The sequence below is a fragment of the Zalophus californianus genome, chromosome 10 (assembly GCF_009762305.2).
Source record: "Zalophus californianus isolate mZalCal1 chromosome 10, mZalCal1.pri.v2, whole genome shotgun sequence".
NCBI classification, from domain to species: domain Eukaryota; kingdom Metazoa; phylum Chordata; class Mammalia; order Carnivora; family Otariidae; genus Zalophus; species Zalophus californianus.
In genome coordinates, this window is record NC_045604.1 from 6,088,039 (window position 1) to 6,160,127 (window position 72,089).

Genomic DNA, 72,089 nt, shown 5'->3' on the forward strand with positions numbered 1-72,089 from the left:
GGGGTCCTGGGATCGAGACCCACATCAGGCTCCCTCCTCCATGAGAAGCCTGCTTCTCCCTCTCCAACTCCCCCTGCTGTGTTCCCTCTCTCGCTGTGCCTCTCTCTGTCAAATAAATAAATAAAATCTTAAAAATAAATAAATAAATGAAAATGAATAAATAAGAAATAAAAGTCCTCATCCAAAGTGACTAAGAGTTATTTCCCAATTATGACTAGGAGGTTATACAAGCAGGAGCCATGCTCTGGTGGTAGGCTTTTCTATATGTTCTTCTCATCATCATATGTTCAGTTTGCAGTCTCTCCTATGCTAAGCTCTCACCACTGCATGATATTGGTATTTGTTTTCCCTGAGGCTATGTTGTTTGTAATATAAACATAATGTTAATTTTATGACCACCCTGAACATAAATGGTCCAAGCCTCTCTTAGTTACTGTGTTCTTCAGTGTTTTCTCACATTTACATTATTACTGCTTGATACTCAGACCTACCTTGCAACCAACCTGTAGATGTGTCCAAAATCAAAACCCTTTTGATGACATACTTTGACTCTACAATTAATAATCATTTTTTTCTAATATTCATACTTTCCCTCAATATTTGATTCAGTCATAAATTTGAAGTTCCTTTGTATTCTGCTAATAGAGGTGAAAGATAGGATGTATTTGTGCTGTTTTTATATCTGTCTCCTGCATGCATCGTCTCTTCCCCATTATACTAAGAATTCCTTAGGGCATAGACTCTTGTCTCTTATTTCTTCATCTTCTCCTCCCACCCCCCACCCCACCTCTTTTATGAGCATAATGTCAACACAGGGTTCAAGTACTGGGTGTTAACTGAGTCACTCAGTTTCTAGTAAACACCCTTGGGCGAGTTATCCCTTGCTCAGCATTTGGTGTTATTGCTAGTGGCAGTATCATTTCCCTCCAGTGGTTCCAGAAGACTAGCTTTACTTCTGCAATTCTGCCAGGGCTCAAGTTCACTCTAGCTTGCCCACCTGCTCTGCACCTTTGCCAGAGTAGAATCTTCTTCTGGACTTCCACTGAGACTGGGGGCCACAGGAAACAACAGATGATGAGCAGGCGACTACCACTATCTTATTCAAAATGACTTTTCCAGTTTCTAGATGATAAACTAAAGCCCACTAGAGGTACTTTTCCTTAAGTCTCCTCAATGAACAACAAACACCTTTTATATTTGCAACTTCACTCAACTGCTATGGTCAAAAGAAGTTTTCATTTACATTCTTGTCCTTTTAGGATTTGTCCTTTCCCAGAAATCCTCCAATCAATGCATAAAAAGAATAAATTGTGAGATTTTTGTGTTGATAAGATTTGTTCCAAACTGAGTCTAGACCCACCACACTACCATCTGTTTTTGATTCTTCATCCTCCAGTACTTCTACTCTAGAGACCTCATTAAAGGGGTTCTCTGGCTCCAGACTTTTCTGCTTTCCGTCCAGGTGATGGCACACATCTTCCCTCCTGGCTCAGCGCCTGTTTAGCTCTTATGGTAAGTGGTATCTTAGTTCTCACCCTTCTGTTTGTTGCCCCAAGAGACAGCCTGCCTGGGTGTGATCTAGGATCCCTACTTTCTCTTGTTCCTAACAGGTTATGGAAAATTGGTCACCCTCAGGCTGGGAATCAACATTAGAGAAAGTTGAGTCTGGAGCCTGTACTGGGTAAAATTGGAAATGAGTGTAGGGGAGCAAAATTTTCATCCTAAAATGTGCCTCTTTGGCATGTGGATTATTTTAAGCAAATTACTTTTAAGAAACAGAAGGTTCAAGAAGAACTTTGACCTTACACTAACTGCATAAAGGAATTTAGACAGAGGAACTTCTTCAGGAAGGACACTATTACCATAGTTATCTACAGTATAATATGAGCTAGATGTGGTAGACAGGGAGGAACTTAGCAAAGTCTGTCTGTTAAAACTCCCCCCTATGTCCCATTGTTTCTGTATGGTCCAACAGACATTTGTTTACCCAACATTTACTCTTTCTCATCTTTCTGTGAACTGGGTTCCTTTCCTTTGAAGTCCCAGACCCCTAACCCCTTCTCCTTAGCTGTGGATGGCGTACAAGCCTCAATTGCCTGACTGCCTGGAGGCTCCCTATTCTGATGGAGCCCCTGTATGAATGTAATTACATTGATTTCCTCCTGTTAATCTGTCCCACGTCAATTTAACTCTGAGCCCCATCAAAAGAATATTAGAGGGTAGAGGACTGTTTTTCCCTCCCCAACAGTTGGTGTCACTGGCAGGATAAACTTTGACTGGATACTGTTCCCCCAGGACTACTGCAGGGGAGAGATCCTGGGACTTCTGATAAAACCTGAGCAGGTGAGACTTCTTACCAAGTCAGTCTTCTGGAAATCTGCCTGCAGGGTCTAATGGAGGTGTTAGTGGTAAGAGTACATTTTTAAAATCTAACTTTAAATCAGCAGAAGAAAATATTTGTGAAACTAGTTCCTTGCGCATAGCAACTTTGGTAAGAATTTGTTGTAAGTATTTTTGTTTTCTCTTGATCCTTTTTTTTCCTCCCAGGGATGGTCATTGTTTTCTTTTGTCTACTTTATGATCAGTAAGAATATTCTCTGGTCTCCATCAGCTGGAGGGTGCATATGCTTCTGGCAGGCAGCTGAGACCCAAGTTTAGGGAATTAAATTAAAAAAGGGGCAGGGAGGTGGTGAACTTTTGGCTTGGTAAGTCACCCTACTCTGTTCAAAAAGAGGGAAAACACATGATTTCCTGTGTTTTGAAACTGTTTAAAATAAGGCCCTTCATAGTACCGCCTGTACTTTCTTAGACTATCTTTGGGAATGAACTTTCTGGATCTTGTGAAGGCTGCATTTTTTGCACTCTCTTGTGGTATACCTCTCGCATCTTTGGTTAAGCCATAAAAAAGCTTTTTGGTTTAAGTCTCTTCTGAGATTAATATAAAATCCTACTCACCAATGGCCAGGGAGTCTGCTCTCCTTCTTCCTCTCCCTCTGCCCCTCTCCCTGCTTGTGCACACTCGCATTCTCTCTCTCTCTCTCTCAAATAGATAAAATCTTTTTTTAAAAAGCTGGATACCTGCATTATGTTCAATGTTGGTAACTCTAATACATGTCTGTATTATTTAAACCAACAAGATTAAGGGTACCTGGCTGGTTCAATTGGTAGAGCATGCATCTCTTGATCTTGGGGTCATGACTTTGAGCCCCATGTTGGGCACAGAGATTGCTTTAAAAAAAAAAGCTAACAAACTTAAGCTAACTATTATTTTCTAAAAATTATCCTAGATCCTAGAACTTGAAAAAATCTGGGTTAGTTTCTATTGTATTTCTGAGATTTAGAAATGGTTTATTTGTAAGTGCTTAATTTTAAGCCAATTAAATAGAACTCTTTTACAAATTAATTTTAGCAACACCCTCCAAAGGTTAAAAAAAAAACCCACCTAATCTATAATGTACATACCTATAGACAAACATAGAGAGCTCATATTTTCTGTTTCAAAACAATATAAAACACACTAGCTTATAAATAATAGTTGTAATAAATTTAATTTTACTCACTCAGATGGCTGGCCTGTTACTATTTGTAGAGAAAACTTTTAAGATATGTATTTGTCCATGAAAGTAATCTTAAGGAGGCTATGGTGTCAGGTTTGGGCACAAGAGCCCTTTATGCAGTTTGTATTTTTTTTTAAAAAGACTGTGTTTTCATTCTTTTTCTTTTTTTCTTTAGTCTTTGGTGAGTATGGGCATTATTTCAGATACTTCTGTTGTCAAAAACTGACCTCCGTGCTTCAGAGCCAAAGCATAATGCAAAGACAGGGACTGGGTGTAAAGAAGGAAGATTGACGCTTTGCTGGGCAAAGGAGGCTGCAGAAGGCTAAGGCCTTCAAAAACTGCAAGGCCCTGGAAGAAGGGGCAGGCGCGCGAGGAGGGCGGCGGTTAATAGGAAAATACAGGATCTACAGGATCTAGCTGGTTTCCACGGGAATTGTGTCTGTGTCGCCAGCCTCCTTGGCCGTTTCCAGGGTGGCTCCAGGTTCCTGAAACAAAAGGCTAAGAAGGGAGGAGGGGAGGTTTGGGGCAGAGAGGGAAAAGGTTACTTTAAAGTGGAGCTTCCCTGAAGCATTAGTGCAGCCATTTTGATTTTTGTTCAACTTTATGCTTTTAAATGGTTTCAGTTTCTGGGATGGTTACATTTCAAAGACACGGTAACATTTATATCTTCAAGGGACAGAAAAAGTATGACAGTTCCTCCAAGAAGGACTTTGGTTTCCTAAGGTCAATGATTTACAAAATCCTTTGAGATAAATAGGGAGAGTTGTAGGTTTGGTAAAAAGGAATAAACAGACTTTGGATTGCCTTTAGTGCTGCATTTTTTTTTTTTTTTTTTTTTAGTTTTGCAAAGATTTGTAGAATAAGAACAGTTGCTCTCAATTTTTTTCTTTTCTTTCTAAGTGGAAGACAATTGTACTTCCAATGCACTGATTTTTTACCATATCTGCAAATGTCTGAAGGTCAGGGTGCCTGGGTGGCTCAGATGGTTAAGCGTCTGCCTTCAGCTCAGGTCATGATCCCAGAGTCCTGGGATCAAGTCCCTCATTGGGCGGGCTCCCTGCTCCTTGGGAGCCTGCTTCTCCCTCTGCCTCTCTCTCTGTCTCTCATGAATAAATAAATAAAATCTTAAAAAAAAATGTCTGAAGGCCAATAGGGAGGGGTCTGAGTGGGGATGCCTGGGTGGCTCAGTCGGTTAAGCATCTGCCTTCGGCTCGGGTCCTGGCATCGAGTCCTGCATCGGGCTCCCTGCTCTCCTGCTTCTCCTTCTGCCTCTTCCTCTCTCTCTCTCTCTCTCTGTCTCTCATGAATGAATAAATAAAATCTTAAAAAAAAAAGAAGGGTTCTGAGTGGACTTTGATTTTTGTTCTCTGCCTAATTTCTGTTCTTCCATCTTATTAAAGGAGTCCCTATGGCTGTTACACCAATAAGACAATTGTTTAGAATGAGAGGTCTCCAAAAATTTTTTTTCTTTCAAATATAGCCAATTTAAAGGATCTGTCATCTGGCCATTAGTGAGTAGGATTTTATATTAAATTAAATCTCCATCCAAGGTGGAGCACAAGCCTCATTTACATAACATACCATGTATATATAGGCATGTTTCCTTAAGGCACATGCATGACCTTATGCCTGCCTCTATATACGATGACAAGGCTTCCCTATCTAAATATTCATCCCAACTCCAAACAAAAGGAATTTGGGGAGTCAAGGCTTTGGAAGCCATTCCCCCTGATCTCCTTATTTGCTGCATACAAAAGTTTTCCTCATGGGACAAATCAACATGGTCCACTTTCTGACTCACCAAGGAGGGAACTCAGGTTGGTTTGCTTACAAGTTTACATTAACGCTGTTGCAAAATTTGTTGGCAAAAAATAACTCAGAGCAAACTGAGGGTTGCTAGAGTGGTGGAGGGTAGGAGGGATGGGGTGGCTGGGTGATAGACTTTGGGGAGGGTATGTGCTATGGTGAGCGCTGTGAATTGTGTAAGACTGATGAATTGCAGACCTGTACCTCTGAAACAGATAATACATTATATGTTTAAAAGAAAAAGGAGGGCGCCTGGGTGGCCCAGTTGGTTAAGTGACTGCCTTCAGCTCAGGTCATGATCCTGGAGTCCCAGGATCGAGTCCCGCATCGGGCTCCTCGCTCAGCGGGGAGTCTGCTTCTCCCTCTGACTCTTCCGCCTCTCACGTGCTCTCTCTCTCTCTCAAATAAATAAATAAAATCTTTAAAAAAAAAAGAAAAAAGAAAAGAAGATAGCAGGAGGGGAAGAATGAAGGTGGGGTAATCAGCGGGGAAGACGAACCATGAGAGACGATGGACTCTGAAAAACAAACTGAGGGTTCTAGAGGGGAGGGGGGTGGGGGGATGGGTTAGCCTGGTGATGGGTATTAAAGAGGGCACTTTCTGCATGGAGCACTGGGTGTTATACGCAATGAATCATGGAACACTCATCAAAAACAAATGATGTAATGTATGGTGATTAACATAATAAAAAAACTCAGAGCAAAATATAATGGTGGATTTTGTCTAACGTTTCATGAAGTTTTCATGGGTAATTTAAACATAATTATTGATAACCAGTAAATTAAATAGATGTAAGTAGAATAACAAGCTTTTAGGTGAACTTTTTTTTAGCAATAATCATGAGTTATGGTGTACATACTAAAAATAGCTTCCCAGAGCGCCTGGGTGGCTCAGTTGGTTAAGCAACTGCCTTCGGCTCAGGTTATGATCCCAGGGTCCTGGGATCGAGTCCCACAGCAGGCTCCCCCTGCTCTGCGGGGAGCCTGCTTCTCCCTCTGCCTCTGGCTGCCATTCCCCCTGCTTGTTCTCTCTCTCTCTCTGTCAAATAAATAAATAAAATCTTAAAAAAAAAAGTCCACATTCTTTAAAAAAAAAAATAGCTTCCCAAATCTCTTTGGTACTTAAAACCTTAAAGTTTTGCTAAGTTAACTCAAATAATGGAAATTTATCAAATATCTAGATCATTTCTATGTAAGATAAAAAATGAAACATTAATTACTGAGCGTAGGTTTATCTACTTTTGGCTCCTTATTACAGAGAAAGTAAAGATAAATTTGGGTCTGTTAAAAAACATGTTTTGTACTTTATTGAAAGATTGTACTGTAGAGGATTGCATGTTTCTAGAAATTATGACATGTATTCATATATTTGCCAATCTAAGAATGCTAGTACAACAGTTCACAATTGCTGGCTACTTAGTTTTCACTAGAAATTAAAGTTTCTAAGGGTTAATTTTAAATAATGTATGTGGTTAAAACTACTAGAACTGACAAGGAAGCAATTCTGTATACAAGTAAAGTAGGACATGTTTTGGGTAAGAAAATGTATGAGATATGGAGATGTTTTGGTTAAGGGGAAAGAAAGAAAATTTGTACTGAAGTAAAACTGGTTATGGGAAAGAGGAAAGGACAAAATCTGACTGTAAAAAAAAAAACGGAAGTTGTAGAAGATTTGAGGAAAAGAAATCTTTGAAAGTGAATTTTATATATGGTTAAGACTGGCTAAGATTGGAAGGGATTTAGTTAAGTAAATGGGTTTTAATATCAAAAGTAAGCTGGTGCAAAATTAAAATTTGGTTTTTCTTTTTTCTAAGCTTTTGTTGTTTTTAATATGTATTTTTAAAGATTTATTTATTTGAGAGAGAGAGTACAAGGCACGCTCGAGCCGTGCGAGGGGAAAAGGAAGAGGGAGAAAGAGAATCTCAAGCGGACTCCACGCTGAGCATGGAACCTGACTTGCGGCTTGATCTCACAACCCTGAGATCATGACGTGAGCCGAAATCAAGAGTCAGACTCTCAACCGATGGAGCCACCCAGGCACCCCTAAGATTTTATTTTTTAAGTCATCTCTATACCCAAGGTGGGGCTCAAACTTACCACCCACAGCCCTGAGACCAAGAGTCCCATACTCAACTGACTGAGCCAGCCAGGCACCCCAAAATTTGGTCTGTTAAGGGGACAAAATTTTCTTGGACTATTGTTCTGCTCTTAATAACAAGAGATTATGAAGGGTTTTTTTTTGCCTTTGAAGTAAGATGTCTAGAAAACAAAAATGTTGTGTTTATCAAAATAAGGTTTGGTGCCTCATGTTGTCTTAATTTGATCTTTGATTGCTTAAGAAAACCGAATCTTCTCAATTTTATAAGAGCTAAGTTTTCCCTTTTTACAGCCATTTAACATTTTGTGTTTGCCTGCAAAACCATGTCTTTGTCACCATGGTTAAATGGATAACTAAGTATCATTAGTTACTATGTAGTGACCTATGATCCTATTTGACTAAGTGTTTTTAAACCTTTTTGATATATTTTTTCCCAAAGTTTATTTATTTATTTTTAAGTAATCTCTACAACCAACATGGGGTTCAAACTCATGACCCCGAGATCAGGCATCACATGCTCTTCCAGCTGAGCCAGGCAGGTGCCCCACCTTTTTGGTATTTTTGACAAACTTCCAAAAAATCAAATCCTAAATGAAGTTGCTTTTGTTTTTTTTTTTAACCTCAAAATAACTGGGATTTTTCAGAGGGTCCTTGAAAAAAAAGAAACAAAAGATTTGTTCTCTCTCCTTAAAAAAGAGAGATATTGAACTAATTAGGCTTATTTGATGTGTTACATTACATGGAAAACATTGTCAAATAAGTGATGTGAACTTTCTTAGATGATGCTGTATGGGTAAATATTATTACTATAAATGTCCTAGAAATTGTATAAAATCCCTAAGATTATGATATATGATATGATATGTATAATATTATCAATCATAATTCTAGTTATTATCTTAAAATATTGTATGTCATGGAAATAACTATGGGTCCTTAATAACTGCATTGTAATGCACTCTAATTAGACCATTAACTATGTCATTTTTAAGTCTTTTATCATTTACAGACATTTATTTTTTTTACTCAGATGCTTTTACAAAAGAATTCCTGCAAAAATGCTTCATCTTAAAGGAGACTCATGAAAAAGACTCTAAAAAGAACTTTCTGATACGTTTAGGATCATAAAATTAACTGGGTAGACATTTCCAGAACTAATGGAAAAAAAATGGATTCAAGCAGAATAAGAATTAATTACATGGAACTGAATAAACTGAGGAGGAGGATTATAACTTTTATGACTTTTTGTTTCAAATATTGCTGGTTCTTTAATCTGTTTTTCAGATATAAGGAAACCTTCCCTTTTTAAAATTTTTTTAAAATGTTTTATTTATTTATTCATGAGAGTCAGAGAGAGAGAGAGCGAGAGAGGCAGAGGCAGAGGGAGAAGCAGGCTCCCCGCCTAGCAGGGAGCCCAATAAGGAAACCTTCCCTCTTAAGCTAACTATGACTTACAGCAATTTGGCAATTTGTACCTTTGTAAGCAGAATGGAAACATTGATCTTTTTCTCCCTACTGGACCCCTCCAGAATTTGAAAACTTCATGAGTATTCTTATTTTTATGGCAATACATTTATTTTCATATAAGAATCTAGTCTCCTTGCAACAGGATACAATTAGAAACATTCTTATATTGCCAAGGCTTTGACTGGAATGTCATCTTTGAGAGAGATGTGCATAGACTCGGAAATGGTCAGAGAGCTTTAAGGCATGAAGACTAACTTGATGGAACCGTATTGGAAATAATGCCCTGATAGCTTGCTTCCAGGGTTTCCAGCAACTTACCAGGTAAGTAAAGAATGCCACTTCCTGGCAGGTGCAGGAATCTCAGGATCTTTCGAGGGCCTCAGGAAGAGAGGAATGAATTCAAATCTGTAGGTATTGCAAGTGAAGTCGGAGAGGAAGTATTTGGCTTGGCTTCTTAGCCTCAAGATTAAAAATTCAATTTGGAGATTCTTTATGAGAAGTGGTAGCAAAGCAGATATAAAAGAGCCTATACAATTAGCTGCCATTCTTGCTGTACTTATTGCAAGTAATCAGGCCAAGTTTGTTGAAAGTAGACTTATTTTGCAAAAAATTTGTCATACTCTGGTTACCTTTGCTAGAAATTAAGGTGATTATAGAGACCAAAAATTGTTTAGTAGCACACCTTTGTGATTATTCAATTCTAATACTGTTAATCGCAAAGTGGACTAGATCCCGATTCTTCGAGTTTCCTCTAATGTCTGGCTACAACTCTGCAAACTAAGGTTTTCAATTTTTGTCTCACCCGTCTGACTTGAAATCATTGGGAGATAAAGCTGCTCTTTTTTCTGAAGCCCTACACATGAAATAGGAATGACTCGACATAAACTTTAGAGAAACGACCACATCAGCTCATGTGTGGATGATCTTCATGCCAGATTGCTGCTGCCTGCCTTCACTCCATCTAGAGATGCTTCAAGATGGACATCTAAAAATTGTCTCAACTGGTTGCCTTCAGAACTCAGAAACTGAGTTGATAATTTGCTCCAATCATTAACCGTTGTTTTACTTTTATCTCCATAAAAATGCCTTATTTAATACCTGATTATTTGAACCATTGGCCTAACTTTGGGAACACACCTGCACCATTGCCTTCTGAAATGAGTTTAGCTGAACTGACCTTGTTGTTAGGACAGAGACTATTTCAGTAAGATGAAATACTCTACCAACTTAGCTTCTGGACTGATGTGGGAAACAAAGGCAGAGGAAAATTATTAAATTTCCTTACTTCCTGTTACTACCTATGGCCCATTGACAAGTCCTTGAAATGGGCAGAGTGACATTTCTCTAGGAACTCAGCTGCTTCCATGTTAATACTTTGCTAAGCACAGAAGGCAATCTTAGCCTGACCTTTCAGGATCCTGCAAGTCTACTTTAACATTAAAATTCCTTTGGAAACTTCCTTTATCTCTACCCCCCCAAATATATATTGGCAATCATCCCCCAAGCATATAACCCATGAATATACATCTGATAGGTCTCATGACTAAGGTTTTATTAGACAGTAATAGATGACTTTTCCTAACAACACCTAGCCCTCAAGGTCCTGGAAACCTTGCTTCCAAAATTCCGTAGAGGCTCACAATATCCCTAACTCCCTCCCAACTTGAAAGTATATAGTAGGCCACTCTTCATGACCCCAGTATAGTTCTTTCTGCCCACGGGTTCTGTCCTCGGGCTTTAATAAAGCCACCATTTTGCACCAAAGACATCTCAAGAATTCTTTCTTGGCCATCAGCTTTGAACCCTAACATCTTTTCTACATCATGGACTATGAAGTTTTGGGGGGAAGTTTCAAAGGTAGGACTGTGGGGAGCTAAATTCACCACCCAAAATGTGTCTTTTTGGCATGTGGATTATTTTAGGCTAATTAATTTAAGAGAAGGCTCAAGGGGCACCTGGGTGGCTCAGCCAGTTAAGCATCTGACTTTGGCTCAGGTCATCATCTCAGGGTCCTGAGATCAAGACCCAGGTCGGGCTCATATTGGGCCCACAAGAGTCTCCCTCTCCCTTGCCCCAAACCCCATCCCCTATGGTAATACATAGATAACTACAGTATAATATGACCTAGGGGTGGTAGTGAGGAATTTAGCAAAGTCTTTTTGTTAAAATTCCTCTCTATGACCCATTGCTTCTGTGTGGCCCAGCAAACATTTGTTTACCCAACATTTACTCATTTTCATTTTCATCTTTCTATGAATTGATTTCTTCTAAGTCCCAGGCCCCTACCCCCTTCTCCTTAGATCTGGATGGCATATAACTCTCAATTGCCTGTCTGCCTCGGGGCTTCCTGTTCTGATGGAGCCCCTGTATGAATGTAATTAAATTGATTTTCTCCTGTTTATCTGTCTCATGTCAGTTTAACTCTTAGGCCAACCAAAAGACTACTGTAGGGTAGAGGAAAATTTTCCTGCCCAATGTGAGTTAATGCTTATTAATGAATAGGAAGACCTGGTTAGAACAAGAAATTTTTATTTTATTTTATTTTATTTTTTTGAGAGCACGTGCGTACTTGTGAGGGTTTGGGGGGAGAGAGAAAGAGAGAGAATCCTAAGCAAGCTCTACACCCAGCACAGAGCCCAACACAGGCTTGATCTCATGGCTCCAAGGTCATGACCTGACCCAAAATCAAGAGTTGGATAACTAACCAACTGAGCTACTCAAGTTGCCCCCAAGTGCCCCAAAGCAAGAAGAAAAAAAATTTTTTTATTTGGGCAAATACTCTCAATTGTATTATTTCCTCACAACAAATTCATTATGAAAGAGCGGTGATGTGGGCAAGATGGCAGAGGAGTAGCAGACCTGGATTTCGTCTGGTCTCAGGAATTCAGCTGAATAGGGATCAAACAATTCTGAACACCTACGAACTCAACAGGAGATCGAACAGGAGAGTAGCAACAACTCTCTGAACAGAGAAGCGACCACTTACTGGAAGGTAGGATGGGCGGAGAAGTGAATCTGAGGCGATATTCAGGAGGATAGACAGCGGGGAAGGGGGCCTCCGTCGGCCGCTTCTGGCAAGTGCTAGAGCCGCGGAGCACAAAATCGGACCTTTTAGAAGTCGGCTCCGTGGAGGGATGTCGCTCCAGTGGCTAAGCAGGGGGTGGAACCCTCGCGGGACAGTGTGGTCTCAGGACCCTCGGGGGTCACAGAAAGACCGGGGGTGCCTGAGTGCGGCAGAGCTCCCAGGGATCGGAGCGGGGAAGCCGGCTGCAGAGACGGAGCCCAGGCGCGGACTCTCAGCTCGGGGTGGCCATAAACTGTGATCCGCGGCCCAGTCGGGCCACTGCTCCTCCAGCAGGGACCCAACAGGTGGCAGAGCTGGGGAGACTCCCCTCCCTCCCCAGGGAGGAGCGGCGCGGGAGCGCACCGCAGGGATCTGCTGGGTTTGGAGACTCCACACGGGGTCGGGTGCCAGACATAGAAACGCTCGGTCACAGGCCGGGTGAGCACGGAGTGCGGCCGGAGACCGGGGACACGGGAGGGACTGCTTTTCTCTGGGGGCGCACTGAGGAGCGGGGCCCCGAGTTCTTGCCTCCTCTGGGGCAGAGATTGGGAGGCCACCATTTTCACCCTGGTCCTCCAAAGCTGTACCGAGAGCTTGCAGGGAACAAAAGCTCCTGAGAGCAAACCCAAGCAGCTTGCTTAGCCCAGACCGACAAGGGCGGGGCAATTCCGCCTCCGGCAAAGACATTTGGGAACCACGACAACAGGCCCCTCCCCCAAAAGATCAGCACGAACAGCCAGCAAGCCAAGACCAAGTATACTGATCAAGGAGAAAGGGAGAACTCCAGCGCTAGGGGAATACTGCACATAGAATTCATGGCTTTTTTTTTTTTTACCATGATTCATTAGTTTTTCAAAGTTAATTTTTTAACTGTTTTTTTAATTTCTCTTTTTTCCTTTTTCAACCAACATCTTATCAATCCCCTTTTTTAAAAAAACATTATTTTTCATTTTTAGAGTCATATTTTATCACTTCATAGTAGTTACCCTTATTTTTGGCATATGTATATAAGTTGTTCTCTCTTTAAAATTTTGAGATACAGTTTCTTCTAACAGATCAAAATAGACCCTAAATCACTAGTGTATGGCTTTGTTCTAGTCTCCTGCCTGATCACATTCTCTCCCTTTTTTTTTATCTTCTTCTTTCTTTTTTCAAACTTCTTATCGTATCAATTCCTTTTATAAAATCTTTTATAATTTTCATCTTTAGAGTCATCTTCCATCCCTTCGTTGTATCAACCCTTATTTTGTACATATATAAGTCTTTCTTCCTTTAAAATTTTAGGAGGCACTTTTTTCTAACAGACCAAAATATGCCCAAAATCTAGTCTGTGGCACTGTTCTATGCACTAGCCTGATCATATTTGATCATATTCCGTTTTTTTTGTATTGTTCTGTTTTTGTTTTTAATCTTTTTCTTTTTGGTTTTTTTTTCTTTCTTTCTTTTCTCTCCCTTTTTTCTTTCTTTCCCTTTCTTTTCCCCTGGTTTCAGGTCTTTTCTGATTTGTATAGAGTATATCTGCTGGGGACGTTCTTAACCTGTTGGCATTTTGTTCTCTCATTCATCTATTCTCCTCTGGACAAAATGACAAGACGAAAAAAATCACCTCAGCAAAAAGAACAAGAGATAGTACCGTCAGCCAGGGACCTACTCAATACGGACATTAGTACGATGTCGGACCTGGAGTTCAGAATCATGACTTTAAAGATACTAGCTGGGCTTGAAAAAAGCGTGGAAGTTATTAGAGAAACCCTTTCTGGAGAAATAAGAGAACTAAAATCTAACCAAGTCGAAATCAAAAAGGCTATTAATGAGGTGCAATCCAAAATGGGGGCACTAACTGCTAGGATAAATGAGGCAGAAGAGCGAATCAGTGATATAGAAGACCAAATGATGGAAAATAAAGAGGCTGAGAAAAAGAGAGAGAAACAACTACAGGATCACGCGGGCAGAATTCGAGAGGTAAGCGATACGATAAGACGAAACAACATTAGAATAATTGGGATCCCAGAAGAAGAAGAAAGACAGAGAGGGGCAGAAGGTATATTAGAGCAAATTATAGCAGAGAACTTCCCTAATGTGAGGAAGAAAACAGGCATCAAAATCCAGGAGGCACAGAGAACCCCTCTCAAAATCAATAAAAATAGGTCAACACCCTGACATCTAATAGTAAAACTTACGAGTCTCAGAGACAAAGAGAAAATCCTGAAAGCAGCTCGGGAGAAGAGATATGTAACCTACAATGGTAGAAACATTAGATTGGCAACAGACCTATCCAGAGACCTGGCAGGCCAGAAAGGACTGGCATGATATCTTCAGAGCACTAAACGAGAAAAATATGCAGCCAAGAATACTATATCCAGCTAGGCTATCATTGAAAATTGAAGGAGAGATAAAAAGCTTCCAGGACAAACAAAAAGTAAAGGAATTTGCAAACACGAAACCAGCCCTCCAAGAAATATTGAAAGGGGTCCTCTAAGCAAAGAGAGAGCCTAAAAGCAGCACAGATCAGAAAGGAACACAGACAATATACAGTCACAGTCACCTTACAGGCAATACATTGGCACTAAATTCATCTCTTTCAATAGTTACCCTGAATGTAAATGGGCTCAATGCCCCAATCAAAAGACACAGGCTATCAGATTGGATTAAAAAACAAGACCCATCAATATGCTGTCTGCAAGAGACTCATTTTAGACCCAAAGACACCCCCAGATTGAAAGTGAGGGGGTGGAAAACCATTTACCATGCTAATGGACACCAAAAGAAAGCTGGGGTGGCAATCCTTATATCAGACAAATTAGATTTTAAAACAAAGACTGTAATAAGAGATGAAGAAGGACACTATATCCTACTTAAAGGTTCTATCCAACAAGAAGATTTAACAATTGTAAATATCTATGCCCCGAACATGGGAGCAGCCAATTATATAAGGCAATTAATAACAAAAGCAAAGAAACACATTGACAACAATACAATAATAGTGGGGGACTTTAACACCCCCCTGACTGAAATGGACAGATCACCTAAGCAAAAGATCAACAAGGAAATAAAGACTTTAAATGACACACTGGACCAAATGGACTTCACAGCCATATTCAGAACATTCCATCCCAAAGCAATGGAATACACATTCTTCTCTAGTGCCCATGGAACATTCTCCAGAATAGATCACATCCTAGGTCACAAATCAGGTCTCAACCGGTACCAAAAGATTGGGATTATTCCCTGCATATTTTCAGACCACAATGCTTTGAAACTAGAACTCAATCACAAGAGGAAAGTTGGAAAGAACTCAAATGCATGGAGGCTAAAGAGCATCCTACTAAGGAATGAATGGGTCAACAAGGAAATTAAAGAAGAATTTAAAAAATTCATGGAAACCAATGAAAATGAAAACACAACTGTTCAAAATCTTTGAGATACAGCAAAGGCAGTCCTGAGAGGAAAGTCTATAGCAATACAAGCCTTTCTCAAGAAACAAGAAAGGTCTCAAATACACAACCTAACCCTACACCTAAAGGAGCTGGAGAAAGAACAGGAAAGAAAGCCTAAACCCAGCAGGAGAAGAGAAATAATAAAGATCAGAGCAGAAATCAATGAAATAGAAACCAAAAGAACAGTAGAACAGATCAACGAAACTAGGAACTGGTTCTTTGAAAGAATTAACAAGATTGATAAACCCCTGGCCAGACTTATCAAAAAGAAAAGAGAGATGACCCAAATCAACAAAATCATGAATGAAAGAGGAGAGATCACAACCAACACCAAAGACATACAAACAATTATAAGAACATATTATGAGCAACTCTATGCCAGCAAATTAGATAACCTGGAAGAAATGGGTGCATTCCTAGAGATGTATCAACTACCAAAATTGAACCAGGAAGAAATAGAAAACCTGAACAGACCTATAACCACTAAGGAAACTGAAGCAGTCGTCAAAAATCTCCCAACAAACAAAAGCCCAGGGCCAGATGGCTTCCCAGGGGAATTCTATCAGACATTTAAAGAAGAATTAATACCTATTCTCCTGAAACTGTTCCAAAAAATAGAAATGGAAGGAAAACTTCCAAACTCATTTTATGAGGCCACCATTACCTTGATCCCAAAACCAGACAAAGACCCCATCCAAAAGGACAATTACAGACCAATATCCTTGATGAACATGGATGCAAAAATTCTCACCAAAATACTAGCCAATAGGATCCAACAGTACATTAAAAGGATTATTCACCAGGACCAAGTGGGATTTATCCCTGGGCTGCAAGGCTGGTTCAACATCCGCAAATCAATCCACGTGATACAATACATTAACAAAAGAAAGAACAAGAATCGTATGATCCTCTCAATAGATGCAGAAAAAGCATTCGACAAAGTACAGCATCCTTTCTTGATCAAAACTCTTCAGAGTATAGGGATAGAGGGTACCTACCTCAATATCATAAAAGCCATCTATGAAAAACCTACAGCGAATATCATTCTCAATGGGGAAAAGCTGAGAGCTTTTCCCCTAAGGTCAGGAACGCGGCAGGGATGTCCACTATCACCACTGCTATTCAACATAGTATTAGAAGTCCTAGCCACAGCGATCAGACAACAAAAAGAAATCAAAGGCATCCAAATCGGCAAGGAGGAAGTCAAACTCTCACTCTTTGCAGATGATATGATACTGTATGTGGAAAACCCAAAAGACTCCACCCCAAAACTGCTAGAACTCATACAGGAATTCAGTCAAGTAGCAGGATATAAAATCAATGCGCAGAAATCAGTGGCATTCCTATACACCAACAACAAGACAGAAGAGAGACAAATCAAGGAGTCAACCCCATTTACAATTGCACCCAAAACCATAAGATACCTAGGAATATATTTAACCAAAGAGGCAAAGGATCTGTACTCAGAAAACTATAAAATACTCAGGAAAGAAATTGAAGAAGACACAAAGAAATGGAAAAACGTTCCATGCTCATGGATTGGAAGAACAAACATTGTGAGGATGTCAGTGCTACCTAGAACAGTCTACACATTCAATGCAATCCCCATCAAAATACCATCCACCTTTTTCAAAGAAATGGAACAAATAATCCTAAAATTTGTATGGAACTAGAAGGGACCCCAAATAGCCAGAGGAATATTGAAAAAGAAAAGCAAAGCTGGCGGCATCACAATTCCCGACTTCTAGCTCTATTACAAAGCTGTCATCATCAAGACAGTATGGCACTGGCACAAAAACACACACATAGATCAATGGAACAGAATCGAGAGCCCGGAAATGGACCCTCAACTCTATGGTCAACTCATCTTTGACAAAGCAGGAAAGAATGTCCAATGGAAAAAAGACAGTCTCGTCAACAAATGGTGTTGGGAAAATTGGACAGCCACATGCAGAAGAATGAAACTGGACCATTTCCTTACACCACACACAAAAATAGACTCCAAATGGTTGAAAGACCTAAACGTGAGACAGGAGTCCATCAAAATCCTAAAGGAGAACACAGGCAGCAACCTCTTTGACCTCAGCCGCAGCAACTTCTTCCTAGAAACATCGCCAAAAGCAAGGGAAGCAAGGGCAAAAATGAACTATAGGGACTTCATCAAGATAAAAAGCTTTTGCACAGCAAAAGAAACAGTCCACAAAACCAAAAGACCAGCGACAGAATGGGAGAAAATATTTGCAAATGACATATCAGATAAAGGGCTAGTATCCAAAATCTATAAAGAACTTCTCAAACTCTACACCCAAAGAACAAATAATCCAATCAAGAAATGTGCAGAAGACATGAAAAGACATTTTTCCAAAGAAGACATCCAAATGGCCAACAGGCACATGAAAAAGTGCTCAACATCGCTCGGCATCAGGGAAATCCAAATCAAAACCTCAATGAGATACCACCTCACACCCGTCAGAATGGCTAAAATTAACAAGTCAGGAAATGACAGATGCTGGCGGGGATGTGGAGAAAGGGGAACCCTCCTACACTGTTGGTGGGAATGCAAGCTGGTGCAGCCACTCTGGAAAAACAGTATGGAGGTTCCTCAAACAGTTGAAAATAGAGCTACCATACGATCCAGCAATTGCACTACTGGGTATTTACCACAAAGATACAAATGTAGGAATCTGAAGGGGTTCATGCACCCCAATGTTTATAGCAGCAATGTCCACAATAGCCAAATTATGGAAAGAACCAAGATGTCCATCGACAGATGAATGGATAAAGAATAAGTGGTGTAGGGCGCCTGGGTGGCTCAGTCGTTAAGCGTCTGCCTTTGGCTCAGGTCATGATCCCAGGGTCCTGGGATCGAGTCCCACATCGGGCTCCCTGCTCAGCGGGAAGCCTGCTTCCCCCTCTCCCACTCCCCCTGCTTGTGTTCCCTCTCTCACTGTGTCTCTCTCTGTCAAATAAATAAATAAAATCTTTAAAAAAAAAAAAAAGAATAAGTGGTATATATACACAATGGAATATTATGCAGCCATCAAAAGGAATGAGATCTTGCCATTTGCAATGACGTGGATGGAACTGGAGGGTGTTATGCTGAGTGAAATAAGTCAATCAGAGAAAGACATGTATCATATGACCTCACTGATATGAGGAATTCTTAATCTCAGGAAACAAACTGAGTGTTGCTGAGTGGTGGGGGGTGGGAGGGACGGGGTGGCTGGGTGATAGACATTGGGTAGGGTACGTGCTATGGTGAGCGCTGTGAATTGTGCAAGACTGTTGAATCACAGATCTGTACTTCTGAAACAAATAATGCAAGATATGTTAGGAAAAAAGAAAAAGAAGAAGATAGCAGGAGGGGAAGAATGAAGGGGAGTAAGTCGGAGGGGGAGAAGAACCATGAGAGACGATGGACTCTGAAAAACAAACTGAGGGTTCTAGAGGGGAGGGGGGTGGGGGGATGGGTTAGCCTGGTGATGGGTATTAAGGAGGGCACGTTCTGCGTGGAGCACTGGGTGTTATGCACAAACAACGAATCATGGAACACTACATCAAGAACTAATGATTTAATGTATGGTGATTAACATAACAATAAAAAATTTAAAAAAATTCATTACGAAATGTTAAGTTGTACCCAATGATGGAGAACACGTGAGTTTCAATTAATTATCTTTTTCTCTTTTTTCCTCTTGTACCTCTCAGTTTCCCCTTTCTCCTCCCAGACACAGATCTGGCAGTCATCAGCACTGGTGCGGGCCCCCCTCCATCATCATCACCACAGCTGCTGCTGGTCTCACCTTGCTCTCTGGCAGGAGCAGGGTTTGCTGTGCTCTGCAAACCTGGGTGGCTGGCGAGTGACTCTGGAGCAGCTCTCCCCCATTGCACATTCACTGAAGACTCACACTCAGTGGTTTTCCTTAACAGAGGAACAAAAACAAGAAGAGCTCTTAAAGAACACCTGGTTATTGGCAAAAGAATGGACAAATGGATCAATGGAACAGAATAGAGAGCCCAGAAATACACCCACATAAATATACTCAACTGAATTTTTGACAAAGAAGCAAAAGCCATATAATGAAGAAAAGACAGTCTTTTCAACAGATGGTGCTGGAACAACTGGACATCCACATACAAAGAAGTGAATCTAGCCACCAACCTTAAACCCTTCACAAAAATTAACTCAAAATGGATCATAGACCTTAATGTAAAATGCAAAACTATAAAACTCCCAGAAGATAACAAAGAAGAAAAATCTAGATGACCTTGGATATGATAATGACTTTTTACATACAACATCAGAAGTATGATCCATTAAAGAAATAATTGATAAGCTGGGTTTTATTAAAATTAGTAACTTTTGCTCTGCAGATGATGTCAAGAGAATCAGAAGACAAGTCACAGACTGGGAGAAAATATTTGCAAGTCATATCTGATGAAGAGCATCCTGTCCATCCTCTTCATTATGCTGAGGTCCAGAGAAACAAAATGCCTTGCCTAAGACCAGAGAGTGGCAAAAGTAGGTCTAAAATCAAGTCTTACCCCTCCCTTACTAACTTTGGTCCTTGGAGATAAATAGCCTTTTGTTGTCTAAGCCCCTCACTTTGTCATGGATCTTGGCCTCCTGGGAAATAGCCCTGCTGTCATATTATTTCTCTCTCCTCTCATCAAAATTCAACACTCTGCTGTTCTGAGAAAGGTAAACAAATGCATCCTCTGAAGTTAATGACCCACTTAGCTTAGGGTATTTGTGTTTCTAAAATGCTGTTAAAGATGACAAAGTTTTAACACAAAGACATGAACTCCCAGAGGAAGTTTCCAGGCCGCTCTTGTGATGCCAGTGTAGGACCTGGATGAGATACCTCAAACCAGAGTCTCCATACGTCAATCCTTCTTTCTCCTTTCTTCTCGTCTGTGGTTGCTTTTCCTCCCTGACTTCCTCTTCTTTTGGGGTCAGCAGCTGATTGTGGTGCTGCCTGGGTGGCTCAGCTCTGGAGGAAGTGGCTGTAATGAGGAAACCTTAGAGAGAACTGATAAAACAATCACGGGAATCCACTAAAAGGGTGGTCACGCAGTTAAGAGGAAGAGAAACAAAACCCAACCAAGCAGAGAAAAGAAAAAAGAGCACCTCTGGAATCAAGTGGCTAGAATCTGAGAGCATCTGGAGCTGGAGACACTGGACTTTATAGCAATAATTGGCCCTTTCCAAATTGGGTCCATAAACAATGTTCCTCGTTGGAGTAGACGAGATTCTCCTGGTCTTTTAATGACAGTAATGATGAAGACTAAATTTATATGCCAGGTGGGTGGTTTTTTTGGGTTTGTTTTGTTTTTGTTTGTTTTTTTAAGATTTTACTTATTTATTTGTCAGAGGGAGAGAGAGCACAAGCTGGGGGAGCAGCAGGCAGAGGGAGAATCAGGCTTTCTGCTAAGCAAGGAGCCCCATGTGAGGCTTGATCCCAGGATTCTGGGATCATGACCTGAGCTGAAGACAGACGCATAACTGACTGAGCCACCCAGGTGCCCCCTGGTTCTATGTTAAACGTTGTTAAGAACAAGCCAACAAACCCAAAATGCTAAACCCCACATCATCAAACTGAGACTTAATTACACTTTTGGCCCTCTTCCAGAAATGGGATCTTAAACCAATCACTAATCACCTAATCTGCATAAATTAGGTAATCTGCCTGATGACACACTCCCCCCAACGTCATCCCCCAAAGGAAAGCAATCTTGCCATAACCAATCTTCTTTTTGGCCTAGTATAACTTCCTTCTCTCTGTTCCCGTCTGTCTATAAAATCTTTCATTTTGTACGGCTCCTGGGAGCTCTTTTCTATCTGCTAGATTGGATGCTGCCCAATTAATCATTGAATAGAACCAGTAAGATCTTCAAAATTTACTCAGTTGAATTTTGTTTTTTTAAACAACATTACTCATGAATTTTCTGATTTAATCTTAACGTTATAAGGTAAGTGCTAATGCAATCTCCATTTTAAAGATGAAACAACAGGGCTTTAAAAAGATGGATAATACATCTAAGATTACAAGAATTCTGCTTTTCCCTCTCTCTCTGCCCCTCCCCCATTTGTGTTCTCTCTCTCTCTCTCTCAAATAAATAAATAAAATCTTCAAAAAAAAAGTGTGCCTTTATACTTGTATCCATTTTCTTTTAGAAACACCTCTTTGTATTTTGTTCTTTGGTCTTTTCCCAGCTGTAATGGGAAAGAGACTCCTATTTCTATAGAGAGACTCCTCTTTGGTTTTGTAGGGGAGGAGAATTAATTTTTCCCCCTACCCTCTAGGATCTGGGCTGAGACACCACCCCCTCCTCAGTAACAAAAGAAAGATTAACAGGAGGAAAAACAAAGAGAATTTGAATAACATGAATACCTCTTGTATACATGGGAAATATCCAGGAAAACTGAGTGACTCCCCAAAACGGCCTAAGCCATCACTTAAACATTATCTTCAGCGAAACACAAAAGAAAAAAAATTTTTTTGGAATGGGGAGGAGGAGTCAGTTACAGGAGGTTATCAAGAAAAGCACAGTAAAAAGTAAAGTTCTTAGACGGATTTAAGTCTACGCCTTCTCCATTGATGAGTTTCTTGTGATTCAGAGTCATCCTTCTCCTGGCAGCGGGAGGGAGACCCCCCCCTTACAAATGGAGATTCCCTTATAAATGTAAATGTCCCTTACAGAAGGGCCACTCCCACTTGGTTTTCAGAACTTCTCTTGAGTCTGTGGTTACTTAAAAATAAGCAGTTCAACATAATGCTTATGCCAAAGAGGCATATTTTGGGATGGCATATTCTTCGCCCCTTCACAACAAACCACAAACAGCGGACTAGGCTTTTGCAAATAATGCAAATGCTTAAGCTACAGCCAACAAAATGATTAGCTGGCTTTGCTTCCACCTTTTCTCTGTAAGTCTTCCCTGAAGCTTCTGTTTGTGGACTGCTCCTGACCACTTCCGGATTCCCAGTTGAAATTGATTTTTGCTCAAATAAACTCTTAAAAAAATTTTAATGTGCCTCAGTTTATCTTTTAACTGTTTCTTCATGTGCAAATGACGATGGATATAGTTTACCTTCTGAAATTGTTGTATTAGAGATAATATATATAAAATGCCTCCTCTATAGTAAGCATTCATATGCTGACATAGTAACTATTAATTTGGGTCTCTTAGTGTGTTAACTATATATTGCTCTATGTTTTTGTTTTGTTAAATGACAATGAAAGAACACGTTTGATGTCCTTTATTTTAGGGAGTCTGACATGTAGAGAAAGGGCTTCATTTGGTCCATTAAACTGAAGCATTGGAAATCAGGGAGAAGTTTGTAACAGGCAGAACTACAGGATCACCAGCATCATGGACCAAGTGTAGTCTTTGGTGGCAAACCCAATAATCATATAGGTTTCCCCCTTTGCAAGAGCTCCAGAAATACAAATGATAGCGTTATGTTTCCAAGTGGCAAAAAGAGGAAGAAGAATGGCAAAACAGGTACATACATCCCCTTGCTTCCCCATGATAATGGGCTGAACACATACTGACTCCCGCCCATGCAGCCTGCTTTCTTGCACATACCATCCCCATCCCCAACCTCTCCTTAGAAAATGCTAGGCGTTCATCTTGTGGGCTAAGTGGTCAGTTGTGAAGGCTTGAGCAGCACCCAAAACAAATGTCTCCCTTTCTTTTTTCCAAAAACTCATCTTTTGAGTTATTGGCTTCTCTTGTGATGAGTTTATTGGACTTTGGCAATAGTGTTGGCAAACCCAGCCAGGAACTATGATTTTGATTTGTATAGTGGCTGCAGGATTTCCCTGGTTGGACCAGGTGGCCAGGGTGGTGCACCAGGGCTTACTCGTTCATTCTTTGAGTTAGCGGCTGTGACCATGTGACAATGTTAGTGGCACAGTAACAAAAGCATCAGACTAAAACTATAATAGCCGGTAAATGACAAGAGATTTCAAAATGCCCATGGATAAAGATCTGATGAGAGTTCATTCGATAAGAAAATGTAGTTATTTCTATGGCAAAAAATAACTTAGGATAATAATTGGACAATGAGAGTATTGACAAATTTCTGGAACCTTTAAACAATTTCTGGAATCCTAAATCAGTAACATATATCAACACACATAAAACCTACAAAGGCTTATCATCATTTCTTATTTTACAATGCTTCCCACATAATTTAACATACCAAATACACCTGATTAATTTAATATCTCTCTTTCCCAAGGTGATAAATCCTTCGAGGTTTCCAGGGACCCTTTAGGAAATCTCAAAGTTACTCTGAAATAAAAAAGACTCTATTTAGAATTTGATTTAGGAAAGTTGTCAAAATGGCAAAAGATTGGAACATTTGACTAAATAAAATCACAGATCATTTTAAATCAAATATGAAAGGTTACATAGTTGTGAGCAAAACAGCTCTTTTAATATTGAGAAGACTGGGTTTTCTTAAGTAATCAAAGACCTGATAAAAAACAACATGAAGGGGGGCGGAGCAAGATGGCGGAGGAGTAGGAGACCTGGATTTCATCTGGTCTCAGGAATTCAGCTGAATAGGGATCAAACCATTCTGAACACCTACGACCTCAACAGGAGATCGAAGATAAGAAGAGTAACAACTCTCTGAACAGAAAAGTGACCACTTTCTGGAAGGTAGGACGTGCGGAGAAGTGAATCCGAGGCGATATTCGGGAGGACAGACGGCGGGGGAGGGGGCCTCCGTCGGCCGCTTCTGGCAAGTGCTAGAGCCGCGGAGCACAAAATCGGACCTTTTAGAAGCTGGCTCCGCTGAGGGACGTCGCTCCAGTGGCTAAGCGGGGGGTGGAACCCTCGCGGGACAGTGTGGTCTCAGGACCCTCAGGGTCACAGAAAGACCGGGGGAGCCTGAGTGCAGCAGAGCTCCCAGGTATCGGAGCGGGGAAGCCGGCTGCAGAGACGGAGCCGAGGCGCGGGCTCTCAGCTCGGGGTGGCCATAAACTGTGATCCGCGGCCCAGTCGGGCCACTGCTCCTCCAGCAGGGACCCAACAAGCGGCAGATCCGGGGAGACTCCCCTTCCTCCCCCGGGAGGAGCGGCGCGGGAGCGCACCGCAGGGATCTGCTGGGTTTGGAGACTCCACTCGGGGTCGAGTGCCAGAGATAGAAACGCTCGGTCACAGGCCGGGTGAGCACGGAGTGCGGCCGGAGACCGGGGACACGGGAGGGACTGCTTTTCTCTGGGGGCGCACTGAGGAGCGGGGCCCCGAGTTCTCACCTCCTCTGGGCGGAGATTGGGAGGCCACCATTTTCACCCTGGTCCTCCAAAGCTGTACCGAGAGCTTGCGGGGAACAAAAACTCCTGAGAGCAAACCGGAGCAGCTTGCTTAGCCTGGACTCACAAGGGCGGGGCAATTCCGCCTCCGGCAAAGACATTTGGGAACCACGGCAACAGGCCCCTCCCCCAGAAGATCAGCACGAACAGCCAGCAAGCCAAGACCAAGTTTACCCATCAAGGAGAACGGGAGAACTCCAGCGCTAGGGGAATACTGCACATAGAATTCATGGCTTTTTTACCATAATTCATTAGTTTTCAAAGTTAATTTTTTAACTGTTTTTTTTAATTTTACTTTTTCCCTTTTTCAAACAACATCTTATCAATCCCTTTTTTTAAAAAAATTTTTTATTTTTCATTTTTAGAGTCATATTTTTATCCCTTCATAGTAGTTACCCTTATTTTTGGCATATATATATAAGTTGTTCTGTCTTTAAAATTTTGAGATACAGTTTCTTCTAACAGATCAAAATATACCCTAAATCACTAGTGTATGGCTTTGTTCTATTCTTCTGCCTGATCACATTCTCTCCCTTTTTTTTCTTTTTTCTTTTTCTTTTTAAATCTTCTTTCTTTTTAAAAACAACTTCTTATCAATTCCTTTTATAAAATCTTTTATAATTTTCATCTTTACAGTCATCTGCCATCCCTTCATTGTATCAACCCTTATTTTGTACATATATAAGTCTTTCTTCCTTTAAAATTTTAGCAGGCACTTTCTTCTAACAGACCAAAATATGCCCAAAAGCTAGTGTGTGGCACTGATCTATGCACTAGCCTGATCATATTTGATCATATTCTGTTTTTTTTTGTTTTGTTCTGTTTTTGTTTGTTTTTATCTTTTTCTTTTTCCTTTTTTTTTCTCTTCTTCCTTTCCCTTTCTTGTCCCCTGGTTTCAGGTCTTTTCTGATTTGTACAGAATATATTTGCTGGAGACGTTGTTAACCTGTTAGCATTCTGTTCTCTCATTCATATCTGTTCTCCTCTGGACAAAATGACAAGATGAAAAAAATCACCTCAGCAAAAAGAACAAGAGGTAGTACCGTCTGCCAGGGACCTACTCAATACTGACATTAGTACGATGTCGGACCTAGAGTTCAGAATCAGGACTTTAAAGATACTAGCTGGGCTTGAAAAAAGTGTGGAAGTTATTAGAGAAACCCTTTCTGGAGAAATAAAAGAACTAAAATCTAACCAAGTCGAAATCAAAAAGGCTACTAATGAGGTGCAATCCAAAATGGGGGCACTAACTGCTAGGATAAATGAGGCAGAAGAAAGAATCAGTGATATAGAAAACCAAATGATGGAAAATAAAGAGGCTGAGAAAAAGAGAGATAACTACAGAATCACGAGGGCAGAATTCGAGAGATAAGCGATACGATAAGACGAAACAACATTAGAATAATTGGGATCCCAGAAGAAGAAGAAAGAGAGAGAGGGGCAGAAGGTATATTGGAGCAAATTATAGCAGAGAACTTCCCTAATGTGGGGAAGGAAACAGGCATCAAAATCCAGGAGGCACAGAGAACCCCTCTCAAAATCAATAAAAATAGGTCAACACCCCGACATCTAATAGTAAAACTTACGAGTCTCAGAGACAAAGAGAAAATCCTGAAAGCAGCTCGGGAGAAGAGATATGTAACCTACAATGGTAGAAACATTAGATTGGTAACACACCTATCCACAGAGACCTGGCAGGCCAGAAAGGACTGGCATGATATCTTCAGAGCACTAAACGAGAAAAATATGCAGCCAAGAATACTATATCCAGCTAGGCTATCATTGAAAATAGAAGGAGAGATAAAAAGCTTCCAGGACAAACAAAAACTAAAGGAATTTGCAAACACAAAACCAGCCCTCCAAGAAATATTGAAAGAGGTCCTCTAAGCAAAAAGAGAGCCTAAAAGCAGCATAGATCAGAAAGGAACACAGACAATATACAGTCACAGTCACCTTACATGCAATACAATGGCACTAAATTCATACCTTTCAATAGTTACCCTGAATGTAAATGGGCTCAATGCCCCAATCAAAAGACATAGGCTATCAGATTGGATTAAAAAACAAGACCCATCAATATGCTGTCTGCAAGAGACTCATTTTAGACCCAAAGACACCCCCAGATTGAAAGTGAGGGGGTGGAAAACCATTTACCATGCTAATGGACACCAAAAGAAAGCTGGGGTGGCAATCCTTATATCAGACAAATTAGATTTTAAAACAAAAACTGTAATAAGAGATGAAGAAGGACACTGTATCTTACTTAAAGGGTCTATCCAACAAGAAGATCTAACAATTGTAAATATCTATGCCCCTAATGTGGGAGCAGCCAATTATATAAGGCAATTAATAACAAAAGCAAAGAAACACATTGACAACAATACAATAATAGTGGGGGACTTTAACACCCCCCTCACTGAAATGGACAGACCATCGACGCAAAAGATCAACAAGGAAATAAAGACTTTAAATGAAACACTGGACCAAATGGACTTTACAGACCTATTCAGAGCATTCCATCCCAAAGAAACGGAATACACATTCTTCTCTAGTGCCCATGGAACATTCTCCAGAATTGATCACATCCTAGGTCACAAGTCAGGTCTCAACCAGTACCAAAAGATTGGGATTATTCCCTGCATATTTTCAGACCACAGTGCTTTGAAACTAGAACTCAATCACAAGAGGAAAGTCGGAAAGAACTCAAATACATGGAGGCTAAAGAGCATCCTACTAAAGAATGAATGGGTCAACAAGGAAATTAAAGAAGAATTTAAAAAATTCATGGAAACCAATGAAAATGAAAACACAACTGTTCAAAATCTTTGAGATACAGCAAAGGCAGTCCTGAGAGGAAAGTCTATAGCAATACAAGCCTTTCTCAAGAAACAAGAAAGGTCTCAAATACACAACCTAACCCTACACCTAAAGGAGCTGGAGAAAGAACAGGAAAGAAAGCCTAAACCCAGCAGGAGAAGAGAAATAATAAAGATCAGAGCAGAAATCAATGAAATAGAAACCAAAAGAACAGTAGAACAGATCAACGAAACTAGGAACTGGTTCTTTGAAAGAATTAACAAGATTGATAAACCCCTGGCCAGACTTATCAAAAAGAAAAGAGAGATGACCCAAATCAACAAAATCATGAATGAAAGAGGAGAGATCACAACCAACACCAAAGACATACAAACAATTATAAGAACATATTATGAGCAACTCTATGCCAGCAAATTAGATAACCTGGAAGAAATGGGTGCATTCCTAGAGATGTATCAACTACCAAAATTGAACCAGGAAGAAATAGAAAACCTGAACAGACCTATAACCACTAAGGAAACTGAAGCAGTCGTCAAAAATCTCCCAACAAACAAAAGCCCAGGGCCAGATGGCTTCCCAGGGGAATTCTATCAGACATTTAAAGAAGAATTAATACCTATTCTCCTGAAACTGTTCCAAAAAATAGAAATGGAAGGAAAACTTCCAAACTCATTTTATGAGGCCACCATTACCTTGATCCCAAAACCAGACAAAGACCCCATCCAAAAGGACAATTACAGACCAATATCCTTGATGAACATGGATGCAAAAATTCTCACCAAAATACTAGCCAATAGGATCCAACAGTACATTAAAAGGATTATTCACCAGGACCAAGTGGGATTTATCCCTGGGCTGCAAGGCTGGTTCAACATCCGCAAATCAATCCACGTGATACAATACATTAACAAAAGAAAGAACAAGAATCGTATGATCCTCTCAATAGATGCAGAAAAAGCATTCGACAAAGTACAGCATCCTTTCTTGATCAAAACTCTTCAGAGTATAGGGATAGAGGGTACCTACCTCAATATCATAAAAGCCATCTATGAAAAACCTACAGCGAATATCATTCTCAATGGGGAAAAGCTGAGAGCTTTTCCCCTAAGGTCAGGAACGCGGCAGGGATGTCCACTATCACCACTGCTATTCAACATAGTATTAGAAGTCCTAGCCACAGCAATCAGACAACAAAAAGAAATCAAAGGCATCCAAATCGGCAAGGAGGAAGTCAAACTCTCACTCTTTGCAGATGATATGATACTGTATGTGGAAAACCCAAAAGACTCCACCCCAAAACTGCTAGAACTCATACAGGAATTCAGTCAAGTAGCAGGATATAAAATCAATGCGCAGAAATCAGTGGCATTCCTATACACCAACAACAAGACAGAAGAGAGACAAATCAAGGAGTCAACCCCATTTACAATTGCACCCAAAACCATAAGATACCTAGGAATAAATTTAACCAAAGAGGCAAAGGATCTGTACTCAGAAAACTATAAAATACTCAGGAAAGAAATTGAAGAAGACACAAAGAAATGGAAAAACGTTCCATGCTCATGGATTGGAAGAACAAACATTGTGAAGATGTCAGTGCTAACTAGAGCAATCTACACATTCAATGCAATCCCCATCAAAATACCATCCACCTTTTTCAAAGAAATGGAACAAATAATCCTAAAATTTGTATGGAACCAGAAAAGACCCCGAATAGCCAGAGGAATATTGAAAAAGAAAAACAAAGCTGGCGGGAACACAATTCCCGACTTCCAGCTCTATTACAAAGCTGTCATCATCAGGACAGTATGGTACTGGCACAAAAACAGACACATAGATCAATGGAACAGAATAGAGAGCCCAGAAATGGACCCTCAACTCTATGGTCAACTCATCTTTGACAAAGCAGGAAAGAATGTCCAATGGAAAAAAGACAGTCTCTTCAACAAATGGTGTTGGGAAAATTGGACAGCCACATGCCGAAGAATGAAACTGGACCATTTCCTTACACCACACACAAAAATAGACTCCAAATGGTTGAAAGACCTAAACGTGAGACAGGAGTCCATCAAAATCATAAAGGGAACACAGGCAGCAACCTCTTTGACCTCAGCCACAGCAACTTCTTCCTAGAAAGATCGCCAAAGGCACGGGAAGCCAGGGCAAAAATGAACTATTGGGATTTCATCAAGATAAAAAGCTTTTGCACAGCAAAAGAAACAGTCCACAAAACCAAAAGACCAGCGACAGAATGGGAGAAAATATTTGCAAATGACATATCAGATAAAGGGCTAGTATCCAAAATCTATAAAGAACTTATCGAACTCAACACCCAAAGAACAAATAATCCAATCAAGAAATGGGCAGAAGACATGAACAGACATTTTTCCAAAGAAGACATCCAAATGGCCAACAGGCACATGAAAAAGTGCTCAACATCGCTCGGCATCAGGGAAATCCAAATCAAAACCTTAATGAGATACCACCTCACACCCATCAGAATGGCTAAAATTAACAAGTCAGAAAACGACAGATGTTGGCAGGGATGTGGAGGAAGGGGAACCCTCCTCCACTGTTGGTGGGAATGCAAGTTGGTGCAGCCACTCTGGAAAACAGTATGGAGGTTCCTCAAACAGTTGAAAATAGAGCTACTATACGATCCAGCAATTGCAGTACTGGGTATTTACCACAAAGATACACATGTAGGGATCCGAAGGGGTACGTGCACCCCGATGTTTATAGCAGCAATGTCCACAATAGCCAAACTGTGGAAAGAGCCAAGATGTCCATCGACAGATGAATGGATAAAGAATAAGTGGTATATATACACAATGGAATATTATGCAGCCATCAAAAGGAATGAGATCTTGCCATTTGCAATGACGTGGATGGAACTGGAGGGTGTTATGCTGAGTGAAATAAGTCAATCAGAGAAAGACATGTATCATATGACCCCACTGATATGAGGAATTCTTAATCTCAGGAAACAAACTGAGTGTTGCTGAGTGGTGGGGGGTGGGAGGGACGGGGTGGCTGGGTGATAGACATTGGGTAGGATATGTGCTATGGTGAGCGCTGTGAATTGTGCAAGACTGCTGAATCACAGATCTGTACTTCTGAAACAAATAATGCAAGATATGTTAAGAAAAAAGAAAAAGAAGAAGATAGCAGGAGGGGAAGAATGAAGGGGAGTAAGTCGGAGGGGGAGAAGAACCATGAGAGACGATGGACTCTGAAAAACAAACTGAGGGTTCTAGAGGGAAGGGGGGTCGGGGGATGGGTTAGCCTGGTGATGGGTATTAAGGAGGGCACATTCTGTGTGGAGCACTGGGTGTTATGCACAAACAATGAATCATGGAACACTATATCAAGAACCAATGATGTAATGTATGGTGATTAACATAACAATAAAAAAAAGACAACATGAAGCACAGGAAACTATTTGGTAAGACACAAAATCTTTGTTTTCCAGGTAGATTACCCAGAAGGTTAAAAAAAGAGAAACTTTCACAATCTCTTATCAAGAACAGACCGATATGGATGGACCTAGAGGATATGCTAAGTGAAATAAGTCAAACAAAAATATCATATGATTTCCATTATAAGTAGATTCTAAAAAACAAAACAAATGAACAAACAAACAGTAGAAACAGACCCATAAATACAGAGAACAAACTGGTGGTTGCCAAAGGCTGCTGGTGTGGTGGGGTTAGGCAAAATGGGGGAAAGGTAGTGGGAGTTACAGGCTTCCAGCTATGGAATGAATAAGTTATGGGGATGAAAGGTACAGCATAGGAAATATAGTCAATGGTATTGTAATAGTGTTGTATAGTGACTGATGATATTTCCATTTATGGTGAGCATAGTGTAGTATAGAATTGTTGAGATCACTATGTTGTATACCTGAAACTAATACAATATTGTGTGTCAATTATACTTCAATTAAAAAAAAGAGCAGACCAATAGTCCAAGAAAATTTTGTCCTTCTGAAAGAGGCCTTCTGCCACCTCCATTTTGACCTCTAACTTTCTTTTTTTTTAATTTAAACTCAATTAATTAACATATAGTGAATTATTAGTTTCAGAGGTAGAGTTCAGTGATTCATCAGTCTTATATAATACCCAGTGCTCGTTGCATCAACGTGCCCTCCTTAATGTCCGTCACCCAGTTACCCCCTCTGCCCTTCCCTCCAGCAACCCTCAGTTTGTTTCCCATGATTAAGAGTCTTATGGTTTGTCCCCCTCTCTGATTTTGTCTTGTTTTATTTTTCTCTCCCTTCCCCTATGATCCTCTGTTTTATTTCTTAAATTCCACATATAAGTGAAATCATATGATAATTGTCTTTCTCTGATTGACTTATTTCGCTTAGCATAATACCTTCCAGTTCTATCCACGTCAATGTAAGTGGTAAGTATTCATCCTTTTTGATGGCTGAGTAATATTCCAGTGTGTGTGTGTGTGTGTGTGTGTGTGTGTGTGTGTGTGTGTGTGTGTGTATACACACCACATCATCTTTATCCATTCATCTGTCGATGGACATCTCAGCTCTTTCCATAGTTTGGCTATTGTGGACATTGCTGCTATAAACATTGGGGTGCAGGTGCCACTTCAGATCACTAAACTTGTATCTTTGTGGTAGATACCTAGTAGTGCAATTGCTGGGTCGCAGGGTAGCTCTATTTTCAACTTTTTGAGGAACCTCCATACTGTTTTCCAGAGTGGCTGCACCAGCTTGCATTCCTACCAACAGTGTAGGAGGGTTCCCCTTTCTCCTCATCCTTGCCAACATCTGTCATTTCCCGACTTGTTAATTTTGGCCATTCTGACTGGTGTGAGTGGTATCTCGTTGAGGTTTTGATTTGGATTTCCCTGATGCCAAGTGATGTGGAGTATCTTTTCATGTGCCTGTTGGCCATTTGGATGTCTTCTTTGGAGAAATGTTTGTTCATGCCTTCTGCCCATTTCTTGATTGGATTATTTGTTCTTCGGGTGTTGAGTTTGGTAAGTTCTTTATAGATCTTGGATACTAGCCCTTTATCTGCTAAGACATTTGCAAATATCTTCTCCCATTCTGTCAGGTGTCTTTTGGTTTTGTTGACTGTTTCCTTCACTGTGCAGAAGCTTTTCATCTTGATGAAGTCCCAGTAGCTCATTTTTGCCTTTGTTTCCCTTGCCTTTGGAGATGTGTCTTGCACGAAGTTTCTGCAGCTGAGGTTGAAGAGGTTGCTGCCTCTGTTCTCCTCAAGGATTTTGATGGATTCCTATCTCACATTTAGGTCTTTCATCCATTTTGAGTCTATTTTTGTGTATGATGTAAGAAAATGGCCCAGTTTCATTCTTTGGCATGTGATTGCCCAATTTTCCCAACACCATTGTTGAAGAGACTGTCTTTTTTCCATTGGATATTCTTTCTTGCTTTGTTGAAGGTTAGTTGACCATAGAGCTGAGGGTCCATTTCTGGGTTCTCTATTCTGTTGCATTGATCTATGTGTCCGTTTTTGTGCTGGTACCATACTGTCTTGATTACAGCTTTGTAATATAGCTTGAAGTCTGGAATTGTGATGCCACCAGCTTTGGTTTTCTTTTTCAACTTTCCTTTGGCTATTTGGGGTCTTTTCTGGTTCCATACAAATTTTAGAATTATTTGTTCCACCTCTGTGAAAAAAGTTGATGGTATTTTGATAGGGATTCCATTGAATGTATAGATTGCTCTAGGTAGCATAGACATTTTAACAATGTGTGTTCGTCCAATCCATGAGCATGGAACATTTTTCCATTTCTGTGAGTCTTCCTCTATTTCTTTCATGAGTGTTCTGTAGTTTTCAGAGTCCGGATCCTTTGCCTCTTTGGTTAGGTTTATTCCTAGGTATCTTACGGTTTTTGGTGCAATTGTAAATGGGATTGACTCCTTATTTTCTCTTTCTTCTGTATCATTGTTAGTGTATAGAAATGCAACTGATTTCTGTGCATTGATTTTATATCCTTTGCTGAATTTTATAATATTTAAATATTTAAATAATTTAAAATATATAACTTTGCTGAATTCCTATATGAGTTCTAGCAATTTTGGGGTGGAGTCTTTTGGGTTTTCCACATAGAGTATCATATCATCTGCAAAGAGTGAGAGTTTGACTTCTTCTTTGCCGATTCAGATGCCTTTTTGTTTTCTGATTCCTGAGGCTAGGACTTCTGGTGCTATGTTGAATAGCAGTGGTGATAGTGGACATCCCTGCTGTGTTCTTGGCCTTAGGGGAAAAGCTCTCATTTTTTCAATATCATTGAGAATGATATTCGCTGTGGGCTTTTTGTATATGGCTTTTATGATATTGAGGTATGTTTCCTCTATCCCTACACTGTGAAGAATTTTAATCAAGAAAGGATGCTCTACTTTGTCAAATGCTTTTTCTGCATCTATTGAGAAGATCATGTTTCTTGTCCTTTCTTTTATTAATGTAGTGTATCATGTTGATTGATTTGTAGATGTTGAAGCACCCTTGCAGCCCAGAAATGAATCCCACTTGGTCATGGTGAATAATCCTTTTAATGTACTGTTGGATCCTATTGGCTAGTATCTTGGTGAGAATTTTTGCATCCACGTTCATCAGGGATATTGGACCTCAAACTTTCTAATTGATTAAAGTCTTCTTTCAGCTTAAGTCAACTCAGGCAAAAGACCCTGTGGGCAAAGCACCTTAATGGGAACCTAAACTACACCTCAAGCAATAAGGACTGCTCTGAGCCAGCAAGACCCTGGCCATGATTGACCCCAAGATAATGATCAACATGACCTTTACTGCCCACTTACATGTACTCACTGACATTTGTCTCACATTTTTCTTATATAAATCTGGAAGTATTTTCAGCACTTTGGAGTCAGTCTTTGAGACATTCCTCTACTGTCTTCCTGGTGGTGGCCTCAGTGAAATAAATTCCTTTTCTTGTTTAATCGCTGCTTATCCCTCTGTCGTTGGATTATTTTCAGTGGCGAGTGGTTAGACCTGGTCTGTTTGGGACCTCCAGAGCCAGCTACAAAGAGAAAACCAAATTCTCATTTTGCATCAGTGTATTTTTTAAATTAAAATTCTTAAAAAAAAAACCCAAAACCTTAAATAGACCCATTCCAATCTTTGCCAGCTTGACCACATCTAAAATTACTTTCCCAAGATTCCTTTTCCACAAGCATTCTGTAACTTTTTGTATCCATTTAAATTTTGTCTGATTTTTTCCTCTTTCTCATTCTGGAACAATTATTTTACTTTAGGGCAAAATTACTCCCTTTTTCCCTTAACAAAACACATCTCCATATCTCATGCTTCTTACCAAAAACACATCCTACATTCCTTGCATAGAGATGTATCCCTTATTATTTTTAGTAATATTATCACATATATTAGAATGCATAACCCTCAGAATCCTGAATTTTTAGTGAAAACTAAGAAGTAAACAATTGGGGACTGTTAGACTAACATTCTGTGAAATAGCAAATTTACAAATACATTTCATAGTTTCTAGCAGTGTATTCTTCCTCATGGTAAATGTTTTCAATGTGGCACCCAGATATCTTTATTTACTCCCTAAAAGGAAGCCAAAAGTGGATAAACCTATGTTCAGTAATTAATATTTCAGTATTTTATTTTATTTGGAAATGATCTAGAGAGTTAACAAATACCCATCATTTAACATATCTTAGTATAACAGTAAAATTTCAAGTTACCAAAAAGATTTTGGAAACTACTTTTTAAAATTTTATTTATTTATTTGAGAGAAAGAGAGAGAGAGTGAGTGCAAGTGGGGGGAGGGAGAGAGACAAGCAGACTCTACACTGAATACAGAACCTGATGAGGGGCTCGACGAGGGGCTCAATCTCAGAGTCCTGAGATCATGACCCTGAGATCATAGCCTGAGCTGAAATCAAAGGTCGACACTTAACTGACTGAGCCACCCAGGCACCCTGGAAACTATTTTTAAGTAGATGTAGCATAAAGCATATAATGATGTAATGTATGATGATTAACATAACATAATAAAAAAAATAGATGTACCATAAAGCATAATTATTGTTGAAACGTTCATTTATAAACGTTTATCTTACTTACATCTATTTAATATACTTGTCCTTAATAATTATGTTGAGATCACTCATGAAAAATTCATGGGACATTAAACAGCTAACCATCATCTGAGCTTAACTTTCCTGCTGACAAATTCTGTAAGATAATAGATGAGATAAAGTGAGCTCGCGTGACTTTTAGTAAACCTCAGTAAAAGTAGTGTATTTAATGTTGCTAACTCTAAAGACATGCTCATTTTAATTAAATCAATAAATTTAAACTAGCTTTTTTTACCGAAGATTATCCTAAATCACATGAACTTAAAAAACATTTGGGTTAATTTCTATATTTCTGAGAGCATACTTATACAAATGCTTAATTTTCTTTAAACCACTTAAATAGAGCTCTTTTTACAAATTAATTTTGGCAATACCAGCTGGAGGTAGGAAAAAAAAATCATACATTTATAACATGCATACATATATAGACCTACAGATAGATGCAACCAGAGATTTTATAACTTTTCTTTTAAAATTTTAGCCATGAGGCTGCTATGATAAAGCAAAAATTACCATATGATTTCACTCATATGTGGAATTTAAAAAACACTTGGATCCAAATTGTCTTTCTGGTAGATGGAATAAGTTAAGGTTAACTGCTCAGATAGTTTAAATTTTTTATTAATATTTGTGAAAACTTTAAAGATTTTTCATTTGCCTAGTTTCCAAATAGCCTTTCCTTTTTTTTTTTTTTTCTGATAAGAGTTATATCCCTAAATGCAAACTGGTGCAGCCACTCTGGAAAACAGTATGGAGATTCCTCAGAAACTTAAAAAAAGAGCTATCCTATGACTCAGCAATAGCACTACTAGGTATTTATTCAAAGGATACAAACATAGTGATCAGAAGGGGCACCTGCACCCCAATGTTTATAGTAGCAATGTCCATCATAGCCAAACTATGGAAAGAGCCCATATGTCCGTCGATAGATGAATGGATAAAGAAGATGTTGTGTATATATACAATAGAATATTACTCAGCCATCAAAAAGAATGAAATCTTGCCAGTTGCAATGACATGGATGGAACCAGAGGGTATTATGCTAAGTGAAATAAGTCAATCAGAGAAAGACAATTATCATATTATTTCACTCATATGTAGAATTTAAGAAACAAAACAGATGAACATAGGGCAAGGGAAGGAAAAATAAAATAAGATGAAAATTGAGAAGAAGGCAAACCACAAGAGATGCTGAACGCTAGGAAACAAACTGAGGGTTGTTGGAGGGGAGGTGGGGTTGGGAAAGGATAATTGGGTGATGGGCATTAAGGAGGGCACTTGATGCAATGATCACTGGGTGTTATATGTAACTGATGAATCACTAAATTCTAGCTCTGAAACTAAAAAACAAAAAACAAAAAAATGAATTACCTACCTAAAGTTTGCATTTCAAAGAGATAGACTGGATAGGAGTTCCTAGAGAAGAGTGGGTAGTATATTTATACTTCAAAAGCACAGGGGAAGAGTGCAAGTACCTCCAAGAAGGACTTCCACTCCCTAAATCCAGAATTTGACAATACCACAAGCCTTTTGAAATGAATACAAGTGGTTTTGGAATTGGCAAAAAGGACAAGCGGGCTTTGAATTGCTTGTAGAGCTGCATTTCTGTTCTTATAAAGAGTCAACTCATAAGACAAAACAGCTGTTTTTAATTCCTCAAAGAATTAGGTTGCAACCTGAATGATGTTGAAGGGCAATCCTTTAAAAAAAACCCGATATTTCTGGCTAGCCATATTTTGGGGGTCTCCAACCTGACTGTTGACACATCAAGTTCTCAGGACACAAAACAAGACAAATAAGAAGGCAGTAGGTGTTCCTGGGAGAGAAAGAATTGACAATGGGTACCCACAAACCAAATTCATAAGAGTCTGAATTTAGGAAGGAAAAGACAATGGGAAATTTTATTTTCCTCTCCCGACCAGGCACTGCAGAGATGTGGGAGAGCTGACTCTGATAAGAACTCTCACTGTTACGATGGACTCTGAGAAACAAACTGAGGGTTCTAGAGGGGACGGGGGTGGGAGGATGGGTTAGCCTAGTGATGGGTATTAAAGAGGGCACATTCTGCGTGGAGCACTGGGTGTTATACGCCAACAATGCATCATGGAACACTACATCAAAAACTAATCATGTAATGTATGGTGATTAACATAACATAATAATAATAAAAAAATAAATAAAAAAAGAACTCTCACTCTTGCCAGTTTTTGCCAGTTTCCCCAAGATCCCATCTGCAGGTTCTAGAGTGAGAGGGGGTTTAAAGTAGAGTGTAGCTCCATTATCTATCAGAATTTGGAAAGGTTTTCCACAAATTTAATTTTAGTTTCCCCTTGGCTGTTTAAGAGAATAACAGGTAGTAATTTGCTAGAGAATTCCTGAGTCCTGTCAACCCTCAGAGGGGCTTATATGCAGGCCCTTGTCTGAGGGTAGATATGGAGGTGTCTGTAAGGCTACTAACTTAGCTGACTTGTGTTTATGGTCTTGTAGTCTTTTCAGAGTGGAAAGACAATTCAGATAGAAGACTAGTAGACTGTGAGTACTCAAGTTAAAAAGGGTAGAGGAAAATAGTGGGAGTCATGTCGGCCTCAGTCTTTTGTTTTAGGTACCTCTTGTGTCTTTCATTTCTCATTAGCCTTTCGCAATAAATCTTTCAATGAAGTTATTCCAAGTTTTGGAAACTTGAAGACTTTTGGAAGCTTCTTCATACCAATTAAAATAGGTAGCCCATTATGTTTGTTTGAATTGGAAACCTTACTTTCAAGTGCACTTCTAAAATGAACGATCTTGTCAAACTAGAATGTTTCCCATAATAGCCATTGTAATTCTAGCTTGTCTTAATAAGATTTTGCCATTTTTATAGATGTCTACAGCTTCCAGGACCATGGTTCTTAGACATCAACTAAGCAGGTATGCTGGAAGGTGACATGCTTGATTCTTTGAAAATTGAGGATCCCATTTCTTTAGTTAGGCCTTATGTCTCAGAGTCAAATTAGTAACTAAGAGAGATGTGCCACAGGGTTGAGGATTGTGCAGTGTTTTACAGTGTACATCACTGCTTGGGAATTTTCTTGGGTTGTCAGGGAAGCTAGTGTCAGTCTAACCTGTTCCATGACCAACATATCCTAGCATGTATCTTAGATTTGGGTGGTAAGTGCTCTAACAGCTTTAAGTCCTTGACCCATGCCTACTAATTTTGTGGTTCTGGCTTCCAAGATTCTCATTAGCAATAGATCTATTATCCCTTTCACAAGAATATACACCTCTCCGCTACAAGAATATTTCTTTATAGTGGCAGACACTCAAAAGGATTTTTTTTAAAAGATTTTATTTTTAGGTAATCTCTACACCCAACATGGGGCTCAAACTTACAACCCCAAGATCAAGAGTTGCATGCTCTACTGACTGAACCAGCCAAGTGCCCCTTGAATGGACTTGAATAGTCTGACTTGTGCCTATTTAGATTTTGATGTGCTGTTGGTCAAAAAAGTCCAAATATCTTGTCTTCATTTATTTCCCCATGTTCTCCAGTTGTTTACGCTGCGGACTTGCCTTGAGGCTTTGTGAGTCCCCTAATGGCTGCCATCATGCTTTCTTTTGATTGAGGAGGACCCATTATTTTCCCTTGTTGAAATAATCCTCCCTAATTCAACCAGACTTACTGTTTTAGGCTGCCTGAGCACAGTCCCAGAAACCTATCAGTAACTCCAAAAGACACTTACCTTGAAGATGAGGTGGGCTCCAAACCCAAATGTTGTAGCCCACTAGGTCTCACTGTGAAAAATCCAGTCTCTCACACCCCAATTTTCCACCTGGAAGGATTAGAACAAACAAACTCAAAGAGCTCAGCATATGATACAGGCAGAGCTCAATCCAAAGGAAGTTTACCAGAGATCCAGAAAGCAACCAAAGAGATAGCAAACCAAAATAGCTCTGTGAGGACCTTCACATGCATCTAGGCACCAACCCCAGAATCTTCAGCAAAGGTCTTGGGATCCCATCCTCATTGACAAATGACAAAACTAAAACAATTTAATAACAAGTTTGATGTCCTTTATTTAAGGGAAAACATTCCATGGATTGGGGGAGTACAGTGCCTCACAAATAGTGGAGAACTCTTCCTAAGGGATTTGATGGAAAAATGAGTTTTATAGAGCAATGGAAGAGGCAACTAGAAAATAGCTTGATTGGCTAGAAGGTTGGGGATTTCCCTATGAGGTCAGCAGGTCCTATTTTTTAGGATAAGGTAAGCTAGCTAAAGGTGAGTTGGAAGATTGTGATGGTGTATGTGAGGTTTCCTTGACAGGTGTTTCCTGAAAGTGCAAGCTGACTTAGGTTTAGATTTTGTGACATGGACCATGCCACGGGCAGTGGGGCTTCCATTTTGTGGGTCTTGATATACAAGTTAACTTTATCAGTTTCTAATGATATTTTTGAAGTATGGATGTCAGATCATTGGAGTCTTGTCACTGGTCAAGAAATTCACCTAAAAATCAGATAAGGGCTGGGAGTAGATTGGGGTAGGGGCATTGAATGGGGCCAGTAGTAAAAACCTGTGGCTGATGGGCTGAGGATTTCCGAAGATTATGGGTATGAGAAGAGATTTTACAGTGTTACTTCCTTGAGTCTTACAGCTTGCTTCCTGTGAGGGCATTTGGGAAAGAGGCCCCAGGAAGGGGCCCCAAGAAGAGCATTTTATGTTCTAGGGATGTTGAGGGTGAACAAATGGTGATGAGGATGATGACAGAAAGCAGAAAAAGGAAACAAGCCTTCATTGGATACGCATGATGCACCAGGAACTTTGCTAGTACTTGAATTTTCTTTTCTTTTCCAAAAACCTTGAGTGCAGTGATTCTCAACCAGGGGCAATTTTGCCTTTGAGAGAACATTTGTCAGTGTCTAGAAATTTTTATTTTCACAACTAGGGGTGCTACTGGCATCTAGTGGGTGGGGGCCAGAGATGCTCCTAATCATTCTGCAATGTACAGGATAGTGCTTCACAATGAGAACTATTTGGCCCAAAATGTCAAAAGTACTGAGGCTGAGAAATCCTGCTTGAAGGGTAGGCATGATTACCTTCATTTTTATTGACAAGCAACCTGAGCTGGCGTTCAGAACTAGACTTATATAGCTCCAAGGCCCGCGCTCCTTCACCACGCCATGGGGATAGGAATAGTGATGGAATTGAAGATGGTAAAGATAAAGAACCAGGGCACAAGTTGGTGTTCTGTTGAAGGAACAAGCAAAAGAATGAAGGCCAGGGGCGCCTGGGTGGCTCAGTCAGTTGGGCATCCAACTCTTGATTCCGGCTCCGGTCATGATCTCAGGGTTGTGAGATGAAGTCCCATGTCTGGCTTTGCGTTCGGTGTCTTCTTGTATCTCTCTCCTTCCGCCTTTCCCCTTCCCCCTGCAAGCGCATACGCCTGAGTGTGTGCTGTCTCTCAAATAAATGAATAAATCTTTAAAAAAAAAAAAGAATGAATGCCAGAGGGGAATAAGAGGATGAGCGTAACCATCCTGGTGCCACCCTGGCACACGTCCTTGTTCTTGCTCCACGATCTAGGAGTAGGTCGGAGATCATGATAACAAAGAAAATCAACTGATGGTGGGGGGCCTCAAGACCACCATCATCAGTTTCAGGAGCAACTGGGCCTCCAAATGGAGCTAGAAGTCAGAGAAGACTGGCTGCACATTCTACTCTCCTGCCTTTTCTAAAGAGGTAGGAACAGATAGGTTCTGAGCTGGATTTGGGCAACCATTCCCCTCTTACTCCCAGAGGACACAGGCCTAGCTGTGTCCCAAAAGAAGAGGAAGACATTGTTTCCCAGTTTCTAAAATTTCTGTGAATTTGGAATTGGGCTAAGCCAGACCCATTCTGGGAAGCTCTGAATCTTCTGGGAGGGAACAGTTGAGAGGAAAAAGGGTGAAGGGGAGGAGCCTATGATAAAACAACATTTCTTTTCACTTCCTCTTTTGGACTTCAGAATCTGTCTGTCCTCTCGGGTGGAATCTCTCAAGTCTCAAGAGAAGTCTCTGCCTGCCACACTGGTGCTGCTGGAGCCAACGTGAGCCAGCAAGTGATGCAGATCCCCTCGTTCCTCCCCATTCCTGCTGCTGATAGTGACTGGGCTGATTGTGTGCCCTGCCATCCTCTGGGTGACATGCTGCTGTGGACAGCTCTGCTCTTCTTGGGTGAGTCGGTGTCCTCATGAAGGACAGAGTCAGGTGCACCTTCCTAACTCAGCTGCTGCTTCCCTGGGTCAGGCCGAGCTGTGGCAAGGATGAGGGGTAGCATGGGAAGCATTCAAGAAAATGAGGAGGGTGAAGCAGGCTGATGAAGATCAAACTCTGACAACCTTACTGGCCTTGGCAAATGATAAAATTGGCAGAGTTTTTGTTTTAGTTTTTAGTGTCTTTTGCCCAATATCAAGGGGCAGCCAGGTCCCTGATGTTCTGCAACCACCTACATCTGAACCTGCTCTGAGGAAAGTCTAGTGACCTAGACTTGAGTGACTAATGAGTGGCCAGGGTGTTTTCATTCCTTAAAAATTTGTGTTTCACGGGGACCAAATCTTAGGTGGAAGGGCTAATGCTGTCTTAGATAAGGGGTGGGGAAGAAGCAATAGGACACTTGGCGGGGGGGCAGTAGACATTCTCTGTCAGGCAGCAGAAGCTTATTCTGTTTATGTGTTAGATTTCCCTGGGAAGAAGCAAAGAGGGTCTGGGTTATCCAGGGAACAGGGGTTCAGAGAACACACAACCTGGACAATTCTGGAATCGTCAATTGTAGGACCGGAGAAATCACCCAGGCTTCCTTGTACACACACATGGGGATAGGTCCTGGTTGTGATCAGGGAGAAAGTCAGGGTCCTAGGCCAAGATGGAGGGACAGGGACTGATGATGCCAGGTGGGAGGAAATCTAGGGAGGCCAGCCAGGGGAGCGCTATCGCTAGGATTGTCTCTCCAAGCTCAATTCCTAGAGTTTCCACCCTCAAAAAAACCTTAGCATAGCCCCAGAGGAAGACATGTAGCCACTCTGGAGTTAGGTGCTATGACTGATAATAAAATCTGGTCATCTCTGGGAGTCCTAGGCCCTCAGTGTTGAATGATACCGGGATAGGAAGCAGAGGTGAGGAAGAGAGAGTATTCCTTCATGAGCAGGATAAAATGGACTGAAGGAGAATAACATGTGAAAGGAGCATTAGACTATCTCATTTTTCACGTGAGGAAGCTCAGGCCTAGAGAGATGATATGCTTCTCCATCTCTGCTGTTAGTGCTACCAACGTACCAGTCACCTGGGCAAGACTTCTGGGCAAGACTTGATCTTTTCTTCCATTTGTCCTTTTGCTAAGTCACCAAGGATTTGCTCCATTTTCCCCATTCTTATTTGGACCACCATATTTAGGTCTTCATCCCTCAATAACCCAGCTTTGACAACAGCCTCTGACCCCATCTCGACCGCTCCTGTCTCCTCTCCTCTGAATCTGTGCTGCACACCGAGGCCATGACATCTTCAAGGGCAGCTAAGTCACTGCACTTCAGAAATGCCTCCAGGACTGCTCCATTACCTACTAACTAAGGCCTCCATTCCACCCTCTTCACCACGTTCCCATTGCCCCCAAGTGGATCTTCCTCTACAGCCAGGCAATGTGGACACTGCATTTCCTGCTTTCTACAGATTCCACAAACTGCCTTGTTTAAACATTAAATGAATGCATGAACAGGCCCTGTTCTAGGACTTGGAGATTTACCAATGAACAAGACAGACAGCCTTCCTGACCTAAAGCATAAGGTCTTTGTCTCCCTTACAATGACTCTATTGAGTGTGTATTCATGACCATTTGTTGAGTGTGGAATGAATAAATGGCTAATGACTTCTCTCTACTCTTCTCATTTCTTTCTTATTTCTCCTCTTCTCCTCCTCTTAGGTTCTACTTCTTTATTTGCTCCCCTACTGCACTGTCCCCCTTGCCAATCCGACACTCTGGTTTTTAGCTATCACTTCTATGTCAACAGCTTCCAAACCTGTCTTTCTTGCTTGTGTCAGCTACAATTTCGTGTTTCCACCTGCTGGTTGGACACCTCCACATTGGTATGCCGGTTCAGAAACAAAACATATTCAAACTCAACTTATCATCTTCCCATTGCAAATGTACTCCTCTTCCTAACATTTATATTTGTGTGAGCACAGGTAACCTTTCCTTACGTTACTCCCACTCTCATCAAGTGCCAGCTTCCCCCAGTTGTGCCTCTTAAATTTCTCTCATGTGGGGGCGCCAGGATGGCTCAGTCGGCTAAGCATCTACCTTCGGCTCAGGTCATGATCCTGGAGTCCCGGGATCAAGTCAGGCTCCCTGCTCAGCAAGGAGTCTGCTTCTCTCTCTCCCTCTGCCGCCCAGCCAGCTCGAGTTCTCTCTCTCTCTCACTCTTTCTCTCTCAAACAAATAAATAAAATCTTAAAAAAAATTTCTCTCATGTGCATATCTTCTTCACTTCCTATTATCGTTACAACTGTGGCACCTCTTATCTCCCACCTAGACTCATTCAATAAGTGATTTCCAGAGCACTGGCAAATAAAATTGATATGGCTACTGCCCTCTTAGATCTCCTGGGCGATCTAAACAACAAATAAACAGACACTCAGGCATAAATATAAATTAGAAAGGGCCATGAAGATATAAACAGGATACTGTGATAAGAATAGTGTTTGTGGGGAAGAAGAAAGAATGATAAACAGGATGATAATGGAAAGCGTTTTCTGAGGAGGTGACACTTGAGCTGGGACTTTGAGCTCTGCAAGGATCTAGCTGTTTGAAGAGATAAAGGAAACAGGTCTAGAGGAGGGATCCGCATACACAAAAGCCCCAGGTATGAAGAACTCAAAGAGGGCTATGTTATGGGAGCTCCATGAGTAGGGGAAGAGGGGCTTGAGATGAGGCGGGAGAGGTGAGCAGGGCCCTTGTCCTGTCTCGTGTGGCCTCGTAAAGATGTACTTTTATTTCAAGAGCAAAGGAAGGCCCTTGAAGGCTTCTAAGCAGAGGAGTGATATTATTGGAACTGATATTAAAAAAAACAAAAAACAAAACAACTCTACCTTTTCTGTGGAAAGTGGATTGTGGGAGACAAAGGAGTGAGGAGAGGAGTTAGGAGGCAGAGAAAGCTGGTGGTGACTTAAGCTAGCACGGCGGCCATGAGCAGGGAGCAAAGTGGATGGACTCAGGGCCTGAGTTGGAAGCAGAATCAACAAGATTCACTGAGGTGAAGGGGCAGGGGCCTTGGGAGAGAGGGGAATAAAGGTGACTTACAGCTTTCAGGCACAAGTGACTGGGGAGATGGTGAAGATGTGCCTGGGAAAGAATGAGAGAGAAGAGTTGTGGTGGATTGGTGAAGGCAGAGTCCAAAATTCGGAGAATGAAACCGTGAATGGAAGGAGTAGAAATGAGCATAGCCCATGTAGAAAAAAATTTGAGAAATCTGGTTATGGGGGCCCCTGGGTGGCTCAGTGGTTAAGCATTTGCCCTTGGCTCAGGTCATGATCCCAGGGTCCTGGGAACGAGCCCCGCATGGGGCTCCCTGCTTGGCGGGGAGTCTGCTTCTCCCTCTGACCCTCTTCCCTCTCATGCTCTCTCTCTCTCATTCTCTCTCTCTCAAATAAATAAATAAAAAATCTTAAAAAAAAAAGAAAAGTGTCAGAATGGCAGCTCAATGTCCTTTTGAATATGGTGACCACAAATTTATAGAGACTCCGATCTTCCTGCTTGTGTGATCATTTTAGTGACGCACAGCTGAACCATAAAGGCATGGACAGTACAGCTAGATTTAACAGAGACAGGGAAGGGCAAAGGAGTTAAGGGGATTTGCATGCAAGGGATTTTTTTTTTTTTTTTGGAAGTGATTCTTGTAATGATGAATCATTAAATCTAAACCCTGGGCTGATCTTCGCTTTCTCTCTTACAGCTCCAGTCGCTGGGACACCTGGTAAGTACACCACCCACATCCTCTCCCGCCCCCAGCTACGCTCTTCCTCTGCTCCCAGCCCCCCACGCGCCTGGAGGTGCCCTGAATGCACCCGTAACCCAGTACCTAGGTGGGGCCAGGAAGGAGATGTCCCGCCCTCTCTCCCTCTCTCCTTTCTCTTTCCCCTCCTCCCAGGGAAGCCGAGGATAGACCTCCACGGCGCACAGGTGCTTTAAACCTTCTGGTTCTGTTAGGGTGAGAAATCACAGATATTGTCACAGAAACTAACTCATCCTCTCTCTCAGTAAAATCAAGAGTCCAGACATTTTTAGTCTCAGCTGCACGCAAAATCCCATCATGTGCTTAGGTTATCTCCCCGTGTTGATAAATCCCCCACTTTGCATGTATCTGAGGGCTTCGGGGCCTGTTTCCCTGGACAGAACTAGGAGGAGAGACCACTGATTGCAGCTTGGTGAAGTAAATTCTGCCGGGCACTTCTTTCTCTATGCTAACCAGCTCCACACCTCCCAGGGCTCCCCGGGGGGTGGGGGGGCGGTTGCCACTCTCCCTGGGGCACTGAAGCCAGGGCTCCCTAGACTGGCCCTCCAGCCTTTCTCTTTCTTGATCCTTCTGAGGTCACAGAGACTCCTCTGTGCTTGGCTGTGAGGATAGGTCTATTCTAAGGGAGCAAGATTGACATCAGGTCAGAACAGAAACCTGATGTCTGACTCATGCTGGATACCTCCACCAGATGCCTTCATCTGGCTCTGGAGAGAGTTTATCCACTAGTATCCAAAATGCCTCAGTTTACAGGGTAACAAAATGAATTCTAGAAAGTTATGTACATGGTGTGTGTGTGTGTGTGTGTGAGAGAGAGAGAGAGAGAAAGAAAGAAAGAAAAAGAAAGAAAGAAAGAAAGAAAGAAAGAAAGAAAGAAAGAAAGAAAGAAAGAAAGAAAGAAAGAAAATAAGAAGAAAAAGAAAGAAAGAGAGAGAGAGAAAGAGGAAGGAAGGAAGCAAAGAAGGAAAGAAGGAAAGGAGAGGAAGGAAAGAAAGAAAGGAAGGGAAGGAAGAAAAAAGGAAAGAAAGAACTGTTGCAGATGACCCCTGGTGAGGTAGACATATATTTCTAATGTTTGCTTTGCCCCTTCTCCCTTTCTCTTACCTTGCCATCTCTTCCTGAGGAACGGTCAAGCTCCCTGAGCAGACCTGGCTTCCTGGGGACCCCTGTGGTAGGACACATGAGTAAGAGGAATTACCTACAGTTACATAACAGTTCTGGGCTGGGTTCCCCTCTTGATGTCCTCAGAAGGACCAGAGGCGCTTTACTATCTGAAATTCGGGGGCCTGGTTAGACTCTTGGGGCCCCCTTTCCTCCTGCTTCCTCCTCTCTCTGCCCCTCAGCAGGTCTCCCGAAGGCTGTCCTGGACCTTGAGCCCCCGTGGGTCAATGTGCTCCAGGAGGATCCCGTGACCCTGAAGTGCCAGGGGGCCCGCACCGCTGTGGACCACGTCACCCAGTGGTTCCATAATGGGAGCTCCATCCCAGCCTTGGTCCAGGCCAATTACAGTTTTAAGGCCAGACAACAGGACAGCGGGGAGTACAGGTGCCAGACGGACCAGACCAGCCTCAGTGACCCTGTGCATCTGGATGTAACTTCCGGTCAGTGGAGGAAGGGCCTGGGGAGGGCCTGGGAGGACAAGGAAAGATGAAATCTGCTTACATGGCAGAGGTTTTTAGGGAAGGGAGGTAGTCTGTTTCCTCGGAATCAGCGCTGTGAGTTGTTGGAAGCTGTTTTCATCCACTCACTTCCCTTTTCACCCACCCCCTTTGCTTAGTGTGTGTGGTGGTGGTGGAAGGTCTTAAGAAATTCCTCAGTATAGGTTGTTTTGCCTCAATCCTGATGGAGCAAGAAGGTTACAAGGCTACAAACAAGCATATAGGGTATGAGAGAAGCAGAAAGAAATTCTGACTACATAAAAACCCATTTTTGTAGCCATCACAAAGCATAGACAGACCACAGCTGAGTCTTCGGCCTGGACACCACTAGCCATGTGAACATGGTGATTCGTCTGCGCTTGGATTTGATTCCTTGTCTGCTCATGGGGGTATTAATGCCTCCCTCCCCAGGTCCTGGTGGGAATCAACATTTCCCTGCCCCCCTGCTCTCCATGCAACTTGACCTGGAAGTTGTGTTGATCTTTTTTTTTTTTTTTTTATTAGCGAGAGAGGGAGGGCGGGGCAGAGAGAGAGAGAGAGAGAATCTCAAGCAGGCTCCACACCCAGCACAGAGCCCTACATGGGGCTTGATCTCACAGCCCTGAAGTCATGACCTGAGCTGAAACCAAGAGTTGGTTGCTTAACCGACTGAGCCACCCAGGCGCCCCCTGACAGTTGTGTTTTAAGTATATTTGCATTTCCAGCCCCTGACAAGGGCAGGGCTTAATAAATGTTTGCTAAACAGATGAATGATTTTACAAAGCTTCTGGCAAAAAGTAGCTTCTCCGTAAAGAAGAGCGACCTTGAGACTATGATGAATATTGTCATTGTTACTCTTCGTGTAGTCCCTTTCCCTCCCTGGATGCCTAAATTTTCCTCAAAAGCACACAGTGGGCCTGTTGCTCCCACTCTCTCCGCATAACAGGAAGTAATAGGCCTGGAGGGAAGCTCCTGAGGCCTGACATCTCTGTCCCTGCCCCTGCAGGAAGGCAAGGAGGGGAGGGCATCCCACCCTGGAGCCTGAGTGTGTCCCCGTGTCGCCACTGGCATGTGGAGGAGCTGTGGGTGTTTCTTGATTCTTTACAAGGCTTCCAGGAGATTGCAGGGGCATTTTGCTCCCAGATGGATGGGAAGGCCCTTTGATTACCTGAAGAACATCTTATGAGGGCCGCTAACAGGAAGCTGGCCCCTGCTCTCCAGATCTGCACCAAGATAAATGTCCTCAAGGAGAGCTAAGGTGGCCCCCTTGCACAGACCAGCCGAAGGCAGATACTCCTCATTATCTAGGTTATAACCTGGTGCCAGAAGAGACTCTTCAGGGAAGAAAAGCCATTCCAGCCATGTAGGTCTTCTGTGGTGGGGATTACCTTGACAGGGAAGAGAAGGGCAGGAATTGGTTGCTGGGGCTACATGGCAACTTGGGCATTTTCTCTGGGTTCTACTTTATTTTTTCAAAGCTTTACAATTCTCAGCATCCGCACCTGCCCTAATCCAATCTCATGAGAGGGGCAGTCTAGGGAACCAGGACGGCTCAGCCTCATCCCGGAGTGCAGTGTCCAGCCAGGGTCTCGGTTCTCCAAGAGGAGGAATATGCAGTATGGTAAGGCAAGGAAATGGGTGGAAGCTAGCTGTGCCTCCCCGACAAGAGAGGTGGGGTTTTCTAGCTTGTGGCACCTGAGTAGCAAAAGCCGGTGCCACCCTCTGGCCCTGGATTTCCCGCTGTAGCTGTGGCTGACTTTTCTCTGTGATGTAATTGGTATTGAGCATCTCCTCCTGCGTCTGTGGTCATGTCACCAGCCAGTGCAGAGACTTGGTTGGCCTCATCCTGGTTGGCTGTAGGGGGTGCTTGCTGGGAACATGTGTGACTGATTTATTTACTTGAGAGAGAGAGAGAGAGAGAGAGAGAGAGAGAGCATGAGTCAGGGGTGGGGGCAGAGGGAGAGGAGAAGCAGGCCCCCCGCTGAGCAGGGAGCCCCACGGGGTCTCGATCCCAGGACCCCGAGATCATGACCTCAGCCAAAGGCAGACGCTTCACCGACTGTGCCACCCGGGTTCCCCCTTCTAATTCTGCTGTTGCCTTCTACCCTACCTCTCTTTCCAATTCCAGTTCTGCTCCATCCTGCAGCTTTAGGGAAAAGGAGCATGTGGGCTGAGGTCAGGAGCACAAATATCTACCTTAGGCTTTATTCCCTATACAGCAAAAATGCTAAATATTTTTTCTTCCTCAGTAAAAGGATGAACATTGGGAGGGAAAAAGGACACAGCAGGCTAATGACCCACCTTCAGACCAAGGTGACGCTGCTGCCGACAGACAAAGACCTTGCTGAAGTAAAACTCCACATTTACCAACATACATCAAATAAGCTAATACTTCTTGGGCGTCCATGACTTCCTCCTCTCCCAAAAGACATATCTCTGCTGTGTCCCCTCACATGTCATCTCTTAGGTCAGACTGGATCTTTCCCCTCCCTCCCCCAAGGAAGGGACTGCACCCTGGGCTCTCTTGTATCCTTCCCGTCCTGTTGGGCAGGACAGAGCTTCAGCTGCCTTCTCCCAGGACGGGAAAGAGAAGACAAGCCCGTCCTGAACATCTACTATGTGCCAGGAACTGCTGTAGATGCATGGTATTGTTATGTCCACTTCCACAGAGGAGGAATCCAAGGCCCAGGCCCAAGACTACAGAGCTCCCCAATGACAGAGCCAGCATTAGAGACCAGGGCCATTGGATTCCAGACTTAAGCTCTTCCCTCCACACATTGTGTCCCACCGGAAAGGACAGTCTCAGAGTTGGGTCAAGACCTCCTGGGTCCTAGGGTCCCTTTGTGTCTTTCAGACTGGTTGCTGCTCCAGACCCCTCGCCTGGTGTTCCAGAAGGGGGAGCCCATGGTGCTGAGGTGCCACAGCTGGAAGAACAGGAGTCTGTACAAGATCACATTCTTCCAGGACGGGAAGTCCAAGCAGTTTTCTTCTCTGAATTCCACATTCTTCATCCCAGAGGCAAACCTCAGCCACAGTGGCGACTACCACTGCACGGGAATGATAGGGCAGATGCTGCGCCTCTCACAGCCTGTGGCCATCACTGTCCGAGGTGCGGACTCCGTCCCGATGGAGGGAGAATGGCGATGAGGCGATGGGCAATGACGGCTAAGGTCCCACGGGCCTCCTTGGAGCTGAGAAATGCCAGAGGGCAGACGCCTGGGCACTGAGGCAAAGTGGGGAGGAATGGGGGCCGTGAGAAATATTGGCCGTGGGCAGCAGGAGGGGCTGGAGCTTGGGGCCCTCCGCTTCAGGTCACAGGGGAAAGGCTGTGTGCCCTTTGAAATGCAGGCCCCGTCTGTCCTAAGGACAGTGATGGAGCAGAGCTCCCGCACTGGGGCAGGGGTTCCTTAAGCTCCCGGACGTTCCCAAGAACTGAGGTTTTCTTATTTCTTCTTAGTTCTCACGTTATGCCCGTTCACTCCCCAAGCAAGGCATGACCGGTCCCCGACAGCTCAAGGCCTTGTGGGATCCAGTCGCGGTGCCTCCAGTTAGGGGAGGCTTCAGGTCCCCCTTCCTTCTCTCCCTGAGCTCGGCCCCCACACACTCAATAATGTACCTTTATTGGATGAGCGGAGACACCTGTGAGTGGGGAGGCACGAGTCCAGCCGCAGTGTGGTCCGCACAGGTGAGGTTGGGGGAGGACCCAGACAAAGGACAAGGGACAAGGGACCCAGACACAGAGCAGCTCCCGGGGAGCAGCATTGGGGTAGAGCATGGGAGGCGGGAGGCTACTGCCTGTCCTGAGGTCTGTCTCCCCCAGGGTCCAGCTGGAGCGACTCCTCCATGGTGATGACAGCTGGGGCTGTGGTCGCCGGCACCGCTGCGGTGGCCATCCTCGTCGCGGCCGTGGCCTGGTTCCGCCTCAGGCAAAAGCAAACTTCAGGTTCGTGGCTTCTCTGGGTTTCTCTTGCTGTCAGTTCCTACTTGGCCAAGGCCCTGACCATGACCATCGCCAGGACCCTCCTCTTTGGGCTAAGAGAATCCTTATAGTTCAGACTAGCCCCATATTTTATTCATTCATTCATTCATTCATTCATTCATTCATTTTTAAAAGATTTTATTTATTCACGAGAGACAGAGAGAGAAGCAGGCTCCCCGCCCGGAGCAGGGAGTCCCGGATCCCGACCCGAGCCGAAGGCAGACGCTTAACCGACTGAGCCGCCCAGGCGCCGCGTTCATTCACTTATTCAACAAGGCTTGGAAAATCTTGCTTATGGGTGGAGCACTGTGCTAGGCACCGTGGATGATGAGGAGTCCAGTCCCTGCTCTCAAGGAGCTCACGGTGCCGTGGGGAAGACAGAAGGACAAGTCAATCGCTAGAATTAGGTGGGATTGTGATGGGAGGCGGGGGGACACGGGCCCACCTGACGCAGCGTGGGGCGAGCGGTTAGAGACGCTTTCACAGGGGACAGTGGTATATCTAGTGACCAAAGCACACGTGGGGGGCCGGCCGCCCCGGTTTAACTCTCAGCTCCACAGTGCACCAGCTGTGCGACTTGGGGGAGTTCTTCAGTATCTCCGTGCCTGTATTTCTTCATCTGGAAAATGAGGACACTGATAGAACCTACCTCGCAGGATTGGGTGAGGATGAATGCGGCTGAGCGCTCATCCCAGGGCGGAGTACTTAGCACATGAGAGAGAGCCGTTCTCACGACCGAGGAGGGGACGTCTGGGGGTAGCAGTCAGCCAGGCAGAGGGGGCTGGAAGAGCATTACAGGCGTGGGGGCCGAGGCACGGAAAGGAGGAGCCCTGCGGCTGGGCTGGGACGGGGGCTGGGGGAGGAGCAAGGAGGGGGCGGTAAGGGGTGCGATGCGTTGAAACCATAAACTGCAAGGCCCAGGGAGGAGGGAGGAGGCGGGACAGACAAATGGGTAAGGGCCGAGTCGTGCAGACCACAGAGGCCACATTAGAGAAGGAAACTGCGCTCCAGCGTGGGTGGCCAGACTACAGGAAGGAAGTCACCATAAGTCCTCATTCACTGCCCCCCACCTCGTCCCCCGTGCCTAGCACGGTTTGCCAGGCAGGGAGTCGGAGTCCCTAAACGTCTGTTCACGGACGGTTGCCCTGAAGAACTTCGACTCTTGGAAAGGGGCTCCTTCCCCCTTAGCACTATCCTGAAGGAGCTCGGAGAGGAGGCGAGGTGCCCTGGAAATCTAATAAGCAAATTGTCACAGTTCGTCGCACTGGAAAGCTAGCTTGCTGGATTACAAGTCTAAAGACACCCAGAGAAAGAAGAGGAAGAAAAACTCCCAGCCATGGCGAAGGAGAAGAGACTGCTCCTCATACCTCACAAGGCACTTTTGGCATTGGTGCATAGCTAGGCCCTCCGTTACTGCCGCTCACTAAATACAGAGATGCACAGAGATTCTGAGAGGGAGGAAAAGGAGCTTTTTAAAAGGCAGAGCAAGCCTGAGAAAGATGCAGCCGAGTGGCCTTTCTGACAGCCCCAGGGGTTCCCACGGTTCCCAACTCAGTGGCCCTTTTACAGGCTGGGCAGGCCCTGGGCAGGAGAGCCGGGGAATGGGGAGGAGGGGAGGCATCTCTGTGGGGACGGGTCTCTGTTGGTTCTAACCCAATCCTGCCCCCCCTCCTCGCCTGAGGACTCAGGCCCCACCCTATAACCTTACTAACCTCCTCTGTGCCCCTCATAGCTCCCCTAGGAAACCCCAAGCACAGGGAAATGGGAGAAACCCTCCCTGAGGAACCAGGTGAGTGCCGCTCCCTGTTTTGGGGGCTCAAAGCGGACTGGAGCCCGCAGGAAGTGGCTTGTGTGAGTTCAGCTGGGAGCACAGCAGAGGGAGGGGGCGGTGGGAGGAGGGCAGGGGCTCAAATCGCTTGGTTGGTTCTGAGACTAACTCCTGGGCCTAAAGAGGACCTCGCTGGGGATGAGGGGAGGAGGCCCCCCTGTCGCAGATAGAGAGGGGAGGGCTGTGTCCGAATTTTGGAGCCAAGAATGCTGGGAGCCTTTGCAGTGCAGGACATCAGAGACATTTGGGTCCATCTGTGGGGTTTGGCAGAGCTGACACAGGACAGAGGTTAGAGTGGAAAGACTGAGACACACGGGATTAAGAAAAGAGAGGGAGACCCAGGGAATGATCCCTGGACACGCCGAGGACTCTGTCTCGGGGAGTGATGGGGGAGGGGTGGGGCATTCCGAGGACCTCCGGGCTGGAGAAGGTCCTAGGGGACTGGGTGTATTCGTGGGCTTCACTGCTGGGCAAAGTTTGGCTCCGATGCCTGCATGTGTAAGTTTATTAAACACGGGCCTGGCCCCAGTTTTGTCACCAGTAGCCGGTGCAATCTTGCACATTTCCCCACCGCGGGGTGCAGTCACCTCCCTGAGGAAATGAGTGGATTGGCCTGATGACCTCAAAGCCCTTCCGGGTCTGACATTCTGGGAGCCAGTGACTGTCCAACCCTTGGCCCAGGTGGGAGCAGGAGTGTCCCAGCCGACCTCCTGACTGTGGCTAAGCCAGAGCACGAGGGAACCTGGAACTTTCTCGAGGGGCTCCTGGACAACAGAAACAGAGGAAAAAGATGCCCTCGAGGACTCTGCGTCAGGTGGCTGGAGTGTGACTCAGAGCGGAACCAACAGATTCGAGAGCTTGAGCAAAATGGCACTTGTCCTGCTGTGCTTTGAGCAAGGCCCTTGCGTTCTTGGCCACGTCAAGTGGGGATGCGGGCTTGAGCCTGCGCCAGGCCAGACCAGATCTAGAAAAAGCCCAAACACAACTGGAACAGCCCCTTGGAGGTTTGGCTCTGTCTACACTGGCACAAATACATTTCACAAGCACTTATGTCACCGCCAGGCACAGGGGCTCATGGTTTCCCATCAGCGAGCTAGGTCGCTAGGATTGTTGAGAAATGCATTAGAAGGAGAATTCAGGAGGTGGTTTGTTCCAGAATCTGGAGCATGGCAAACAGAGACTCTCTGTGTGCAGGGGTGAGTGGAGACACTAGATGCATTGTCTCAGCGCCGCGCCCCCCCCCCCCCCCCCCCCCCCCGCCTGAGGAATGCTGCTTTGCAGTTACTGAGACTACTTTTCACACTGGCAAAGTGAGTTTATTGGCAAAAAACCTGCGGGAATTTGGTGTGTTTTAGCTATTTACCAGGGAAAGTACTGGCTTGTTGGCTTGCTTCCCTCTTTCCCTCCCTCGCTTTCACTGTTGCTCTTTCTTCCCTTTTAATGTCACGGAGCAGGACATTCTTCAAGGTGACCCCGAGGATGCGCTGTATCTGGCCAGTGCTGAAACGGCCCCCAGTCTTCTTTCCCTGAAGACCATGCTTGGCAAAAATCTGGACTTGACTTCCCTGTGATACTGAACATCCCCCCATCTCTTCCCCAGTATCTCTGATCCCTAAAGCTGGCTGGCTGGCTTTCAGAAAAAGTCAGCAATTATCTGAAAAGCATGCAGCACAGATGAGGGCCTCCCTCTGCCCGTGTGGCCAGGAAGGGAGGCTGGGTCAGGGCGGTGAACCGAGCTTTTGGCCTCCAGGGCCTTGTTTCATGTCTGGTTCAGGCCTTCGTACTGCAGCCTCCGTGGCAGCCTGGTGGACCCTCTTCTACTGCCATGCCCTGGCTGATCTTAAAATCTTTTAAGATTTTATTTATTTATTTGAGAAAGAGAGAGCATGAGTGGGGGCCGGGGGTGGGGGCAGAGGGAGAAGGAGAAGCAGATTCCGGGCTTGATCCCAGGACCCTGGGATCATGACCTGGGCAGAAGGCAGACACTTAACTGACTGAGCCACCCCGGGCGCCCCTGATCTCTGTTCTTTCTGCCCACAGCCAATGTCACTGATACTGAAGAGGCTGCCAAAATTGAGGTGAGCCACCCCAGCCATCTCCTCCTTCCCCCTCCTCCTCTGTTGCCTTCATCCATGTGCTCCCTTCTGCGTTCTCTAGGACGAGAATACCATCACCTACTCACTTCTCTTGCATCCGGAGGAAGAGGCAGAGGCCTCCGATTACCAGAACCACATTTAGTCTCCATTGTCTTGCCTGTGACCCAGGGAAGAGCATCAGAGAGGCCAGGACGCCTGACCTGAGTTCGCCTTAGGGAAGACAAGGGGATGCCGCAGTTCCAAAGGAGAAGAAGGACACTTTCAGAGTCATCTGCATGAATCCTGAACCTCCCTGTCCTAAGAAGAAGGACACTTTCAGAGTCATCTGCATGAATCCTGAACCTCCCTGTCCTAAACCACAATGTGGTCCCAGATGACTGACTGTCCTGGTTCCTTCTGTGTCTCAGCACTTCTCTCCATCAAGACTCTTCTGCATACATCCACACGGCAGATAAAAATTACTTTTATTAAGAGGTAGTAGCAACATGGGAAATGCTTATGTTATAGGTTACCTAAGAAAATTATGTAGGTATATATGATTTCAGGAATGTCGAAGCAGATTAACGTTTGCCAACATATTAAAAGTGATGTTTCAGGGTGATGGGATTATTGGTGATTTTCATTTTCTTTATTTTTCTATATAGACCATGTATTACCTTTATAATAAAATACTAGAAAAAAAGGCTGTATTGGTTGGAGTGTGGACTGACCCGTTTCTTTTCAAGGATAAAAATCTTGGGAAGGTCGTAATGGGTAGGAGGTGGAGGAGAGGGAAGATTTGGAGTGTAGGGTGAGTGTCCTCTTCTTAAAACTGAATACTCTTGGGGCGCCTGGGTGGCTCAGTCGTTAAGCATCTGCCTTCGGCTCAGGTCATGATCCCAGGGTCCTGGGATCGAGCCCCACATCGTGCTCCCTGCTCGGCGGGAAGCCTGCTTCTCCCTCTCCCACTCCCCCTGCTTCTGTTCCTGCTCTTGCTCTCTCTCTCTGTCAGATTAATAAATAAAAATAAAAAATCTTAAAAAAAAAACCTGAATGCTCTTTGAAGATGGTCTTCTGGTTTCCATGTCTTCTTCCTCTTCCTCCCATGACAAAGAAAACAATCACTTTGTTTTGCAACACCAGTTCTCAGGAAGCCAAGCTTTGGATGAGTCCTCGTGGAGATTGCTGTCTCTTCCTGCCTCTGCTGTTCTGCTATATTTACCAGAAGGATGTGGCGTTCTCAGGGAAGCCATTCTGGCAGATTAAAAACATGACTGACAGCTTCTCTGGGGGTTTGGTGGGCACCCTTGGAGAGGCCTTGTTTTACTGGGACTCTCTCACAGCTTCATTGTGCAGCATTCTTGCATTCATGATTTAGCCGCTTCCTTTCTTGTATAGTTTTCATGGCTTTCTATGATAGTCACATTTTATTTTATTTTTTTTTTTGAGAAAGAGAGCAAGAGCGAGAGAGTGTGTGTATGTGAATGGGGTAAGGGAGGGACAGAGGGAGAGGGAGAGAGAATCTTAGGCAGGCTCTATGCCCAGCACGGAGCCTGATGCAGGGATTGATCTCAGGACGCTGAGATCATCACCTGAGCCAAAATGGAGTCAGATGCTCAACAGACTGAGTCACCCAGGTGGCTCACCCATCCCTATGCTACATTGTATAGTCCCACAGTTAGATTTCACACTCACCTATTGTTATAATAAGGAATAATAGTAATGTGATTACTAGGTTATTGAGGGCTTACTTTATGCCAAACTATGTGCTTTAGAATTAGAGAGTTTCAGAGTATCAGCCTTTCATATTTCTTCTTTTGTGATTTTCCTATTCACAAATTCTTGCCCATTTTTATAGTAATAATGTATATCTATTTATAAATTACATGGTAGCAACTTATTTCCAAAAGGAAATAAAATTTTCTTTTTTTTTTTTAAAGATTTTATTTATTTATTTGACAGAGAGAAAGATAGCGAGAGCAGGAACACAAGCAGGGGGAATGGGAGAGGGAGAAGCAGGCTTCCTGCCTAGCAGGGAGCCTGATGTGAGACTCGATCCCAGGGCCCTGGGATCATGACCTGAGCCGAAGGCAGACGCTTAACGACTGAGCTACCCAGGCACCCAGGAAATAAAAATTTCTATGTAAATTATTTTATTACACTAATATTCTTTTTATAAAATTAAAATACAGATAAGCAAAAGAGATAATTAAGATCACCTATAAGCCCGCAAACCACAATTGATGTTAACATAAAGGGTGCCAATCCATGTTCCTTTCAGTAGCAATAGGTGCGTGTATTTTAAAAGTTGGTTCATATCATATTTTTACATGTTCATAAACACACATAGGCAGAAATTCATGCTCACTGTAAGCATGTAGCTCAAACACTACAGAAATACAAAGAAGTAAAAGTGAATGTTCCCTTTCACTGCACCCGGTCTTGTTCCCCTTTCCATGGGTAACCGCTGTTGAACATTTGGTGTGGATTTGGTTCTGGACTTTTTGGTATGCATCTAACACTTATTTATGTTTTTTTATGGTTTTTTAAAGACCATAAGTGGGACTATACTTTACATATGCTTATGCAGTTGCTTTCTTTTGATTAGTAATATATTATGGAGCTCTTTCCATGGACCTCTTTTTCTTTTTAAGGATTATATAGTATCTCATAGTACAAATACTATACCACATTTTATTTAACCGACACTTTAAATGTTACCAATTGGTCAGTGTTGCACACAGTGCTGCAATAAATAACGTTTTCGGATGCTATTTTTGACAGCACGTGTGACTATTTCTGAAGAATAAATTCCTAAAAAAGCAGCTTACATGTCCTCCCAAAGTATATTAGAGTGCCCATGTCCTGACACCCTTGTCAATGTTGAGCACTTTACATTTTTAATTTTTGCCAATCTGATTAGAATGGACTCTGTTACTGTTCCCTACCCAGCATGAGTGTCCCCTGATTTTAGTAACAAAGACTGCTTTGCTTTGGCAAAACAGGTGGGTAGGTGGGCAGACTTCAAACCTGATTCCAGAGGACAGCGTGCACCCAAGCTGGTCAAGGAGGTGCTGTTTCCCTAGAATTTAAATCTGGAACAGATTAGACTGTGACTGAAGGCGGTGAAGTTCATCCCAAATGGCACTGCCTGGATGAGACCAACTTCCTACAACCTTAAATCTGCCTTGTTTCTTATAGTTTGTAAGGTCTGTCAGCTTCCTCTTATAGTAGATAATTTAAGTTGATAGACTCCTCCTCTAATATCCTATGGGATTGATACCTTTTTTGGAATAGATCTTTGACAAAGTTTTGTGTCCTGTCTTTATTGGTCTCATCAGGCTTTTCTATCTCTTTTGGAGTCAAGTTTGAAAAATCATCCATTTTACTGGTATGTAGCTGTACACTACATTTTTTCCCTATTTTTTGGTAATAATTTATGTGTCTGTACTTACATTCCCCCCTCTCCTACCTAGCTTTTGGGCTTTCTTTCTTCTATCAGTTAGATTATTTCAGCTGGAAATAACAGGAAAGCATGATCCAAATTGGCTTAAACAAGGAAATGTATTATCTCATATAACAAAAAGTCCAGAGACAGGATGTCTCCAGTACATCAAGACTCTGGGTCCAGTTTTCTGCAACTCTCTGGGCACTGTCCTTGGGCTAGCGGCAAGATGATTATAGCAGCTCTGAGCATCATACCCCAAAATCTAGAGAAAGAAAGGGACTAACTAAGTCTTCTATGTGTCTCTTTCTTAAAAGTGTTGAACATTTCTCCAGAAATCTTGCCATATCATATTGGTCGGGACTAAGAAACATGCCCATTCCTAAATTGATCCCTAGAAAGGGGAATCGCCCACCACAACCTACTCAGCTTAATCATTCTGAGAGGCAACCACCTTGACCACTTTATCTGTTTATCTTAATCAAACTTGCCAAAGGTTTGTCTGTTTTATTAGTCCTGTCACAGATTTTGTCTTATTGATCAGGTTTTTACCTTCTGTTTCCCAATGCATTGTTTCTTCTACTTTATTTAGATTTACTGCATTACTCATTTATTTCTAAACTGTTTATAAACAAATTCACAAAGGCTATAACTTTTCCTCTTTTTGTTATTTTGGCTACCTCCATTGGATTTTGATATGTCTTCCTGTCATTGTTACTTGTTTCTAAATAATCTATAACTTTAGTTTTACTTTCTTCTTTTTTTAAAGATTTTATTTATTTATTTATTTATTTGAGAGAGAGTGCAAGCGTGAGAGCATGAGTTAGGGGAGGGGTAAAGGGGGAGGGAGAAACAGACTCCCTGCTGAGTATGGAGCTGATACCAGGACCCCAAGATCATGACCCTAGCCAAAGGCAGGTGCTCAACTGACTGAGCCACCCAGGTGCCCCTAGTTTTACTTTCTTCTTAAGTTTGATATAGAAGACTGTTGTATTTTCTTGGTTCATTTTATTTCCAAGAAGAATAAGCGTTATCTTCTTTGTTGCTATTTTCCACTTTCATTGCATGGTGATGTGGTCTATGTGATTTTTCTGCATTAAATGTTTTTAAATGTATATGTGAAGATAGTGCTTTCTTTCATTTTAAAACATTTTTTAAAATTTTCTATTAGAGTAACACACACACAATTTGAATTATGTAGTAGGACATAAGGCATATAATAAGAAATAGCTGGTTTTTGACCCTTTCCTTGCATTCCCTCTGTCCTGTTCCCCAGAGGCAATGCTTTTCAACAATTTTAACTATGTCTTCTGTTAATTTACCACCATATTTCCAACGATATAATCTGCTGCTATCTCTTGATTTTTCAATATTAAGTATTATCCATTTGATTTCCCACCATAGAATATGAAGACTACTCTTAATATACCATCGTTACACACTTCCCACTTTCCTTACCCACTGCTCCAAGGCAGCTTTATCATGATTTTATGACCACTGTTCATTACTGAGACACACAGTGTTCTCTGATTACACTTCCTTTTCTGAACAATCTTTTCCTCTCTAGAGATAATAACTGCTTCATTTTTGTCATTTGGTTAGTTGTCTATGTATCTATTATTAGCTTTTCCCCAATTTTCAAAAACATTCTGAAACAACTTAATACTATTTCCCACATGGTCAAATGTACCAGGAAGTTTTTCAGTTTCTCTTTCTTTCTTTCTACCCCTACCCCCACCTTTTTTTTTCATCAGCAAAAAGTCTCTTCTGGAATTCTCTGTTCTCTGGCACTAATTTAGATTGTTTGATCTCTAGGCCCCCATGTATTGCTGTTGTCCTGGGACTTTCCTGCATCTATCTTTTGTATTAAACCTCCTTTTTCCTGAATCTTATGTCTTCCTATCTTGGTTTACTTCCTTGCCAGGGCATCCTGAAAAATGGTGCCTGGATGGTATACCAGATGCCACTGATGTCCCACCTCATACCTACTCAACTCACCTGAATTCACCTGCACTTGCTAGCTTGTTCAATTTCTCTTGAGACTCTAACTATGTTGGGGGGAAAATTAGTCTCCTGGAAACACCCACTCCTGTTGGGTAGGAGAGAGGCCCTAAGTGTCTAATTTCTCCTTATACAGAGATATATCCTTTTATTTTCAAAATCATTATTGATCTATATCTTGTGTTGTACCTAATTCCTCCCATTCCTGAACCTTTCTTGGGATCTTTCAGGAAAAGGATCTTCCTTCTTATTAGCCTTTTCCTCTTTAGGGAAATAAACTCAACTCCCTATAACTCAATTTTCTATAATAACAGGGTCAAGATTTGTGGTCATCACATGACTTCATAGATATTAAACAAAATATTGTTGTTTAATGGTTGACTACTAGAGACATCATTATACCTCTGTTTATCTTAATCAGACCTGTCAAAGGCCTATTTTAATGGGCTTTTCACAGAATTAGCTTTTGATATTTTGATCAAGTCTTCTCTCGTTTGCGTTCTATCTTGTACATTGTAACCTTTTCTATTTGCAATAACTTTTAGTCTTAAGTAATATCCCCTTCCTTAATTCTAATACTTTTATATTTTTTAAATACCAAGGAATATGTATATATTTAAAATCATCTAAGATATTTACCTCACTAGTGTAGTCTTTTTGTTTACTGTATTCCTGTGTCCACTGGAATTAAATACTCCTTATTTATCTTCTTTTATTTTTGTGAAAAGCACAATTTCATCAGAGTGTTTAAATCATACAGTTTATATCAACAAGATTACTTAAGACTTCTCATCAAACACCTTGTAACGTACATTTCTATAACTACTCTTAGTCAAATAAATTAAACCCATCAATTTATGATTTCCACATTATCTAATGAAAGTCTGTCTTTTGATAGATCATGCTTTTGGTATCATGTCTAAGAACGCTTAGCACTAGATCCCAAAGAAATTTCTCCTATATTTTTCTAGAAGTTTTGGAGTTTTTTTTTTTTTTATTTATAAAGATTTTATTTATTTGACAGAGAGAGACACAGCGAGAGAGGGAACACAGGTAGGGGGAGTTAGAGTGGGAGAAGCAGGCCTCCCGCCGAGCAGGGAGCCTGATGTGGGACTTGATTCCAGGACCCTGGGACCATGACCTGAGCTGAAGGCAGACGTTTAATGGCTGAGCCACCCAGGCACCCCCGAAGTTTTGGAGTTTTAACTTTTTGTGTTTAAGTCCATGATCCATTTTGAGTTCTTTCTTTCTTTCTTTCTTTCTTTCTTTCTTTCTTTCTTTCTTTCTTTCTTTCTTTCTTTCTTTCTTTCTTTCTTTCTTTCTTTCTTTCTTTCTTTCTTTCTTTCTTTCTTTCTTTCTTTCTTTCTTTCTTTCTTTCTTTCTTTCTTTCTTTCTTTCTTTCTTTCTTTCTTTCTTTCTTTCTTTCTTTCTTTCTTTCTTTCTTTCTTTCTTTCTTTCTTTCTTTCTTTTTTAATGATGTGTGAGACTTGGGTTGGGTTTTTTTGTTTTGTTTTTGCCTATGGAAAACCAATTTCTTCAGTAACTATTTGTTGAAAAGACTGCTTTTCCTAGGGCAACCCTCTCAGGTCCCCTATCCTGGGCATTACTAGGAGAACCCTCAGACTGGCTACACCACCTATGTGAAGAAATGGCCAAGCAGGGCAAAAGAACTAAGATTTAAGCGATCTCCCAACTTTTCAGTTCCAGCAGGCCTTATCTCAGGTGGATTTCCCCTCCCTAGGTGCCCCATCTTGTCCCTTCATGTGGCTATGCCAGACAGAACAATTCTACTAAAAGATGATTAGGTGGCTATGCCAGACAGAACAATTCTACTAAAAGAAGTCCAGTGTATCTATTGACTTCTAAGGGAGACTTAAGGGTGAGGAAACCAGGTCACTCTCTGGAAGTAGGGCCAAGCCTGGGTAAGTGCAACTACTCCCAGCATCTCTCAGAGAGCACAGGGGGTTCTGGCTGTCAGTCGCATGAGTCACTAGGGCCACACATCAGGAAAAAGATGAGGAGGAACTGTGGTGGGGGGCACCTTTTCCTTTCTTCTCAAGTCTCCCTGATCAACTATAAGAAATTGAGGTAAGGGACACTTTTTCCTCTTTTCCTGTAGACCTGACCATGACCCTTACTCCTTTAGAGTCCCTTCCTGGCATTATAGGCTATAGGAAGGGTATCAGATCCGTAAATCACTCAATATCATTTACTTGGATGCCTTCCTGGTTTTAACTGGACAAAGGCAACTCATTTTCTTTTGTTCTGGGGCATGGCCACAATACAAGTTGGAGGATGAGCCATGGCCACCGGAGGGACTTTGCCTTCCTGGTTTAACTGGGAAAAAGGCTGCTCATTTTCTTTTGTTCTGATCTCATCAAGATAGGATAGATCTCAGCCTCCTGGTGGCTCTCTTCCGCCCGCCCGCTCCCCCAAGTGGGGGGTGGGGCGAAGGAACAAAGGAACACCACATCCACATCAAAAGTAGATAGGCAAATGGAGTCCACAGGGGACTCTCCACCCCTGGCTCCATCTTTCCTAGGGTAAGATCAGGTCCCCATACCTGTCCCATCCTATGTTGGAACCCCTACTGCTGCTCGAGGGCTTTACCCTCTGCAAGAACAGGTAGTGCTCCAAGGGGGAGCAAGGGGAGGTGCCGCTACAAGACCTGAGATGAAGGGGGACCTCAAAGTTTTCCAAACTTGGATGTAATGCCTCTTTCTGTTAAATCAGACCCTCTCCGAAGCAGAAAAATGTGGGGTTCTGCCCACTGCTGAAAGATACAGGGATCAAGGGATGGGTGAGCCCATGGGTGGTTTTAGTTTCCAACTGGAGCCCAGGCTGTACCACCTCAAGACCCCAATTGGGACCCTAATGATCCCCTTGGAAGCTGGTATCACCATCTCTTCCAAGCCTGCATCATACGGGGATTGAGCAGTATATGGGGGCTTCTCCCTCATTCATTTCCCAGGTAAATGGCTATAATTGGAGCCAACTGTGGTTAGTTCTACCTCAGGACAAGAGACTTTAAGGACTATTCCCAAGCAGTTGCCGAAACTCTGTTTGTTTCAGGGAGATTCCCTGTCTTCTCTGGCCTGCCATGAACTGCATATTTCCACTTTGGTGGAAAAAAACATGGTATCTGCTCATCTGTCTGAGCTGATGAGGTTTAGAACCGGGAATGATTCTATCCAGGTTTGCTGAAGGTCAAATAAGCTCGCATTAAAATGGCAGCTAATCTTGTCTGTCTCAAGGTTTTCGTGGGTAATTGGTAAGAAAATTTTCTTGGATGATAAGTGGTATTACATCTAGGTCTTTTCCAAATAGGATGAAGTGCTAAAGCATTGATTACTGGACATAGGTTTGTGCTTTTAAAGGATATTTGGGTCTGTTGGTAAAAAATGGTGGTTAATCTTGTCTGTCTCAAAGTTTTCATGGGTAATTGTTAAGATAGCTTTCAAAGTGTCTGGTAAAGGATATTTGGTCTGTTAGTAAACATGATGCTAACTGTCAACCCAAACTCAGGAAGAAAACACCGACAATTTTCTTATTGTATTATTTTTTTTTAAACTTTGAGCTTTTTTCTTTAAGGTTTGTCAGAGAGAGAGAAAGAGCACAAGAGCACAAGCAGGGGGAGTGGCAGGCAGAGGCAGAGGGAGAAACAGGCTCCCCGCTGAGGGAACCTCATGCGGGACTCGATCCCAGGACCCTGGGATCATGCGTGACCTGAGCCGAAGGCAGACGCTTGACCAACTGAGCCACCCAGGTGTCCCCCTTATTGTATTCTTATGAGAGGCTCTCATTAAATACACAACTACCTCCCCTGGTTTTTCTGAGGATGAGATCATTCTTAAAGGCCCAATTGGCCCCAGATATTTGGAAGAAATTGCATAAGTTGGCTGTTGGCTCTTCTAGGGGACCCTAGAAGAGCTCTGACGAGCTGCCAGTGGGTCTGTTACAATCGGGACGAAGAGTTGAGTGAGGAACAGGAGCTAAAGAGGAAGTGTGAGGTTTAGTTGCAGCCTTGAATGCTGTTGCCAGCTCAGCCTCCCAAGGCTCTGGCCCCTATGGCCGCCCAGGACACAGGAAGTCAGACTGTCCCCAGTGGCAAAAACCAAGGACCTGTAAGCCTTGTCCCGCTTGTGGAGGGGGTGACTGGAAATCTGAATGCCTTTGGGGACCTCAATCTGCAAGGAATCAGGTGGCCAGCACCCCTGATCGAGACTGATGGGACCCGGGGCTCTCCGTGGTGGCTCTTCTGAAACAGCTCACCATGGGGAACCCAGCGCCTCAGGCAGTTTTGGAAATAGAAGGAAAACCAGTCGATTTTCTTCCTGATACTGGAGCCACCTTTTCTGTGCTGCTCTATTTGGTAAATATCCCACTTTCTGCTGAGCTGGCCCCTGGGCCTGGATTAAAACACCCAAGGCCATTTCCTTTAAAGCTGGAGCACAGAGCAAGGCCCTCTTGAGATTTTTAAAAGCTTTTTCTGACTCTGGATCTCACATTAATAGATGGGTACCAGCTGTCTGGGTATCCTCGATCAACCAATAGTGGGGGTGTGCTATCTCTACGTGTCCTGGTATCCACGAGCCACAGGGTCCTGTTATGCCCAAAAAACCTTTCCTACAAGGGAAAGGTGTGGGGTCCTTAAGGTGTATGGGAACGGGCACTGCTGTTAAGGCCCAACCCACTTCAGCCTGAGTTGCCCAGACCTGGGAATTAATATCAGCCTCTATTAAGGGGAGGCAATTGCTAGTCTGCCCAGGGGTTACCAATATGAGAGTTAATACCGCTACGGAAGAGAGGTGTGGGGCTCTTAGGCATTAAGAGTGAGAGAAAATTAGATCTCCCCAGGGGCATCCCAGAAGGCAAGAAAAAAATTTGACTATTGGGTCACCCAGTGACACCCCTAACAACAGCACTGCGGTTGAACAGTTGGCCCGGGGCAGAGAGTTATGTTGAATAAGTGTGGTGAAAGTAGTCATCTTTGCCTGGTTTCCTATCTCAGGGGGAGAGCATGCAGTCTTTCATTGTTAAGTATGATGTTAGCTGTAGGTTTTTTGTATGCTCTTTATCAAGTTGAGGAAGTTCCTTTCTATTCCCCCACCCTTTTTTTTTAGAGTTTTTATCATGAATGGGTGTTGATTTTATCAAGTGCCTTTTTTGCATTGATTACCGTTATCATGTGACTTTTCTTCCTTAGCCTGTTAAGACAGTGGATTAAATTGAATACTTTTTAAATTATTGAACCATCCCTGTGTTCCAGGAATAAACCCTACATGGTCATGGTGTATAATTCCTTTTATATGTTACTAAATTCTATTTGCTAATATTTTGTTAAGGATTGTTGCATTTATATTCATGAGAGATATGAGTCTGTGATGTGTGTGTGTGTGTGTGTGTGTGTGTGTGTGTGTGTGTGTGTTAAGCCTGTTATTTGCTTTGGCCCAGTATATGGTCTATCTCAAATATGTTCCATGGGCACTTGAAAATAACATGTATTCTTTGTTTGACGCTGGTATCAGGGTAATAATTTCCTAAAATGATTTGGGATGTGTTCCCTCTTCTATATTCTAAAAACTGTGTAGAATTGAGGTTAATTCTTTAAATTTTTGGCAGAATTCTCAGGAAAACCATCTGGGCCTTGAGATTTCTTTTTGGAGAATTTTAAAATTATGAATTCAATTTCCTTTTAATTATAGGGTTATTTGGGGCACCTGGGTGGCTCAGTCAGTTAAGTGTCTGCCTTCGGTTCAGGTCATGATCTCAGGGTCCTAGGATGGAGACCCATGTCAGGCTCTCTGCTCAGTAGGGAGTCTGCTTCTCCCTCTCCTTCTATGCTCTCTCTCTCTCGGTCTCTCTCACTCTACCTTAAGCAAATAAAATCTTTAAAAAAAATTATAGGGTTATTCAATTATCTATTTAATTTTGGGTTAATTGTGGAAGTTTGGGCTTTTCAGGGAATTGGCCCATTTGATCTAAGTAGTCGAATTTATGTGCATAAAATTATTTGTGGTATTTCCTTACTCTCCTTTTGATATCTGCAGTTTCTGTAGTGATATCCTCTGGTTCGTCCAGATATTGGTGATTTGTGTCTTCTTCCTCTCTTTTTCCTTTGTCAGTCTTGCTAGAGTTTTGTCAGTCTTATTAGTCCTTCAAGGAAAAATTAATTTTCTCTTTTTTTAAATTCATTGACTTTCTCTATTGTTTTTCCATTTTCAATTTTATTGTTTTTCTGCTCTCATCTTTATCATTTCCTTCTTTCTTCTTGTTTGGATTTATTTTGCTCTTTTTCTAGGGAGCTTAGATCATTGGTTTAAGATTTTTCTCTTCTAGTATATGCAGTTAGTGGTATACATTTCCCTCTCAATGCTGCTTTAACTATGTCTTACAAATTTTGATATGTTGTATCTTCATTTTTCAGTCCAGTGTATCTTTTTTTAGTCCCCCCCTTTTTAAAGATTTTATTTATTTATTTGACAGAGAGAGAGAGAGCACACAAGTAGGCAGAGTGGCAGAGGCAGAAGCAGACTCCACACTGAGCAGAGACCCCAATGTGTGGATCCCAGGACCCTGGGATCATGACCTGAGCTGAAGGCCGATGCTTAACCGACTGAGCCACCCAGGGGCGCCTGATTTCCTTTGACTCATGGATTATTTGGGAGTATGTTGCTTAGTTTCCAACTATTTAGAGATTTTTCTGTTCTCTTTCTGTTATTGATTTCTAGTTTGATTCCATTGTGGCTGGAAAACACACTCTGTATGATTTTAATTTTTGAAAATTTGTTGAGCAGTTTTTTGGCACAGGATAGGGTCTATTTTAGTATATGGACACTTGAAAAGAATATATGTTCTCCTCTTATTGGGTGGAGTGTTCTATAAATATTGATTAGATCTTGTTGGTTGATGGTGTTGTAGGTTCTATGTCCTTGTTGATTTTCTATCTAGTTATTTTAACAATTGTTGAGAGGAGTGTTGAAGCTTCCAACTATAATTGTGAATTTCTCAACTTTTCTATCATTTTTGCTTCACATGTTTTGCAGCTCTGTTGTTTGGTATATATACATATGGGATGTCTTTTGGTGGATTGACCATTTTATTATTATATAATGTCCATATAATGGTCTGTGGTAATTTTCTCTGCTCTGGAGTCTACTGATGCTTTTTCTAATAATTTTGTTTTTGTTTTTTAAGTTTGTTTGTTTTTAGTAATCTTCACACCCAACATGGGGCTGGAACTCATGACCCCTAGAGGAAGAGTCTGACTGAGCCAGCCAGTCACTCCAGTTTTCTAAGGTTTTTATGGGTGGTGGTGGGGCCATAGTTTTTTCCTTTGAGTTGCTGAAGTAGAACATTTACTGTCTAAATATTTTCAGTCATGTTAAACTGTCCCTTTCCCTGTCCTTTGGCCAAAGAGAGCAGAATTTTGCTGGCGATTTTTTTTTTCCTGTGCCACTGCATTTCTGGATTGCTGGCTCTTTCAACTCCAAGTCTGGGATATAGAAAGCAAAAGGAAAACCCAGGGAACTTACCATCATTTGTTTCTTGGGCTCCAAGATCCTTAGCTGGTTTGGCTTCTTCTTTACATTTTTAAGGGTTTTATTTTTACATCTAACGTCCAGAATTTTTAGTTGCATCTAGTAGGAAAATAAGGAAGAGTACCTCTACTCCACATTCCCTACTCCAGATATCTAGAGTTTTAGATATATTTTTTTTAGAGCTTTGTATTTTTGTTTGTTTGTTTGTTTGTGGGGGTTTGTTTTGTTTTGTTTTTAAGTAGGTTCCATGCTCAGTGTGGAGCCCAACACAGGGCCCAAATCACGACCCTGAGATCAAGACCCAAGCTGAGATCAGGAGTCAGACACCCAACCAACTGAGCCACCCGGGGACCCCTAGAGCTTTATGTATTTAATATACATATTTAAACTTACATTTTCTACCAGTACATAAAATTAATCATAGTCTATGTTTTCCCCCTGAACTTGTTGGGGGAGGGGAACACCTAAGAAGAAAAGAAACGAAACTATTAATAAAAAAAATCTCTAGGTAGAAGAATTACAAATGATTTTTATTTGTTTCCTTTTTCTATATTTTTGACACTTTCTCCAATGAGCAAGTATTGTTGCAAAAAACACTTGGAAGCTTGATATTCTATGTGCCTTATGTTGTTATATTAAGTAAGATCTTATTCATTTCTACATCATTTCTACCAGTAAAATAGAGTTTTATAGGCCCCCTTTTTGCTTACAATGATAGCCAATAAAATTGCAGGCCCTAAATTTAAAAACTTTGTAACTAATAAAAGGAGTCTTGAAAGAGATGAAAGAAGTATCCCTTCTCTTCTGAATCAACAGAAGCATTATCCTTCTACACCATAAAGCTGGCCCAAAGAATCCAATTTGATAAGGTGTTAAACTAAAGACTTTTATGAGAATATCAGTCTTGTTTTCTTGAACAAAATAGAGACTTGTGTGAATATTCATAATTGTTTACCAACTTGCTGTGTTAATATCAATCTGTTTTTGGAAGTAAAACTTGACTAAGGGGGCCTTGTAGAAGAACTTCTTAAAAAAAAATGTCCAGGGCACCTGGGTGGCTCAGTTGGTTGAGCAACTGCCTTCGGCTCAGGTCATGATCCTGGAGTCCCGGGATCGAGTCCCACATCGGGCTCCCAGCTCAGCGGGGAGTCTGCTTCTCCCTCTGACCCTCTTCCCTCTCGTGCTTTCTATCTCTCATTCTCTTTCTCTCAAATAAATAAATAAAATCTAAAAAAAAAAAAAATTTCCATGTTCAATGAAAATCACCTTCAAGAGGAAACCCATGATTCTACTTGGTTATCTTATTTTAGAATGTGTTGTCTGGACAATAATGTTATAATTGACATCTCTGTATTCTTGCACAGAATACATAGTTGTAAAATTGTTCTGTCAAATAAGAAGCAGTTACTGACACTTTCATTTTTTCATTCATATTTGTTGGGGGTGGGGAAAAGCCTGTGGTTCTGCTAGATAGTCTACTTCAACAAAGACATTGAGAGATATATTTCAGTTAATTAACTGAATTATATGAAGCAATACACTGAGCAGCTGAGAACTGAAGGCTGTGCTCTGTGTTGACAGGCCCAAATAAAGCAGCAAAGAGAAGGGAGATAGATCATCATCTTGGGCACCAACAGGAACCTGCCCGCCTCTGTGCTCTATCTCTTGCCAGCTCAGAATTACCCTGTTTTGCTGGATGAATCTGCAGACCCATCATCACAGAAAGAGTAAGAAAAAAAATACACACACATATATATTTTTGATCCTCTGTGGCCCAAGAACCTCAACCAGTAGTAATTTCTCAAGGAGAAAAAGCTCAGGGCACTACCCTCTGTGAAATATCCTTAATTCTTTCATTTGCTGCCAGCAGTTGAGTTAAAGGAAAAGCTCAGGGCACTATCTTCCAGGAATATGTGTGTTTTCCTTGTGAAAATGAGACCAACCAGCAGAGTGAGTTTCTCATACTTCTGGTGTCCTGGGGGTAAGGGATTGGCTTTCCTGAGGAGTTAGAGCCACTTCTGGAAGGAGAAACTATTGAGAGAGAGGTTTGGTGCATGGGAGACAGTGCTTCCTTGTGCATGCTTTTTAAATGTATGTTCTAGAATCTGTGCACGGAAAGCATGCATCTAGGGTATGTCAGTTCATGTCTGGCTTGTCTGGACACTTCGAGCTTCCACTTGAGCAACCTGAAACTAGACCTGAGTGTATTCTTTTTTTTTTCCCTCCCCCCTGCCTCTCTCCTTTCTTCCCTTTCTGCTTTTTTCCCCTCCTTCCTTCCGTTTTTCCCTCCTTCTCTCCCTCTCTCCCTTCCTCACACCCTCCCTTTATTCCTTTTGTCTCTCTTTTGGAAGAAATGAATAAGCAACTGGAACTCTCCTACACTGTTAGTGGGCTTGTAAAATGGTTCAAGGACTTTGAAAAAAACAGTGTGACAGTTTCTTAAATAGTTAAACATATTAGACTTAAAACTATAAAACCCTTAGGAAGAAAACATAGGGCAAATTTTCATGGCATTGAATTTAGCATTGATTTCTTGGATATGACACCAAAGGTACAGGCAACAAAAGAAAAACAGATTGGATTTTATAAAAATTTAAAAATTTTGTGCATCAACAGACAATATCAACATCTCGAAAAGATGACCCACAGAATGAGTGAGAACATTTGCAAATCATAAATCTGCTAAGGGGTTCATGTCCAGAACGTACAGAGAACTCCTAAAACTCAACAAAAAAAAAATCAAATTTTAAAATGGGCAAAGAATTTGAATAGACATTTTTCTAAAGAAGATAAACAAATGGCCAATAAGCACATAAAAAGATGCTCAAGATCACTAATCATTAGGGAAATGCAAATCAGGACTATAATGAGATACTGCCTTATACCCATTAGGATGGCTACTAGCAGAAAAAAAACCAAACAAACCAGAAAATGACAATTATTGCTGAGGACTTAGAGCAATTGGAACCCTTGTGCACTGCTGGTGGGAATGTAAATTAGTACAGCTGCTGCAGAAAGTGAATGGTGGTTCCTCAGAAAATTAAAAATAGTATTATATGATCCAGAAATTCCACTTGTGGGTATATACCCCAAAGAATTGGAAGTAGGGTCTCGAAGAGATATTTGTACACCCATGTACTTAGCAGCATTATTCACAATAGCTAAATTGTGGAAGCAGCCCAACTGTCCATCCATGGATAAGCAAAATGTGGTATATATATATATGGTGGAATATTTATTATTCAATCTTAAAAAGGAAGGAAATTCTTTTTTTAATTTTTTTAAAAAGATTTTATGTATTTATTTGTCAGAGAGAGAGAGCACAAGCAGTCAGAGCGACAGGCAGAGGGAGAAGCAGGTTCCCGGCTGAGCAGGGAGCCCAATGCAGGGCTTGATGCGGTGCTCAGTCCCAGGACTCAGGGATCATGACCTGAGCTGAAGGTAGATGCTTAATTGACTGACACACCCAGGCGCCCCCCAAAAAGAAAGGAAATTCTGACATAGGCTTCAACATGGATGCATCTTAAAGACATTATGCTAAGTGAACTGAGCTAGTCATTAAAAAAAATATGATTCTACTTATCTGAGGTACTTAGTCAAAATTATAGAGATAGAAGTAGAATGGTGGCTGCCCTTCTACTGGGGAAGATGAAGAGTTCTTGTTTAATGGGGACAGGGTTTCAGTTTCAGAAGATGAAAGAGTGATGGGGATGAATGGTGGTGATGGTGGCACAAAATTATGAATGTATTTAATACCACTGAACTGGACACTTAAAAATGGTTAATATGGTTGACTTTATGTTGTGTGTATTTTATGACATTAGAAAATTATGGAAGTACACACATAATACTTACATAAATAAATAAAAATAAAAATAAAAA

At 42.3% G+C, this 72,089-nt stretch overlaps 1 protein-coding gene across 2 annotated transcripts; it reads left to right on the forward strand.

Annotated features, from left to right (window-relative positions):
- Positions 1–41,669: 41,669 nt before the first annotated feature.
- LOC113933575 (low affinity immunoglobulin gamma Fc region receptor II-like) lies at positions 41,670–56,093 on the forward strand. 2 transcript variants are annotated; one of them, XM_027613815.1, is made up of 7 exons: positions 41,670–41,874; positions 45,642–45,662; positions 47,045–47,302; positions 50,193–50,447; positions 51,159–51,281; positions 55,186–55,223; positions 55,303–56,093. In XM_027613815.1, the coding sequence occupies exons 1-7, from the start codon at positions 41,763–41,765 to the stop codon at positions 55,381–55,383; spliced, it is 888 nt and encodes a 295-aa protein (XP_027469616.1). In that variant the 5' UTR covers positions 41,670–41,762; the 3' UTR covers positions 55,384–56,093. The 2 variants fall into 2 exon arrangements, with proteins under 2 accessions (XP_027469616.1, XP_027469617.1); XM_027613816.1 differs by having other exon boundaries at positions 47,048–47,302.
- Positions 56,094–72,089: the final 15,996 nt, after the last annotated feature.

Excerpts from the sequence above, each read along its gene's own strand:
- LOC113933575 (XM_027613815.1), top strand. The coding sequence starts at position 41,763 with ATGCAGATCCCCTCGTTCCTCCCCATTCCTGCTGCTGATAGTGACTGG. Across the intron at positions 41,875-45,641 it reads GACAGCTCTGCTCTTCTTGG|CTCCAGTCGCTGGGACACCT; the intron begins GTGAGTCGGTGT and ends TCTCTCTTACAG. Across the intron at positions 45,663-47,044 it reads TCCAGTCGCTGGGACACCTG|CAGGTCTCCCGAAGGCTGTC; the intron begins GTAAGTACACCA and ends TCTGCCCCTCAG.